General features: G+C 37.8%; 5 protein-coding genes across 9 annotated transcripts in view; 2 read left to right on the forward strand and 3 right to left on the reverse strand.

The window, feature by feature from the left end:
* Window positions 1-2,286: 2,286 nt before the first annotated feature.
* On the reverse strand, window positions 2,287-3,807 carry LOC132606769 (uncharacterized). Its single transcript, XM_060320402.1, has one exon. The coding sequence runs from the start codon at window positions 3,738-3,740 to the stop codon at window positions 3,048-3,050; it is 693 nt and encodes a 230-aa protein (XP_060176385.1). The 5' UTR covers window positions 3,741-3,807; the 3' UTR covers window positions 2,287-3,047.
* A 380-nt stretch (window positions 3,808-4,187) lies between these two features.
* LOC132606770 (uncharacterized) lies at window positions 4,188-5,348 on the forward strand. 2 transcript variants are annotated; one of them, XM_060320404.1, is made up of 3 exons: window positions 4,188-4,534; window positions 4,619-4,736; window positions 4,864-5,348. In XM_060320404.1, the coding sequence occupies exons 1-3, from the start codon at window positions 4,451-4,453 to the stop codon at window positions 5,262-5,264; spliced, it is 603 nt and encodes a 200-aa protein (XP_060176387.1). In that variant the 5' UTR covers window positions 4,188-4,450; the 3' UTR covers window positions 5,265-5,348. The 2 variants fall into 2 exon arrangements, with proteins under 2 accessions (XP_060176387.1, XP_060176386.1); XM_060320403.1 differs by having other exon boundaries at window positions 4,188-4,736.
* Window positions 5,349-9,024: 3,676 nt separating this feature from the next.
* Window positions 9,025-13,392, reverse strand: LOC132606771 (uncharacterized). 4 transcript variants are annotated; one of them, XM_060320407.1, is made up of 5 exons: window positions 13,099-13,392; window positions 11,118-11,253; window positions 10,876-10,999; window positions 10,420-10,794; window positions 9,025-9,298 (listed from the first exon to the last, which is right to left on the reverse strand). In XM_060320407.1, the coding sequence occupies exons 2-4, from the start codon at window positions 11,207-11,209 to the stop codon at window positions 10,540-10,542; spliced, it is 471 nt and encodes a 156-aa protein (XP_060176390.1). In that variant the 5' UTR covers window positions 11,210-11,253; window positions 13,099-13,392; the 3' UTR covers window positions 9,025-9,298; window positions 10,420-10,539. The 4 variants fall into 4 exon arrangements, 3 of the variants coding, with proteins under 3 accessions (XP_060176390.1, XP_060176389.1, XP_060176388.1); XM_060320406.1 differs by lacking the exon at window positions 13,099-13,392 and adding an exon at window positions 12,427-13,092; XR_009570066.1 differs by lacking the exon at window positions 13,099-13,392 and having other exon boundaries at window positions 10,420-10,711; window positions 11,118-13,092.
* A 3,244-nt stretch (window positions 13,393-16,636) lies between these two features.
* On the forward strand, window positions 16,637-23,663 carry LOC132606773 (uncharacterized protein At5g01610-like). The gene is made up of 3 exons (XM_060320408.1): window positions 16,637-16,935; window positions 22,349-22,403; window positions 23,136-23,663. The coding sequence occupies exons 1-3, from the start codon at window positions 16,849-16,851 to the stop codon at window positions 23,504-23,506; spliced, it is 513 nt and encodes a 170-aa protein (XP_060176391.1). The 5' UTR covers window positions 16,637-16,848; the 3' UTR covers window positions 23,507-23,663.
* Window positions 23,664-71,795: 48,132 nt separating this feature from the next.
* LOC132608142 (uncharacterized) overlaps window positions 71,796-72,089 on the reverse strand; it is a 1,543-nt gene continuing 1,249 nt past the window's right edge. Inside the window, exon 2 of the mRNA XM_060322222.1 lies at window positions 71,796-72,089. This exon is cut by the window's right edge and continues 267 nt beyond it. Coding sequence (XP_060178205.1) covers window positions 71,796-72,089 — 294 coding nt within the window.

Below are 72,089 nucleotides of genomic sequence, written 5' to 3' on the forward strand. Positions count from 1 at the left end.
CACTAAAGGTTAGTTTTCTAACGGTGTTATATTTTCATCGTATATGATGAAATTTCTAGTTATACATAATATGCTCACAACCCTTCCTATCACCGTTAGGCTATCAACAATGTATGTATATAGAAGCCAATGATTTGAGCCATAATGGAACGTCTTCCAAGAGATTCCAGAGCCATTCAACTTCTTTACCGATCTTGTCTAAAGCTATGAACTTAGATTCCATTGTGGTGTGGGCAATACATGTATGTTTGGACGATTTTCAAGACAATGCTCCTCCACCAATGGTAAAAACGTATCCACTCGTGGATTTAATTTCATTTGATCTGGTGATTTAATTTGCATCACCATACCCCCCAAGCCATGGGATATTTATTATAATACAAATCACAACTTAGAAAATAGGATATATCAAGATCATAATAGCTGTGGATGGTTGGCATCAGTTGTGGCCACAACCTTTTACCAATATGTATAATTTCTCAACCATTCCACTTCTTGTAAGTCTACTTCTTCAAATATCCAACTAATAGCACATTCACCGATGTGATGATCCACGCTTGGTTCTTATCATTATCATCACTTGGTTCTTCGATTTATAGACCAATGAACTTATACGTTCAATGAACCGTCTCGCCTTTCAACAAGCACATATTATCATGAAAAGTCACAAACCTTGCAAGTGACATCTGTTCATGAAGGAGCATAAAATTATATTTCAAGTGACATCCCTTCACGAAATTAAAGAATACAACCTTTAATGAAAAGAGATTTGATCAACTATCAAACGAGTAGTTCGATCAACTAGTCCTCATCAAGACATAACAAGTTATGTGAAAGTTTCACTAACTACCATATCAATATCGACCAAGGACATATAATAGGGTTGGCATAATACAATAATGTCAATAAATCAACGTTTTCTAATTCTATTACAGTATCAAGTCGATATCCTTTACTATTGCTGGCAAATTCTATAAAAACACAATCAACATTATTCGGTCCTATTTTAACCCTTTTGGATTTAGAAATTTGCACTTTAGCCAAACACCCCCACATTTTGAAGTAAGACAAGTTGGTTCTTCCTTTCCATTTTTCATATGGAATAGATTGTGTTTTTTCTACGGGGTACTCACTTGAGTATTCAGCGAGCCGTAAGGATAGTGTTCCCCCACATTTGTGGAATAAACCAGAACTTATTAACATGGCATTCAACATCCATGTTAAATCGTTCATTCACAGTGCAACATCATCATTAAACACGTATGTACTATTCATCCATTAATGAACGGAAAACTAAACAACCAGCCCGCAACAAAGCTTTACAAGAAATCATTACTATAAGTGTCAATTTCATTATAATTTCCCTATAACATATACAAAAATATATGTATATCATTTATTGTTGCTCCTTGCATCATAACCACTTCATTAACACTTAATTTATCAATAAAAGAATGCTGGCCTGAAACTCTTTGAGACTGTTAGAAAAATAAGGAACGGAACTGATGAAGAAGACTTCGCCATGAAGTTTATCCGTCATTTCAGTTGGAAGACCACACGTGAGGATTTAAAAAAAAAAAAAGGCAATCAAATGTAGGAAAAAAACAATTCTTTTTCCGTATTCATACCAACTGATGTCATGATCCTTAGGACTTAATGAATCATCCAAAACCCACCACGGTCTCATCCCTGAGATGCAAACCAATTCGGTTTTGTTAATATCCTTAACATAAAGACTCGTCCATATAGAGGAAAACTTATTCTATTTCAATTGTGAGCATTCACTGGAGTATTATGCCAAATTATATATGGATCTTCCATATCCAAAAGTTTCACATTTGTGTTTGACAAGGATTATATTAAGCCAAACCTTATGCAACAAACCCACCGACTTCATGTCACTTGTCCCTTTAGCAAACTAATTATATTAGTTAGCAACAAAATAATCGTGCTTCGATCTAATCTAACATATAGTTAGCACTTGATCCACCAAATACACCATTTTATACAAAACAGTGCATTTAGGCTTATGGGTTAGGGCATCTCCAACCCATTGCACCATTTTTTGCAACAAAAAAGAATATTCCTTTTATATTCTTCTCTCTCTCTTTTATATTATATTATTTTCTTTTACTTAAATTTTCTTTTTAATTTCATAAAAAAAATCCTTTTTTTTTCTTTTTTACATATCCATCCCATGTAATTCATATCCTTGTTATATAATCATTTAATATAAAATTATTTTATACCATAAAATTTTAAATAATATAAATTGTAAGCAAATATTAAATGTTATACATATTAATGGATAATTCAAATAAAAGTGAAATCATTGATAAAATATAATTAAATAAATACTATTACATTAAGGTAGAATTTATTTTAATTTCTACATAAATATTCAACTTCCATGATTAGTACGTTGCTCCCATAAATGCTCTACTAATGCATTACGAAGTGCAAAATGAGCATCTTTGTTCTTCATTTTTTTGTGTCGAGCTAAAAATTGTTCAAATCGATAATTTTCATCTACTACCATTTCTACTGTTGGAGTTGGACCTTCCTAAGCATCTTGAATTGGTGCATTAAGATCACGCACATCCTCGATTATCATGTTGTGCAGTATAATACATGATGTTAATATATCATGTAACACTTATTTTCTCTAAAAACGCGATGGCCCTGCAATAATTGCAAAACGAGATTGCAAAACTCCGAATGCACGTTTAACATCTTTTCGACATGATTCTTGTTTCGTCGCGAAATATTTCTTCTTTTGAGATTGTGGCTCATGAATGGTTTGTACAATTGTAGACCATTTTGGATATATACTGTCAGCTAAATAATAACCCACATCATATTCGTTTCCTTGAATAACATAATAGGCGGGAGGAGCAATACTTTTAGCAAGATTGGAAAATAGATGTGACTAAAACATTAATGTTATTATTGGTGCCGGGCATACCAAAATATGCATGCCATATCCAAAGGTCATAATCAGCTACAGTTTCAAGAATTATTGTTGGGGATCCACTACGACCTGCATATTATCCAGCCCATGCTATTGGACAATTTTTCCATCTCCAATGCATGCAATCTAGACTACCTAGCATTCCTGGAAAACCACGTTGCTCACCGATGTGAAGAAGCCTTGCAACATCGTTAGCTGTTGGTGATCTCAGATACTGCTGGCCAAAAACCTCTACGATAGCTCGACAAAATCTCTTCATGCTTTCAATTGCAGTTGACTCTCCAATTTTCACATATTCGTCAGTGGCATCCGTTGGCAAGCCGTATGCCAACATTCTAAAAACAGCTGTGATTTTTTGTACAGTAGATAAACCAAATCTACCCATCGCATCAACACGTTGTTCGAAGTACGTGTCATGAGCTTTAATTGCATCAACAATACGAAGAAACAAATTCTGGGACATCCGATATCGACGACGAAACATACCATCATTATAGCGTGGATTATCTGAAAAATAATCGAGAAATAAATTATTATCAGTTGCTTCACGATCTCGATTGATTACTAAATGATCTGGAACAAAGACAACTCTGAAAACTTCATTATTTTGATATTCATGCAAATATTGCAATGTATAGTTGTTCATGCGAATATTTTGCAAGATTACTTGCTGCTCTTCTGCAATAGTATCATCTAAATCTAAAGATGATGATGACGAAGAGAAATTTTCATCATTATTATTAGAAGAACCTCCAGTATAGAAATTCATTTTCAGAAGACAAATAAGAATGTTTGATTTGATTTTGAAATGAATTGGAAATCCTGAGTTATGTACCTAAATGATGTTCATTTTTATAGATTAGGATGAAATCCTATTATTATTCAGTTGAGATAAGGATGAAATCCATCTGACGATTGAGATTAGGATGAAATCCATTCAACGGTTGAGATCAAGATGAAATCTATCCTATTATTATCCGATTGAGATAAGGATGAAATCCATCTGACGGTTGAGATTAGGATGAAATCCATTCAACGGTTGAGATCAAGATGAAATCTATCCTATTATTATCCGGTTGAGATAAGGATGAAATCCATCCGACGGTTGAGATTAGGATGAAATCCATTCAATGGTTGAAATCAAGATGAAATCTATCCTATTTCGGCTCTACTTTTATCTATATATATTCAAGTCCCAAGATACCCATTCATACGAAATTGGCTTTAGTTTTTCTTTAATCATATAATCCACTTTTCCTCTATTCACTTGCAAAAGATGTCTACCCGATCTACAGGATACTCTACCAATGAAGATATGGTATTATGCCAAGTTTATTTAGATGTATCTCAAGATCCAATAATGGGTATAAATCAATCTAGAGATAATTTTGGGGTCGAGTGGAAGATGGGTACAATAGTGGAAAGGATGAGTGTTGGGAGTATCGTAACAAAAGATCGTTGGAATGTCAAATTAAAGTTATGGAGAAGGCTATAAGAAAATTAAATGGTTGTGTATGTCAAGTTAAAAATTTGCATCCTAGTGGTGCTTCAGATAAAGATATTGTGAGTATTTATTTTGTAATTTTTTATACTTTATTTGTATATATTTACTTACAGTTTCCCTTCAATTTTTTTAATATATTGCAGATTAATCAAGTAAAATGTTTACTTATGCAAGATTCGAACTACAAAAAAGGTTTTAAATTTGATCATGTGTGGGATATGATGAAGGATTTTGAGAAGTTTAAAGATGTCGATGTTGGAGGTAAAAAAGTTAGAAAGCAAGGCTCTTCTTATATATCATCGGAGTCTGACTCCTACTCCTGATTCACCTCTAGTATCATCTCCTAACTTATCATTATTTTCACTAAATTTGAATGAGGATGTTGCAGGTGATTCCACATCATCACAACGACCTATTGGGGTGAAGAAAGCAAAATTGAAAAGAAAAATTGAAGAAGATTTTTCATCTGCTGTGCAAATGGTCCAATCAGAAAATAATCGGCTTGTTGAGTTGTTGGCAAAGTCAGATGCAGACAGACAGCGAGATTTGGAGATGAAAGATAGAGCTTTAAAACTAAAAGAATTTAAAGAAGAAAATAAAATTTTATTGTCGAATTTAGATTCTATTGGTGATCCAAATATTCGTGCATTTATTCGACAAGAACAAAAACGAATAATGGATAAAAGAAGTCAACAATTTCAACAGCCACAACCACAACAATCCTCTGCCCCATACACTCAATATTTTAATGATATTGGTGGATCTGGAAACGACCTACCAGAGTACTAAATTATTGTTATAATTTTCTAAATTATTATGTTGTTTAATGTATTTTCAATTTTAATGTATTGAACATTGTTATGTTATTGATCATTGTATTGTTATTGAACATTGTGTTATATATTTGAAATTATTATGTTATTGAACATTGTGTTATTTATTAACAACATATTATATTTTATATTTGCACTTTTCATTTTTGTGATGGTTATATTTTTTAATACAATTATAACTTATAATAAAATTAACTTACAATTTTATATAAAATAATATATACGAAAATTAATTTATAAAACTTACACTCCAAAATTAAGATGTAAAATTAATATTATAAGATATTACGTAAAATGTAATTAGGTATACTAGGAATATAAAATTATAAATTAAAATTTATAATATGTTAAATTAAAAGTGCATTTAATAAAAAATAATAATAAAATATTAATGAATAGTAATGGTGTAGATGAATAGGTATATTAGGAATCTAAATGTAAAAATCAAAATTTATAATATGTTAAATTAAAAGTGTTATATAATAAAAAAAAAATTATTAATGAATAGTAATGGTGCAAAAAATAGTGTAAGGTTGGAGCTCCAAAACACCATTTTTTGCACCAAAATAGCATTTGGTGCAAAAAATGGTGCAAGGTTGGAGATGGCCTTACCTCGTTCTTTGCAGCAGAAAACTATCGTAATGCCATTTTGAATTTTTATTGTTATATTCCTGTTTACCACATTTAATAAAACTGTGAAGTTTTTATATCTTTAAACCGAATATAAAACAAACAGATTTATTAGGTGAAATTTTTAATCTTCAAACCGAATAAACGAGTAGAAAATCACGAAGACGTTAATCTCAATAACAAAGTAGAAAATTTGAAGATTTTAATCTCCAAAACGAAAGTAGATATCACTAGGATTTAATCTCCCACAAACAGAATACGGAAGGCCTAAAAAGAGAGAGTACACACACTACAATTATTTTCCTAAATAATTACTCATGGATGATATTTAACAGATTTTCAAGAAAACCGAAGAAGGAAATCGAATGGAGTATTAACATATTATATATTGTCTCTTCGTTTAATTCTTCCATTTTGAAATTTCAATTGTGTGATACACCCAAAATAATATATGCATATTATTTTCACGATCACAAGGATAATTTTCAAGTATTAATGTAAGTCTAATTCATGTCTTCCTATCTTGAAAATAATAGCATTCCACACATCTCGCGCATGCTACCACATTATCTACCAACTAATTAATTTTATGCATGCAAATAAAATATACTTTGAGATCATTAAATATGGACGTCTACCTTAACATTTATAAAACTGAAAATCATAAATCATAAAGGGTAAAAAATTAAAGGTCAAGTAAAGAAAATAAAACCCAAATTTATATCGCTCCAATATCCACAACAGTGGCCAGATCACCAATTGGTCGAGTCTGAAAAGTTGCGTCACTTGAAGATAACTCTTCATAGTCACTGTAACGTTTAAAGGCAATATTAACGGAAGCATAAAAAATTTCACTCCCCATTGAAATCATTCACTTAGTAGCCGTTTGGATATGCAATTTGAAATCACATTTTGAAATTATGAGATGAAATCAGCGTTTGGATATGCATTTCATCTCATGATTTCAAACCATGGTTTGAAATCTCAAATCATCCAAAAAGGCATAATTTGGTGTTGCAAACCATGGTTTCAAATTTTTTAAATATAAAACTTGACCCGTAAGTTTATATTTTGTAAAAAAAAACTCATAAGTTGGTAGATATTTTTAACAATTACTCTTACCAACTATTTACTAACCTTTATTTATATATATACCATGTGCGAGGATTATATTAAAGAGTAGTTACATTACTATTCATGTTAAATTTTCTTTTTATTGAATTAAAGTTTAATCAATTGATGTTGTATTTTAAAAAAAAAACCTTCTAGAAGCGTATTAATTTTGTTATGAACTATGACTTGCTCATTTGGTAAGATTGTATAAGAATTTAGAATATTTTGATAGTTTTCATCACTCATGGGGTTTTTATATCTATAAGAAAAAATACAACTTAAAAAAATTTAAATTACATATCTAAATATAATTTCAAATCATAATTTCATCTCATAATTTTAAATCATAATTTCAAATTATGTCCAAACAGCTCCTTAGATGCATGCATGTCCAGAAAGTGGCAGAGAACACTTTTGGCAAGTGTCACATCTAATAAGATCATATTATGAGGAAATACTCCTCATTTGACACAAGCCATCCTGTTCTCTAATTTTTCTTTTCCTTTCCTTCTTGATGTTATAAATTAGTCTACTTGCTGCGCCTGGCGCTATTGTCGGAGATAGTTCTTTTACGAATACAAAAATCATAGATTTAGTCCGCACATTAATCTAAAATATGCTACTGTTTTATTTTATGTGAAGGTACTACTGTTTGGAAGTCAAATAATTAATTTTTTTTCTACTACAATTTTCTTGATTTTTTTAAATATTGTGAATAATTAGTTATGTTGACTTGTATTACTTTTAGTATAGTTTTAATATGTAAATTTTGATTTAACAATTTTGAATAATCTATACCCGAATTGATAATTAAAATTAAATATATTAACCCTGAACTCTGCACATAAGTAATAATTTCTACCAAGAAAATAGAATTTTACAATATAAATGCACAAAATATAGAACTATATAGCATGCTAAAAAGCATAAAAATTGAATATATACTGGAAAGTAAGAGAGAAATATGGAGAGAAGAAAAAGCGTAATAATAACATAACGGATTTATCATCCTCAAACCTTTCCCTTAAGAACATCGGCGGATACAAAACAAAAAATAATCAATATTCCACAGGCCACAAGATTTGCAATGTAAAAATGAAAAATAACTGGTACCAACAGTAGCATCTCCTAAAACATATGGGAGAAATATTGGAAATCTCATCAGAATTAATTAAAAAAACAAAGAAAAGACGTGTTTTTTTTTTTTTTTGGGATTCTCTCAAAGGCCACTCATATAAAAGACACTAGTTATGGCAGGCCCGTGCTAAACCCGGACCCAAACACAAAATATAAAAATCTGTATCAAATTTTTTTATCGCACTTTTTTCAGCAGACAAAACTACAGACATAAAACAATATGAGCTTAACCCGCAAGGATTTTGAGTAAACATTCTAAAAAAGTTACTCTCTTTTTTAGAAGGTAAACAACTATTATGCCTTATTACCGTTACCTAATCCTACAGCAATCCTCAAAAGAGACAATTCCATTGCACAATTTCTCATTTATCCCATTAAAAAGGAAACTACAAAATTCATGATGATAGCTATGGTATCCACTTCGAAAGTATATATATCTACCCTGATTGAGTTACTGTACTTTCACCATTAGTTACATTACTTGAATTGTGTGAAGAACTAAATACAAACCTGTTAAAGGTTTGGGAAACATCCTCCCCAGATCACTTTTATATGGATCCAGTTAACTTACAAAGTCACTACTTGTATACAATTTTTTTTGCTAACAGGTGGGGGAGCAAGAGTATATGCAGACTCATGGCTCCGTATTCTAAATATGAGTCCTCAAATGTTGATAGAAATGCTTCAGTTAACTTCAGCTGCCAACTTGCTTTTGTATACACTGAAAATGTCTTTTCTTTTGATATAGATAATAACAGTATCTCCCCTAGTTTCACCTCACTTACTGTGCCACCGAAGGAAGAATTAAAGTAGTGAAGCCATCTAAAAGGAACTAATTTTAAGAAGCACAATCTGATTCAAACCAAAAAGTAGATTATATTTACATTGCATTTTTCAACAAGCAGTTTAAGATTATAGTTACAGGACTCCCAAGTAGTGCTATTTGACAAAAACATATTTTCACAGTGGGCAAAAGTAAGGCTAAAAGCTATAAGCACGGATAGTCCTGTATATTTTAACTGCTGATCCATGACTGTCTGGACCATCAAAAGTCTGGTATGTACAAGCCACCAAAAGACCTATGTACAAGCTTGCCATAGTCATAGTGAACTGTAAATAGAAATAAGGGACATGTGATTAGTATCAAACGTAAATAGGTAAAATAGAACAAACATGGCAGAGATTTAAAGATTTTGCTATTAGTAATCACCACCACATATGATTCCATACATGTAAAGTACAAAAACAAAAACAGATAATTCAGTAAAAAAGCAAGTAACTTTATAACACAACAAAGTTAGAAAATACCCATCATATCAGTCTAAGCACAAACCAAAAATGCGTCTATCCTCCCTTAAGAGTAGTTATGTTGTTCTATAGTTTCTTGTCTCTTGATTTCTGCGAGTATCTGTTGGTTTATAATGACTTATTTACTTTCATTGTTTTCATTTTCATAGTTATCTATAGCAGTTAATTCTCCTTTTACCATGACTTTCTTGCTTTGTTATTTCTTGCTTTCATATTGTTTTCGATACGCTTGATCATATCTAACCTTTTGTCTTTTCCTCTCTTTGTCTCCTCTCTTGAGCCGAGGGTCTTTCGGAAACAGCCGCCCTACCTTTCAAGGTGGGGGTTAGGTCTGCGTACACTCTGCCCTCCCCAGACCCCACATAGTGGGATTATACTGGGCTTGTTGTTGTTGTTGTTGTTGTAAAATTGAAGAAGACTGTCAGATAATTGACAATAATGCTAGCAACATGCTTGAGAAATTACCAGTTCTATAGAATTTACTTTGCGCATAGTTTATACAAATTAAACCAAGTTTCAGTAAGAACGAAGTTAGATGATTCATTGGAAATGCATGAGGTATGTCTGTTATCAATGATGATTTAGGAGTTTCGATATATGGGACTTTTTAGAATGAAATCCTTCATCAAATGCTTTTAAAGTGCTTTCTAAGCAGAGTAATAGACATCAGTTTCATATATATACGTAGATAAATGAGAAACGGATGACACAGAGGACAGAAAGTTGGAGGCTTAGATGCTGAAGGTTGGTTTAATTTTGAGCATCAAAAGCACATTTTCTTAGAAAGAGATCCCAGCAACTTGATATCTGATCTAATTAGCAGTTTTAGATATTCAGGATATCACATAAGGATAGTCAAATTCTAGAAACTATTTTGTCAAAATGTAGACCAATACTTGAAGCATTCTACATAGTTTACTGACCTTTACTTTTTTCTTAGTTGGAGTGACCGGTTCGATACCCTCCTTTTTGCCAAAAGATGCAGTTTTTTTGGTTGGAGTTGTTCGCTCAGTCTGCTGTCTCTTGCCAGATGAGGTACTTCCTCATCTTCCAATGATTAGTTTTTTTCGTTCTTCTTCTGATGATACCTTATCAAGTTCTCTTTTACTGCTTTCTCCAGTATTTGTAGAAGTTGATACTGCTGGCAATTGGAGAGTATCCTGCTTCTCAGCAAATGACAAAATGAACAGTTTTGCTGGTGTTTCATCAGAATTCCTAGAAAAAGATTTCTTCAGTTGTACTCTAAACACTTTGTCAGTAAGATGATGTTGAATATCTAGAAGGGGCAATGATTCGTTCTGCAATTAAAAAGGAGCTCTCCAAGTTCTAATATATCGGTTGAAGTGAAGAATCTCAATTGAATTCTAACTGATTTGTACCTTTATGTTAATTGTTTCATGGATTTGTTCAGCTTTCATTGAAAGAAGATTCTCTCCAGGTTCACCTAATAATGTTGCAATTGCCGATCCACTTGCATCTGTAATTTGGACTTGAAAGCGGCACCTGTTATATAATATTATTACATGTTATTTTACATTCATAAATTATTTGAGAAAGTAAATTTGGATTATGGAAGATGCAGCTTTCAAAAGCTATCTCTTGAATAAAAATGCTTGGTTACCTCGGTGTTAACATTGCTTGTTGATCACAGTTTACACAGTCAATAGCCTTTATTATTTTGGTCCTAACAAAGTTCTTGCATTTTGAACACATTAACTCATAAAACAGCTGCTCATCATCCAGCAACGATATTTTACCTACAACGTGAAAAGATTGCATCTATTCAAAAAAGAGAAGCGCATAGCAATCCAAGTTAAATGGACCACCTTAGTGGCGCCATCTGTTTTGATAGAGTTGTCCAAAGGCCTTTGTTTATCTCTTCCAGCTCTAACCACAACACTATAACAAGGCTTAAAAGAGGAGCCGCTAACCTTTTTGTCCTTTTGCGTGATTTATATTTGAGAAGTTTAAGATTAAGAATGCAGTTGATATTTTTGTGGGATTAGTCAAATGTGTTCTCTATTGTTCTGCTTAACATGTAAGCAAGAGGCTTCTAGAATCCGTATGCGAACCCAAAACTACACTTTCTCCATAGTATATGTCTAAATTATATAGAAATGTTTACAGTCTCCTTCATACAGAACACACCCAAAAGCTGTAGTATTACTCAAAAACTAACAGCAAATACAATCCACAATTCATGATTAAAGCAAGAGTTCTTGGAACCCGTATGTGAACCCAAGACCACACTTTTCCTTTCAATAACAGCAGATATCCCAATGCACTGAATTTCATTTGGTTCAGAAATACCCATTTCACCTAAAGCTTCCATAACCTCTTCACTCAAATCCAATTCCTCAAAACTCTTGGTTTTCCCTTAAAGTTGTAATTTTTACTAAGTGAGACACCAAACAATGCTGGCTTTTATGCCCCAAAAGATAAAATATTTACCATAGCATAGGTAAAATAGCTTCGGAGTGGTAAAAACATCACTAAAAGAAAGATTATTAATAAGGGCTCCATAAATGAAAGTTTCGCTTTTATAAATTATATTTCTTAATATCCATGCTCAGTTAAGCTTCTTTAAAATCAAAAACAAATAAAGTAAAATAATTTTTAACAATTCAAGGGTAACGAGAGATATATATATATATATATATATATAACAAATAACCAAACTGATTGCTACCGAACAAACCTCATCTTCCAAAATACTCCAAAGAAAATCATATAAATCCGATATACAAAACAGTTTCCATAATAATTATGTAGTTCTTGATTAAACGCTGCGAATACCCATGAGATATCAAGAAACACTCTCTAATTCGCAAGTGAAAGAAACACCAAATCTAACATCAAAACATATTGGAAAACACAAACATATAACAGATGGCCAAGAAATCAAAAAGCAAACAGTAATTAGGGTTTACCCATTTTGACAGGTCTTTTTCAGCCCATTTTAGGGGGAAAAAAGGGAAGCAAATTGCCCTTCTTTTAGTAAAAGTTGAAGTGCTTCCTCCATCCACCCCTAATATCACCTCTGTTTCAAAACCCATTTACCAACACACACACAAACACTCCAACTATTTCTTGATCTCAATATATGGATTTCATTTTTGGACAACTATTCCAGATTCATCAAACCCGATAACGCACTCCCTTCTTGGTCTGAATTCGATGTTGAAGAATTCATTGCTTCTGACCCAATTCACGGACCACTGTAATTTCCCTATCTTTTTTGTTCGAATCTATCTTACATGCATACTTCGGTTAATTTTTTAATTGGTTTATACTGTTAGATTTTGGACACTTTTCATGGAGTATATCACAATTTGGTTTGGGTAATTTTGTGATTTAGCTGGTTTGGGTGTTTATTCAACTTTGAATACGTAATTTGGTTCTTTTGCCAGTCATTCTCTGGGGGATATCAATATCACTACCTGGTTGGTTGGGTGATTTTGTGATTGTAACTATTGTCTGGAAGCATTAACTATTCCCCATGTATGGATCTCAACAGAAAGTACTTAAAATAAAATAGAAACAAAAGCTAAAATCCTATAATTGATCAGAAGACATTAAAAAGGAGCGAGAGAAGATTTTACCTTGGCTTAAAATTGTGAAAGATGCCGATGGAAAAGAAATGGAAACTCATGGAGGCTTTAAGAAATTGAAACCGACGTTATTGGTGACTCATCAACAAAGGACAACACGTGCAATGCATCAATTGAATGAAATAAGAAATAAAATTACAAAACTAATCCTGCGAGTACTACAAAAAATTCCTCATCTCCTCTTATATTAAGTAGTAAAGTAATGTGCCATTCATTTTTACTCTTTAATGAAAAAACTTAATTAAATATCTCGAAATTTACTACCCCACTTATTCCTATTCTTTACTATAAGATAACTAAAAGCCTCAATATGAATAACCTGAATACTCATATGCATCTCTCTTTTGATCCTTCTGTTAAACTTATTGTGAGCCGAGAGGGAGAACGGAGCTATTAGAGTTTCGTGAAGTATCTCCTAAATCCTAATTGCTTCCTCAGGTTATTCATATTATCATTTTACCTTTTTTTTTTTTTTTGGTATGATGTAGTGTTCATTTTGGTTGCAGTTGACAAATTTGGCTGCAATACACCATATTAGGCTATTAGTCTGTCTTGAAGAAGTATTGAGTTAAATACAATTTTATGAGTTTTAGTGTCAAATTTTATGATTGCAGTTAATTTAAAAATCTAATTATATTATGAAAAATAATCCTTACCAAATAAATAACTCTTACTACTAATTATATGTGATGAACATTATGAGTGTTTATTATATTTTATAGGATAAATATAAAATAAGTCTTACAATGATCTTCTTATCAAAGTATTATTGTATTAGCGTTTATATTGAACAGTGTTTTAAAAGGCGAGGGCGTAAGGCGGAGCGTTTTACGTCTGCCTCAGCGTTTATATATATATGATCTCAAATTTGGAGAAAATATTTTGCAAGCCATTTAAAATATGATTATTGCAAAAATACAAATAAAAATTGATTATTGCAAAGTGTTCTCCACCGATACAAAGATCAATATACTACAAACATTATAAAGAGGAACGACTGCTTCACTCGGCAATATTGACAATAACACAAATGTGGGATGTAGTGGACTGAGATTCCAACGTTGTTAGCATTTGTTATGTTTAAAACATATTTGTGAAATTCAATAAGAAAAGAGTGATAAAATCTTACATGTCAAAGAAAGTTGCAAAAGATAACTTCCAAGAATTAGGTCCCGTCCCATTGTAACCCATCTAAGAATATCTATTAGATGATTTCATTTTCAACCTTGAGATGAAGAGACTGCTAAATTCCAAAGGCTGTTAAACCTTTCTAACTTACTCTTTTCCAATAAGGAAGAAAACTAATCATATGCATAATGATCCATGAAAATATGGGTCTGATTTAAAAACCAATCATGAAGAATTGTAATAATGGTTTATTAATATTATAAACGGTTGTAGTAACTATTAGTACAGAGCATAAACGTGCAGACATTTGTGGACTATTAGTAACGTAGTAACCTTCGACGGTGACTTTTAAATTCTGTAACCAACTGTTTCTTTATTAAGAATGGATTATTTTGGTGAAAAGAATGAGTTGAAAAATGCAAAAAAATGAGAAAAAAATAAATAGAATTGATGATTATAGAGAGGTGTCACGTTACTTTATTTAAACCTAATTTTATTATATATATAGAGAGAGAGTGGTCAAACACCATATAAGATTCCCCTACATCCTTAAATTGAGCAAAATTGGACATTGATGGCAGTAAAGACAACAAATTTCTGTCATATCACTACCCAACGCAGTGACGGATCTAAGATTTCATTCAGGGTGTTCGAAAAAAATAACTGAATCACTTGAGCTAGTCTTTTGTATTTGTTCGGGTGTTCAAAAATTAATATATATACATAAACATAGAAAATTTACTCTAAATATACACGGTAATTTTTTAGGCTGCATCCGCCCCTGACCCAACGTCAATGGATAGACAGAGAACCTAATAATATTAAATTATTAATAATGAGCACCCTTATTTTCTTTCATCAAGAAGTGTCAATCATGTTTTTCTTGAACTTCTCTCATCGGTTCTGTTTTTTCAAGATCATGACAATTGCTCTGTGCACTTCGTTCTTCGATAACGTGGCAATAATATTGCAAGTTGTAAGTTTTATACAAAAGCAACCAACAAAGTTTTTTTTTTCCCGCTTAGAACACTGCTTTTTCAAGTTTTTACCACCGTAAGAGGACAATTAATTTTTAGATTTCTTAAGCTTGTTAGCTATAAGTGTTCAAACCAGTAATTCAGTGAAATCAGTAATTTATCAGTAATTTAGTGAAATGAGTAATTTAGTAACACCAGTAATTTATTAAAAATCAATAAGTTTCAGCAATTTACGAAAATCGGTTTCTATTTTTCAAAATCAAAATCTTTAAAGACAAAAATAAGATGAAATAGAAAATTTCTGAGCCCACAAGTTTCTTACGTGTCTTTGAGAAATCTAATCCCCTCACAGTTGCCCAGGTCAATGGATTAATTTCTCCCAAGATAAAACGGAAAACTATATTGCGATAGCGGCAATGCAAATTGCAAAACTTCAGCGAACTCAAATGACGGCAGCAAATCACATTACTCTACTATAATTTTGTTTTGAAAACAAATGTAGAGAACAATTTAGAAGGTAAAAAGAATCCAAATTTTTATGTATTTTATGCTTCAATGAATTAAAAATCTGAAACAGAATTTCAACTTATGTAGCCAAAGAATGAGTGTTGCGAAAAGGTACAGTGACTTTACAGAAAAGTCACATCGTTTGCTCCTCGGAAAAGTCACTCAATTTCCCATTCACACTATACAAACCCAATAGATTGAACATGAGTTGTAGTATAACTACTCTTTAATATAATCCCCAAATGGTACGGACAATCTCTTCACGTCAAGCATGTATTTCCGACCAAATGATCAAGAAGATGAACCAACATTGTTACTTAGAGTAAATCCTTACATTTAAAAAATATAATATTAAACAACTTATGGATCTTTTTTAACAAAATATAAATTTACGAGTCAACTTTTATATTAAAAAAAATAAATTGAAACCATGACCTGAAATTTCAAAATCCTACTTTTTGGAGAATTTGAGATTTAAAATCTTGATATAAATTTTTGAAGTTAAAATTTTGTGCGAATTTCATAAGCAAACAATGATTTGAAATAAAAATATGAAATTATTATCCCAATCGCATGACCAAGTGCTGCTAAAGACTATTTTGACCCTACCCCCAAACGTAAGGTACCAATTTAGAGCCTGTTTGGATGGGCTTATGCCTATAAGCTGCAAACAGCTTATAAGCTAAAAATAAATAAATTGGGGTAGTCTAATTTATTTTTTTGGCTTATAAACTGCTTTAGATAAGCTAAGTCAAATGGGCTCAATTATTTTTTTGAGCTTATTTTAAGCACAAAATGACTTGAAGCTGGCCAGCCAAACACTTAAAAAAGCTGAAAACAACTTATACGGAACTTTTAAGCCAATCCAAACGGGCTCTTAGTCATTTTACCTCAGAAAACAACAGGAAAGGAAGCTTCCCCCCCTCCAAAGAAAAAAAAAAAAAAAAGGAAATCACAGGTAAGAAGAATTGTATAGGTAACGAAAGGGATTGCTCATCTTTGGGTGTGGAAAAATTAGCAAAGAAGAAAACTCAACCCCCCCACCTTTATCTCTCTGAATTGGACTCAGAGAGAAAAGAGAAGACTTTCTTTTTTTGTCATTGTTTTATAGAAATCTTTCCAAATTGAGATGGATCAGATATTGAACAAAGTGGGTTCTTACTGGATAGGTAAAAGAGCCAACAAGGAGCTTAATTCTGTTGGTGATGACATTAATGTATGTCCCTTTTTAACCCCCCTCATCTTTACATTTTATTTACTTTCTTCCAATTGCATTATTGGTTTTTATTTGAATCTTGATTGTTTCTGTTTTTGCTATGATCTAATTTTGGGAATTCTTTATTTATGTTTTGTGGAAACGATAAAGAGTTAGATTTCTTAGATAGTCGTTCAACTAATACTTATTATCTCAGGAAGTCAAAAAATTGGAATCACGAAGAAGGGTAACTTTCTGAGATAATAAATATTAGCTAAGTGACTGTCTGAGAAATCAATCCAAACAATAAAGTACAGGTTCGATTGCGTAATTCACCTGAATGATTAACAAGTTTGTCTTTAATTGTGTGAATTTTGCTAAATTAGGAGGGTTTTAAGTCACTAGGTTCAAAGTACTAATGCAAGTGGGTGCATACTTAATTAGCTCCCGTTTGGCCATTGATTTTGAAGTTAAAACTTGAAAATTTGAAGTTGTGTTTGGACATGCATTTTACATGATTTTTTTTTTTTTTGAAGTTTTGTGAGTGGAAGTGAAATTTCTCCCAAAAACTGGACTTGACAATGTTTTGAAGATAAATTTTTAAAATCTGATCAGGTTATATTTGAAGATAAATTTTCAAAATCTGATCCGAAATCTATGGCCAAACTCTAGCTTAGTATACTATGGTTCAAGCTGAGGATAGTGGTTGTGACCATAAGTTGCATTTCTCCTTCAGTCCTGATTATTTCAGGTTTTCTTATGGTCTAAATTTTGGGAATTCTTAATTATGTTTGTGGAAGCTTTAAACTTTTTACAGCTTTGATTGCATAAGTTACCTTAACGACTAGGATGTTTATCCTTCGTCGTCTAAATTTGCTGAATAAGCTCTTTCTCCCCAAGTGTTTTTGTTCAACAATTAAGGTAGTACAACGCAGGATGTGTGGTAGGTGCACATCCTGATAGGTGAACTGAGTATTGTATTTAAGTGGGGGAAGGATTGAGGGATGGGTCCATTATTCACTGAGTTCCAAAGTTGGAAACAACGAATTTCTTGGTTATTTAAACAAGGGAAAAGGTCCAAATATACCCTTAACATTTGCGATATGTCTTCCACTGTATCGGCCAAAGTAGACCAACTTTTCCATGGTAGAGAACCGTTAGTGAAAGGGACATACTTGAGACGAAAGATAGGCATGTAGGGTATATTTGGACCTTTCTCAAATTTTCGGAGTTCTATTTGGACCTTTTCGATTGTTCAGGGGCATGCTTCAAATTATTGCAGAGCGTAGATATAAATCAATTTGATAGTTTAGGGTAAATTTAGATCTTTTGTTGTGGCTCTAATATGGAAAATGGTAAGCCAAGTTGGACAACCTTTACAAGTAAGCACATTTTTGAGACAAAAGATAATGATGTGGGCTTTCATGGACCGATAGGTTAACGGAGGGTAAATGTACGACAAATCGAATACTTCAGGGTACATTTGAACTTTTTCTCTTAAATAAAGGTGGAACCATTATTTTATGTGAGTCTGAAGTAGTGTTTGAAGTTGGTGAATACGTTGTACAATTACATTAACTTATCGATTAACTAAATATCTGGTTCAATTTGCTCAAATACTCCATCTAAAGGTGTCTCTTATGGTGAGAGCCCGACGCTACCATCCAAGAAACTTGGCAGTTCTAGATTTATGGCCTGTAAGGCAGGGGGTGTGGGGGTTATGGTTTACCGAATCAAAGGAAAGTTTCCGTATCATTCCTTGTTTCAAGTGAGTTAATTTTGTGGAAGTTGTCTAAGTGCGTATTCGCTTCTTTTTAGAGATTGTACGGAAAGTGATGTAAAGAATTCAGAAATTAAAGGAAATGTGATGTGGCAAAATGAGAATCTGGACTTGAAGGACTAACTCTGAAACTATATTCTTTTTAACTTTGTGGTGCCAGTTAGTGAAGTATAAAATAAAGCATTCGAAGATTCCATTTTGCTGATTCCTTTGCAGCTTGGTTATCAATGGTGGAACTATATGATAATTTGGTCCATGTCCTAACTATTCAGAACGACTAAAACTTGGATAAATTTGACTTCTGTAACATCATGGAAGTTAATTTCAACACGGAGAATACTTCCGTTGGCATTTTTGAGATTATTTACGGAGTGATGACTTTTGAAATTGGTTCTCGCCTTCTCGGTATATATTTTGGATGTACTGCTTTTTCAACTTAGATGTATTGGGACATGGCTCGTTGACTGTAAATGGGAATGCAAAACCCTTCTTATGGAAAATGCATTGATAACCAGGAGACACCACTAGATTTAATTTTTGGATAAGACTTCCACATGCAACAAGCTTTAGTGGAGGCGTGGTACTACTAGGTTTTGTCGCTGATATGCTAAAAATTTACAACTTTTTGGATGAGCAGTCTCTTCTCTCTCATGCTGTTGCTCTTCAAGTTTTTATGTATTTCCTATGTGGTTCCTAGACAAATTCTAGATTTGCTATTGCTGGTCTAAGGCTCATGTGGACTTAATTGTGTGGTTGGCCTTTAATTTTGATGAATTGCATCTCTTGTGCCTTTATTAGGGCCTGTTTGGACATGAGGTTTTTTATCCCCCTTTTTTTTTCTTTTTTTTTTTTCAAAAAATATTTTCGAAACATTGTTTGGTTATGGATTAGAATCATTTTTCGGTTAGTTTTTTAAGATGAGTTTTTCAAATCTGAAAAAGAGAATTGAAATGCATGTCCAAACACAACTTCAACTTCCAAATACCATTTTTCAACTTCAAATTCGATACTACTTTTTTTTTTCTTTTTTCTTTCAAATATCACTTAATTCATGTCCAAATGCCTAGTTGATTGTTTTCAAAGAACAATATAATTCTGTATATACAGTGGAGATGAAGGAGCCTTCTGTGCATCTTCTCTACCGTTATTGTTTAACATGAGCATAAGCTTGACAGTTGGGCATGCCGATGAATGCGACATTGTGAAGCTATTAACTGTGAATGCAAGAAATAAAACAAATTGAAAATACTTTTATCCTCCAGATGATGTGTATAATCCAATAGAAACTTTTATGTGTTAGTATGATAGTTCTTCAGGATAAAAAGAAGGAAACCAAAGGCACTAAGTGTCCTGCTGCACTGAAGCTAATGACCGTAATTGATGGGTAGATTTAAAGAATTTCCGGTTCAGCAAAATCTTGATAATACCTGCAAAGGAGGCTCAGTTGGTTGAGCAAGGGGCTTCCATAATGGAGGTCTCAGGTTCGAAACCCCCTGCCTATGACAACAGGGGATTTGCCTTCTGGGTCGAGCTCGTCACATGGGGCTTGCCTAGTGCGGGTTATCTCTTCTGTGTGGTTTGTGGGCTATTGCACAGGAGCGGGGTTTACCCTGTGCGCACCCGAAGGGTAGTGGCTGCGGGTTCCCTGGTCATTAAAAAAAAAATAAAAAAAATCTTGATAATGTCACTTTTCTAGCACATCAGTTGAAACAAGTGTAGAACTATTATATTATTTCTAAGGAACAATAATAGATCTTTGCCAAATAATTCCAAACTTAGCAAACGTCTATTATTATTTTTTGGCTTAATACCTAGATAGCCCCTTAAACTTGGCATATTTTGTAAGATAGATACTCAGACTTAGTTAGTGACTAGATAAACACTTGAATTTGGCAAAAGTGTATATTTTAAATACTCGTGTACATAAGGTCAAGTGTGTGAAATACACTTGCGTATGATGTGTTGAGTGGACCAATTATTGAAAGGCACATGTAATTTTTAAAAAGTTTATAAAAATATAGCTAAATTATATATTAAAAATTTGAAAAGTACTTATGTAGAAGAAATATAATAAGGAAAGGAGTTACGAGACCCACATGGAGTTATTTTTGGAAATGTAAAAAGTCAATTACATATTTAAAGTAATTTGAGTAAAAAAGAGAAAGCATAATTTGATTTATTCAATCGCTCAACTGTGACGTGCAAAACATGCATTTGCCATGTCATCGTGAGATGCCTATGAGATACACTTTTGCCAAGTTTAAGGGTCTATCTGGTCATGTCTATCTTACAAAACGTGCCAAGTTTAAGTGCCTATCTAGGTATTAAGCCTTATTTTTTTCATCTCAAAAACAAAAAAAAAAGAAGATGTTTGCTAAGTTTGGAATTATTTGGCAAAGAGCAATTGGTTCCCACTATTCACTTCTCTGTGTGGTGTTAGGAAAGTGGCTATGGAGATTTGGGGTAGAGGTAAATGCTTTTTAGAAGGGGGTAATTGCGGAGAAGTATGGGGTTATGGAAGGGGGATGGAGCACTAAAAATGCCCCACTCCCATACGGGTGCGGGCTATGGAGAAATATTTTAAAGGAGTGGGAAGAGTTCAACGAGAATACTTCTTTTCGAGTGGGTGAGGGAAGTAGGGTGAGTTTTTGATGTCATAGGTGGTGTGGAAACAATATTTTGAAACTCTCTTTTCCTAACATGTATAGGATTTCTTGCCAAAAAAGGATGTCGGTTGTACAGTTATGGAGTTTACAAGGGGGAGAAGTATTTTGGGATTTGAGGTTTAGAAGAAACTTTCCAGACTGGGAAGTTGAAGAATTTCAAAACTTGGTTAGTTTGGTCAACCAACAAAAAATTACTATTGGTTGTCAGGATGTTTGGAAATGGGAAATGGGGAAACGGCGCCTTTTCCGTCAAATCTTATTATGTGAAGCTTTTGGTGAGAGAGGAGATTGTTTTCCCACATACCTCGATATGGATCCCTAGAGTATTGTTTTCCCACATACCTCGATATGGATCCCTAGAGTACCAAGAAAGGTGTGCTTCTTCACTTGGTTAGCTACGAGGGGGATGATCTTGACAGCGGAGAACTTAAGGAAGAGGAAGATTACTTGTGTTAGTTGGTGTTTCATGTGCAAAGAATCAGGGGAAGACGTAAGACGCAGATCACCTACTTTTACATTGCCGTGTAGCATCTTCGCTATGGGGGGAGTTGATGAGCTGGTTTGGTTTCTAGTGGGTAATGCCGAGAACTGAAAGAAACCATGTTTAGCTGGACTCGTAGAAGACGGAGGAGGAGGTGCAGGGCATGTGAAGTTTCCCCTTTAGCATTGATGTGGACCATATGGAGTGAGAGGAACAAGAGAGCTTTTGATGGAATAGAGAAAGATATCGTACACTTGAGAAATAGCCTCTTTTCCCTTATTTCTTTTTGGTGCACCCATGAGGTTACTTTTTGTATAGATGATTGGGCGACTTTCGTAGAAAATCATGTATTCTTGTAGGTATTTTCTATTTTTTGGTATACTTCTTGTATACGGGCTAGTTAATGCCCTTATTGTTAATAATATTCTTACTTCATCAAAAATAAAAAATAAAATATCTGTTTCAGCCGTTTTGGTTCATACTGATCTTTTCCTTTCCAATAATCAGTCATTGCAAAGCAGTATTGAAGGAGGAACAAAATGGCTGGTGAACAAGCTTAAAGGTTTGCGTTCTCTCTGCATAACTTGCCATGCTCTTCCATACCCTCCTCCCCCTTGTATGTTCAAAATTTGTTGTCTGCTCCACTAGCACACATGTCTTTCCCCGAGGCAGTTGGAGGGCAATGACAGGAAAATAAAATCTCTATGTTGCTGCCAAGTATATGTCAGAATAGTGTTTATTAATACTATGAATGGTGAGTAAACTAGTTGAATAAGAAATCAGGAGTGCCAGGGAGAAACATTTTCTTGTAAGTATCTCAGTGTGCTTATTGTTTGTGCTTATCTGACCTTTTCTCGTTGTGTCTTCTCTTGAGTCGAGGGTCTTTCGGAAACAGCCTCCCTATCTTCCGAGATAGGGGTAAGGCCTGCGTACACTTTACCCTCCCCAGACCCCACACTGTGGGATTTCACTGGGTATGTTGTTGTTGTTGTCGTCTCAGTGTGCTTATTCATTTCTCTCCTTTTTTTTTTTTTTTTTGGTGGCGAGGGATGGTAAGGCACAGTGAGGAAGCTTTTCGTTTGTAAAGAGGGAACATTGGTTGAATATGGTGTACATAATCTTTCTCTAGTTATGCTTTTGTTGAGGGTTAGCTGTGGTTTATAAGACTATTCTCTGACTGGGAAGTCCCTTGTTCATTTTATTGAGGATTTTCTAGTTTTATCAACAATATCTAAAGTATGTTGTTTTGTACAAGTCAAAACCTTTATCATCCCTGCCTAATCTTGGTTTGTAGGAAAAATGCAAAAGCCATTGCCAGATCTTCTGAAGGAGTATGATATTCCAGTAGGTATTTTCCCTCGGGATGCTACGAATTACGAGTTTAATGAAGAGACGAGGAAACTCACTGTCTATATACCCTCTATATGTGAAGTTGGTTACAAGGATTCATCTGTACTACGCTTCTCTACAGCTGTTACTGGATATCTGGAAAAAGGAAAGCTAGCTGACATTGAAGGAATGAAAACAAAAGTGATGATGTGGGTAAAAGTTACTGCCATCTCATCTGAAAAATCCAAGGTTCATGTCACAGCTGGGTTGAAGAAATCCCGGAGTAGGGAGGCTTATGAGGTTCTGAGAGATGGAGTAGCTATTGAAAAGTTCTAATGATATAACCGGCTTTGAACGTTTAATGTACTATGAGGCCATTCCGAGGGCTCAGAATTACAACTTTTGTATGTCCAACTCTTTATTTCTTCTTTTTTATGTGCTGCTGCGATCGCTGTGTTGATTTTCTAAGTTTGATTTCAAAGTTTGTTCCTTACCTTTGGCATGTTAGAGTAAGTAACAAACTCACCAAAGCCAGATCAGGCATTTGGCTCACAAATTTTTGCAGGGAAAATTTGAAACATTTTTATTGAGGCATTCCTTCCTACTAGTTCACACTCCCGACTAGTTCTTTTCAACGTTCGAGCTATTTGAACCTATTTCAACTTAAAACAACTTGCAATATTCTGTAATGACATATTAACAATACTGTGTGAATTTAATCAGCCGTAAAGATCGGGGGAAGGCTAAGGGGAGGTTAACAAAGCTTAAAAAGTTACTGAAGTTTGTCGAGGAAAGAAGATACAAAATCTTTATGAAAGAAAAAGGAGATTGTCTGTTCATTTATCATTTGGTCAAGTAAAGCAGTTCAGCTAATATCATGTAAAGGCAAAAAATATACATTTTAGTACGTGACATGGAGAGACACGTCCTCGACGAAACATATATTTGAGAAAATCGCTTCAATAAAGATTAGCTCTCAGCGTACCTCAACCTTAGCAGCCCTTCAATAACCTTCATCAACCTCAATTGGAAAAATTTGAGCCTAAAGTATAAGAGGAACACTTTATTACGTGTTCAGGTGTTTAATCGAAACAGATAGTAGTTTGATTTATCTAAACAAAATTTGAACATCTAAATTTTAACTTTAAAATATTGAGTTAATCTAATTCAATTTAGCTCTGAAGATTAGTCAAATTGACGAGTGACGAGTAAAAGCAAACAAAGGGAGTAGTTCTGAAAATGCAAAACTCTTGTGCAACAAAGGGTGTTTACGGTAAAGAAGCCGACCCAATTACCAAGTCCGACGAGGTGTGGAATTGCAGTGGGAAGGAAAGGATTGTCTATATATGGTGCCTACTTGCAGACAGAAAGGTTAATATCTTTGGGACGTGTGATACTATTGAGCCTAAGCAGATTGTAGGGAAGAGGCTTAGAGCGCTACAGAAGGTAGATAGGATGGAAGTAACAGATAATTATCAGTTAGGGAATGATCATTCCCTCATGATAAACTCTTATTAGTTCCAACATTCAGGAATAAAGTCCACGCTGTATCTGTAACTGGAGAAGGCACAACATTTGCACCATTGTTCCTGCAGCTGCAGTACATCACAAGCAACAGTGTCACAAGCAGAGAGCCTTTGCAAAAGAGCGATGAGAAGCTATTAGAGAATAAAATTGTTGACAGTGGTATTGAAGAAGCAGTGCTTGATCGATGTATCTCTAGCAGTAAGGACTTGCACATGATTATTTTTTGATGTTTATTTCCATTTCTTAGCATTTTCTGATTTGCCAAAAACTTAAGATACGGGATTTAACATGTTCATGTATACATATCTGTTTAGAGAGTTTGTGGATTGTTATTCAATACTGGGAATTCTTGGACTATTAATTACTCGGGTGGGATCTGGGTTAAGTCATGACATGAGTTTTACTTGGGATGTGATGGTCCTGTTAGCCTCAAGGTACTCAGAAGTCTATTCCACTTTCTTCTTATTTAATTGGCTTCCTATATTATTAGGGGGAGAAATTATTCTTAGTCCTTTATTTTTATTTTTTTAAGTTTTATGACATTTGTTTTTTCAAGTTTTATGACATTTTTACAAGAGATGTTCATTTTTTACAAGAGATGTTCATTTTTTACACATAAAAGATCTGCATAAGGTGTACAAAGTTTTCAGCCATCTTGTGTTTCCAGCTCAAAAGATTACATGGCCGTCTGCATAATCCAGCTGCTACTGCTGTCGTGAAAACTGTTAGGATTGGAAAAGTCTTCTATTCATAACCGGAACAGAATTACAATAGGAGGAGCAACTCTCACACTCAACTATTACAAAAAACCAATCCTAAACTGAATACCTGTATCTCATTCAAGTGTTTTCCTTACTGTTTTTCTCTCTTGCTCTTGGTGATGCTCCAAATGATAGAAGGCTTCCCTATTTATAGGGATGAAATGAACCTATTGATGTCATTTGTGACTCAAGCAAGCACTTGACAATTTGCCAAATACAAGGAAGATGTTTTCTTCCTCAAAACAAGGGAAATGTTTTCTTCCTTGTTTTCTTCCTTAAAATGAGGGAGATGTTTCCTTCCTTAAATTATGGGATGGACCCAACAAATCTCCCCCTCCAGTCCCATACACCTGAAGGAGGGTACACTGGCTTTTAGTTTGAGTGTATGCCGACAAGTTCTTTACACAATTCGAACTTGTCTCTCGGTACCACCTTGGTCAGCATGTCTGCAGGATTGTCGTTTGTGTTGATCTTGGAGAGCTTCAGTTCATGTTGCTCGACTGCTTCTCTGAGCCAGTGATATCGAACGTCAATATGTTTTGTGCGTGAGTGGTACCTCGAGTTTTTGCTGAGATCCATAGCGCTTTGACTATCACAATGAACTGTGTATTCTTCTTGTCGGAAACCCAGTTCTTGAAGGAAACGTTTCAGCCACATAAGCTCCTTCCCAGCTTCAACTGCGGCAATGTATTCGGCTTCTGTGGTTGATAGTGCTACAAACTTTTGTAACTTGGATTGCCATGACACAGCTCCCCCTGCAAATGTGAATATATAACTCGAAGTTGATTTCCTGCTATCATAATCCCTTGCCATGTCAGCATCAGTGTAACCTTCCAAAATCGGCTTAGCTCCCCCATAGCACAAACATAGTCTGGATGTACCCTTCAGGTACCATAGTATCCACTTGACAGCTTCCCAATGTTTTATTCCTGGATTTGATAAGTATCTGCTCACAATACCGACATCATGAGCAATGTCTGGCCTTGTGCACACCATTGCATACATCAAACTTCCAACTGCTGAAGAGTAGGGCACTGCTTTCATCTTCTTCTTTTCTTCTTCGGAAGAAGGACAACTTTCCTTTCTCAACTTGAAGTGATTTGCTAGTGGAGTACCAACAGGCTTGGTATTTTTCATGTTGAACCTTTTGATCACGCGTTCAACGTATTCCTCTTGTGACAAGAACAACTTCTTTGCCTTTCGATCACGAATGATTTTCATGCCCAAGATATGTTGTGCAGGGCCTAAGTCTTTCATATCAAAGAACTCAGACAAATCTTTCTTCAAGTTGTTGATCATAGTTGCATCCTGGCCTACTATCAGCATATCATCCACATAGAGCAGAAGGATGATAAATTTTCCATCGGGGAACTTCTTCAAGTACGCACAATGATCTACAATTGTTATTTTGTATTGATGTTTCAGCATGAATGAGTCGAACTTTTTGTACCATTGCCTTGGGGCTTGTTTGAGACCGTAGAGACTCTTCCTTAACTTGCAAACGAGATGCTCTTTCTTTGGGATTCAGAAACCATCGGGCTGCTCCATGTATATTTCTTCCTCCAAATCACCATGTAGAAAAGTTGTTTTCACGTCCATCTGCTCAAGTTCAAGATCCATACTTGCCACCAATCCGAGAACCACTCGGATAGACATCATCTTCACAACCGGCGAAAAAATCTCATCAAAGTCGATTCCTTCCTTCTGTTGGAAACCTTTGACTATGAGCCTTGCCTTGTACTTCAAGCCTTGCCTTGTACTTCACGATATTTCCGCTAGCATCTTTCTTGAGCTTAAAGACCCATTTGTTCTTCAAGGCCTTCTTTCCCGGAGGAAGTTTCACCAACTCATATGTTTGATTCTTTTGTAAAGAATTCATTTCTTCCTCCATGGCCTGTCGCCAATTGGATTTTTCACGATGAGATTGAGCTTCTTGAAAGCTCTCTGGCTCCCCCTCGCTGGTAAGAAGGATCCATTCTGTTGGCGAGTATGACCTTTGAGGGATTAACCCTCGTGTAGAGCGTCGAACTTGATTATTTCCAGTTGCGTCTTGGGGTGAAGGCTCCCCCTGCTCAAGAATTTCTTCGTTTTGATCATCATCAACATCTGTCGGATCAATGTTTTCTTGTTCATCATGGACATTATCATGAAGTTCCTCGTTGTTGAGAGGAATGTGTGGTGATTCAGGGACATCATCTGGAGCATGATAACTTCGTTGCTTATTGACTGTTGGAGCACACTCATGAAACTGGTTTTCATGGAACACAACGTCTCTACTTCGAATCACTTTCTTCATTTCGGGATCCCACAGCCTGTATCCGAACTCTTGATCTCCATAGACGATAAAGATACACGGAGTTGATCTGAGATCAAGCTTCTGCCTCAACTCCTTGGATACATGCACAAATGCCTTGCACCCGAACACTTTCAAGTGAGAATATGAAATATCTTTCCCAGACCATATATTTTCTGGAACTTCAAAGTTCAATGGGACTGAAGGTGACCTGTTTATAAGATAACAAGCTGTCAGAACAGCTTCGCCCCAGAATGGCTTTGGCAGTTTAGCCATACTGAGCATGCATCGGACTTTCTCAACAATAGTGCGGTTCATTCTTTCAGCTACACCGTTATGTTGTGGTGTTCGTGGCACCGTTTTCTCATGTCTGATCCCATGTTCAGCACAATATGCCAAAAACTCTCGGGAAGTGTACTCGCCTCCATTGTCGGATCGGAGACATTTCAGCTTCTTTCTAGTATCCTTTCCTACCATAGCATGGAATGTCTTGAAACGATCAAATACTTGATCCTTCGATTTGAGACAATAAGCCCAAACCTTCCGTGATGCGTCGTCGATGAATGTCACGAAGTATTTGCTACCACCAAGAGATTCTTCTTCAATGGGTCCACACACGTCAGAGTGGACAAGGCTCAGCAACTCGGAACGATTCTTTCTGGTGGAACTGAAAGAAACTCTATGTTGTTTCCCGAATAAACAGTGATCACAGGGATCCAAAGTTACCTCTTTATCTATTGAGATGGCTTCTTTCTTTGCAAGAGTCGTCAATCCCTTCAGACTCATGTAGCCCAATCGTCTATGCCACAAGTTTGGCGATGTCTCTTCTTCAACTGCATTGAGACTCGGTCGATACAACTTTACATTGGTTTTGTAAAGAGTACCACAAATATGTCCTCTAGCAATAACCATAGAGCCTTTGGACAGCTTCCACGTACCATCCTTGAACAGATTTCCATACCCCTGTCGATCCAGAGCTACTCATGAGATCAGATTCAATCTCAGATCCGGAACATGACGAACCTCTTTCAACACAAGTGAGCTTCCATTGCTGTTTTTTATGTGCACATCACCAATGCCAACAATGCTCGAGAAACTGGTGTTGCCCATATTCATAACGTCGTGGTCTCCAGATTTATAAGTACTGAACAAATCCCGGTGTGGAGTGGCATGGAATGATGCAGCGGTATCAATCACCCACTCAATATCATTTGTGCCCACGTGTAGGCATGCTTCCTCTCCGCATGTAACAAGTGCAATGTCTGGTGACACGGTGACCATGTGTCACGACCCAACCCCGTAGGCCACGACTAGTGTCCGTGCTGGACACCCAAACGTACCCCATAACCCAAACCGGCATATTAGCAGAATATATAGATATAAAAGTCAAATGGCGTCACTAACTATCCAGATGAACAGAATATAGCACGTAGAAGCCGACAAGGCTATCACAGATCATATCAACCCAAAGCATACACAGAACCCACATGTATGTCTACAGACCTCTACAGAACACATCAGAATCATAAGACGGGACAGGGCCCCATCGTACCCCTGAATAGCACACATATGTACAATGGCAAAAGACTGTACCAAAACGTAGGCTCCGAACAATAGAGCACTCTAAGATAGCAGAATATAGTCCTAAGCAGGCGGATCAGCAAATCTGTCGTCTGTACCTGCGCGGCATGAAAACGCAGCCCCCGAAGAAAGGGGGTCAGTACGGAATATGTACTGAATATGTAAAGCCTGAAGTACAGAAACGAAATCATAGTCAAAACAAAACTTGCAGAAAATGAGTGTAATATCCAGATTATCAAATGCATATTTCCAAAACATAATGAACGTATGCAGAAACATATGCCATATCATATCCGGCCCCCGTCAAGGGACACGGTGAACAGAACGTGGTTGCCACCCCGACACTGGCGCCACGACACATCATGCTCTAGAATAGGGAATAACCCCGTATCATAACATATCATATTAGATGGTCATATCAAATCATATCATGTCATATCAGAATGTGTGTACATGGCACAACATACTCCACAACCCATGTACAAGTAAACCTGCCCCCTCACATCGAGGCACGACGAACAATGCAGTGGAATACGCTTGACAACATATCCTGGCCCGGGCTTAGTGAGGGAAACATTGAGGCATCCACGAGTGGAGTAGTGAAAAACTAAATGCAATATAAAATACCATATATTTCCAGAGACTCAATAAGACATGTCGAATGACAAATCGAAATAATGAAATCGGACAGAATCATAGTAAGTGTATTTCGGATGTCATAATAAGTTACGAGAAATAATCTTTCTGAGGTCGCTTCCATATTCCAAAATAGTTTACAAGACTCACGGGATCTATTAAAACAGTTGTCCTTTAGTAGCTAGAAGGATAGTTAAAACGTTTCATTTTACATGGCTTGGAAATAAGACATTAGTACAATAAGAGACAAGTCGGGAATAGTGGGCCCACCTCGGGTCAAATGAAGCGATGGGCGCAAATTACGTATATTAGGTCTATAGAGTCATCCATGGAGGTCCTAGGGACATTCCCTAACTTTCTAGGCAATTTGTAAAAGCTTACACAATTCTTTCAACAAAACATACAATTAGGATTCAATTCTATTGAATGGAAAGAGGACATTTTCAATCTCGAGTTTCTATGAATAGAATACTTTCCGAGGCTCAATTCCAACCCTAGTACACCTAGGACATGCCAAGAGAAGGAAAGGGACAACTTTACATACCTTTTTCGCCCTTTACGCTAGTCCAAATTCAAATCCTGTTTCGTCCAAACTCTACAATTCGTCACATTTACCAAATATTAACTATAAGGCTTCAAGAATTCAATCTTAATTCATAGTTTTCTACAGAAATTTGGGCAACATCTCCCCTATACAAATAGCATCCCCGAGAATTTAACTCGGCCAAAATAATTCAACAACAACACCAACACCAACAATCATTACAAAACACAATATAGCATAACTAGTCTTCTTTCCAACATAGTGCAATAGCTTTCATTCCAACTTCACATTTTCAATTCAATACCAACATTCTCATATTCATTTACTAATCAAGATCACTCCAATAAAATTCGGAAACATTTCATATCATTTTACAAAATATTCACAAAATATACAAAATATACAAATTTTCCACCAAAACAATAATTCATCCGAAACTTCTAATCTTCAACATACATATTCATAACATATTTCCATCTTCCAATTTCATCAACAATAATTATAATTTGCACCTTAACAACTTCATTTCCATAATATCATAAAATCATTCTAAAATGACATGACCTTCTACATTCCATTCCAATACCAACTTAAACCATTTAACCTTCATTTACATTATAAGGATCACAACAACACAACTAACACACTAAACAAATTTAATTCATTCCCATTTCTTCACTATGCACCACACGGCCAACACCCCATTTTCACTTCAACCAAATTCATTCAACTTTCATTTTCCAATATAAAGTCCACTACAACTACAACTAGAATACAACATAAAATTCAACTATAACCTTCATTTACATTATAAGGATCACAACAACACTACTAACACACTAAACAAATTTAATTCATTCCCATTTCTTCACTATGCACCACACGGCCAACACCCCATTTTCACTTCAACCAAATTCATTCAACTTTCATTTTCCAATATAAAGTCCACTACAACTACAACTAGAATACAACATAAAATTCAACTCATCATATGTATACAACATAGCATACACACGGCCACATACTTACATACACACCCACTTTGCAAACTTCCATATTTCCATAATTTCTACTCATTTCTACATACTACAACACAAACAAACCTTCATAACATAATAAAAAAGAATTGATTCTTACCTTTTTCTCCAATCTTCTTCACTTGACCAAGTTGTCAACTTGATGAAACAAGTGCCCTTTCTTTCAAAATAGTTACACCAAGTTGTAAAGGACCCTTAATTTAGTAGGAAAACCACAAGACAATAATTTTAGAAGCAAGATTTTCAAGGGGTGAAATCTTCAAGCTAGGGCCGAATGGCCTTCAAGCTTTTGCTCTTCTTTTTGTTGTTTTTCTCTTTCCTTGTTTCTTGAAACTTCTTATAGATAATTGATGAATATATGGTCCCCTTTATTAATTTTAGCACATGGATTTTTTTTTTAAGTTGTGGGCTTGGGCCTATGTATGGCCGGCCACCCCTCTTTATTGGGCTTGGATTTTTCATCATTTTTTTTTAGCCCAATGACTTATGGCTCGCATTTTGTAATTCCTGAAACTAATTTCCAAAAGTCCAATTTTTGCCCCTAGCCTTCCTCAACACTTCCATATTAATATTCTTCCATAAACAACTCACGTGTTAAATAAAATCAATAATTACCTTATTCCTTACAAGCCAAAATTATTTCCAATTTTCCCGAATACGCGAAGATACGGGATATAACACCATGGTCTCACCATCTTCCTTGCTCGAACTCTGGTTATTTTGAGGTTGCTCCCGTTTAAGCTTTCGACACTCCACCTTCTTGTGGCCATAGTTGCCACAATAGTTACAATAGCCCTCGAACCAAGTGTTGGTATCGACGGACTTTCTCCGCTCTCGTGATCTCCCTCGAACTTGAGATCTTCTTCTACTTTGACCTCGACCTCTACCTTTGCCTCGGCCTCTTCCTCTACCTCCGCTTCTACCTCCATTGCGTCCATTATTTTCAGAAACAAGGGCATATGATTGATCTACCCCGGCTTCTTTTCTTCGCGATTCCTCATTTATTAAGGCGTCTGTGACCATCTGCTTGGTCACCTTACCATTGGGGGTGGAATCACTGAGAGTGACGACAAGAGTCTCCCAGCTATCAGGTAGAGAACTTAGGAGCAAGATTGCTTGCTCCTCATCTTTGAGAACCCATTCGGCTGCACTTAGCTGGTTCACGAGATCTTAGAACTGACTTGTGTGTTCTGTGACAGAGGTACCGCTACGTAGCTTGTGATTTACCAATCGCCTCATCAACAATGTTTTATTTCGAGCCGTTTTTGCTTGGTACATGCTCCCAAGCTTTCCCCAAAGTTTGTAAGCACTCGTTTCCTGCGCGACATGATGGAATACACTATGGTCAATCCACTGTCGAATTTGTGCGACCCTTTTCTTATTCATTCTTGCCCATTCTTCGTCTGTCTTCTTGTCGGGTTTGGCACCTTTATTTTCGAGCGGCTCGGCTAAATCCTTCATATTTAACAAGTTCTCCATACGAGGTTTCCACATGTTATAATTTGAGGATGTTAGCGGAATCAGGGTATCCGATGATGATTTCTCCATGATAAAGTGCACCTAATCTGCTTGTACTGGACTGTGGAAGCAGAATCAGGCAAAACGGGACTCACGGTTGAATCCGGAATGGTCGAAAACCTAGGGAATTGGTCTAACCAATCTGAAAAACGGACAAAAATAGAGTGAACCGGGCTGCACTAATTCAAACCGAACCGGGCCGGTTTAACCACTGGCTGGTTGAAAGAGTCAACAAAAGGATGATGTGGCAATTGGACTTTGACCAGATCTGGTTCTGGTCAAACGGGTTGGTCTGGACAAAACGGGTCGGGTCGGACGGGTTACTGGGTCGGATCGGGTTTCTCCGGTCGTCTTCTCCGGCGGGCTGGTGGCTGGAAGGTGGCGGAGCGGCGGCGGCGATGGTGGACAGAGAAACTTTGACTGGACTTTTGGAGGCCTTCCGGTGGTCTAAAAATTCCGAAAAATATATATTCGGAATCCTCGAAACGAGATCTTTCTAATGGTATGCTCAGAGCACAATTTTGGGATAAAAAAGTTTTGACTGAAAATTTTACGAAACTTTAAAAGATTGTCCTGGAAGATTAACCAAGCTCTGATACCACTTGTTAGGATTGGAAAAGTCTTCTATTCATAACCGGAACAGAATTACAATAGGAGGAGCAACTCTCACACTCAACTATTACAAAAAACCAATCCTAAACTGAATACCTATATCTCACTCAAGTGTTTTCCTTACTGTTTTTCTCTCTTGCTCTTGGTGATGCTCCAAATGATAGAAGACTTCCCTATTTATAGGGATGAAATGAACCTATTGATGTCATTTGTGACTCAAGCAAGCACTTGACAATTTGCCAAATACAAGGAAGATGTTTTCTTCCTCAAAACAAGCGAAATGTTTTCTTCCTTATTTTCTTCCTTAAAATGAGGGAGATGTTTCCTTCCTCAAATTATGGGATGGACCCAACAAAAACTAAGCTAGCGTGGAAAGACAAAAGCGCTGTTGTTTGGATGTGGGTGCAATTAAGCCTCAGCTGATTGTAGGGAAGAGGCTTAGAGCACTACAGAGGGTAGATAGGATGTAAGTAACAGAGAATTATCAGTTAGGGAATTGCATCCTATCTGATTTAATTGGCTTCCTATATTATTTGGAGGCATTAGTATTGGAAACCTGTATAAAGTGTACAAAGTTTTCAGTCATCCTGTGCTTCCAGCTCAAAACTTTACATGGCCGTTTGGAGTTCCTATTGTGAATAATGTACTGTGCAACTTCTGTGCACGAGTTAACAGATAGTAGAAATTCTGATGTTATGATCTCTCAACCTTGGCCAGACCACCCTGTAAGTCTTCTAGCAATAAAGAAGCTAGATTGTTTTTTTTTCAGTAATTAAGAAGCTAGATGAATTAGGCGTTCCTTGCAGCAAGTTGATGCATAATTCCGAAAATTTTGCGATCACTTTTTCTGAAGGCCTACTATGTAAGTTCCAGTCACTGCTTTAATTATGTCAAGGTTGATAAATTCGGTATTTTATTGTGGCTCATAATAGCCAAAGAAGCTGCGCTATGGATCAAGTTGTAATGAAATATCTGTCCTTACTTTCTCATCAACAATTTCCTTGTCGTCTGGCCATGTCTTTTGTTAAAAATGTGCCATTGGCAAGATTCTTGCCGCCAACACTCTTGTTTCAGGCATGCCAGATAAAGGAAAGAGAAACTATGATAAAGAAAGCTTTTATGAAAGATATGGAAGAGACGGATTTGAATTTGGATATGGGAAGTATGCCAAGGCTGTTCAGTGCAAAGAATTGAGAATGGGATCATATTTAACTGTTGCTGCAGCTTATGCCAATAATTCTAACTTCATCACTTCATATTATAAGCCTACTGGTGGAACATTCACAAAGAAGTTTGCCTTGGTTGGAAAGGAATTGACTTGTGACAGTGATGGCTTCATTATAAGGACCTGGTTGTTTGATTGAGCTAATGAAGTTTGACATGGGAGGATTAAGTTGATTTCCATTTGATTCATGGTCATGGACCTTACTTTCTTGTTTTGATATATTTGGGGCTTCAGGAAATAGCAAGTCAGTCCAAGTGTTTGTGGCTTTAGGTATTGGATAATCACGTTAAACTAGTTCTCGAACACGTGTGTTGCATGTGTATTCCACACGAATTAGTACAAACTTCGTATAATAATAGAAATACTATTAGAATAAGCATGTGATGAGTTGTATGAAACTTAAAAAGTGCATGCAAGTTTAATATGATGAATTATGAGCCTATATGATCGATGTTTATTGTCTTGCAAAGAACAATTTTATTGAAAATTGCTATCAAATGAAGTTGAGAAGATATCCTTCATTTTGAAGAGTGAAAAAAACATTTGTTTAGCATTATTATTTAAAATTACTCCGATCACTATTATAATCTATTATTCTACACGATCAACAAATAATATAATCGTCTTCTTTTGCAACTCTTCTAATATATATAAAATGTTTAGCTTAAGAGTTATCTTGTTCATGATAGTTAAACAACACATATTTTATATATGAATATGAACAATATCGACTATGGTTACAAATGTTGGACATCTTAAAGTTTGTGCCATGTCTTTAACAAAGAGTAGCCTCCGCTTTTTTACAGCTGCATATATATCAAGAAGTTGTTGTTGGATGAAAATAGTATTTTGTAAAAGTTATACATAAATTCGATCAACATATGTCTTCAATAGAATGACTATTAGATCTTTGTTGATTTCATGGTGTACATCGGCAAGGAAGTAATAGTTATTTACTATAGAAATACTTAAATATGAATCATAAGCAAGATTAAATTCACGAATTTAAATTGTAACAGATAGAGATACATACTTTAACCCAACGAAACATAATTTACACTTGTGATCACAGAAACACAAAACACACATAACAAAAACGAAGAATGGCAATCTAATTTTTATAAGTACAATAAGATATGCCACTACTAGAACATTCTACATTTTGTATAAAGATGGGACGGAGAAAACTATAAAATATAATACGAGCAGAAAGTGGAAGAATTTCCGTCCGCCGTGTTGCGTAAGTTGCGAAGATTTAAGGGAGAGAGTATCACTGAGCTTCATTGCTTCATTATCTCTATGCATCAATATAGAACGACAAATATATCAAAAAAAGTGTACATATAGAAAGTTGTGTGGGAAAAAAAAGTTGGTCCGGAAGCATTCGATCATTTTTCTGTTATTCTTATTACTTATTTGCCGTGTTTACGTTTTCCGTTGCTCCGAACCGGGCTCATAGATAAAATTCTTGGGATCGGATACGTCCCACTTGTCTTCAAATCCTTAGAAAACAAATCTCTAATTGATTTTTTGGTTAAACCCGATTTTACCGGAAAGCAGTTTGACGCCGATTGTGGGGATAAACAGCTGTGCTGTCGTCCTGATTCATAGCAAAAACTCTTAACAGCCATTGACGTTTGGAGCTGTCCTGGTGAAGCATGTTTAACCATGCATAAATCGGCCAAGTAGCGCGTCCGGAAGCAGCATTCCCGAAGAAACAAGAAACCCATGGGGCTCGCGGTCAGAGGACCGACAAAACCCTGGTTAAGAAAGGACTGGTCACGTCGCCCTTTGAAGTAGCCCAAAAATATTAGGATTGCCGAGATAAGCGGGGTATAAGGAGTCACAGCCAGATCTGGAAATGGAACCGTAGATCTGGCGGAGCACATAGCAATCTTCAAAGCGACCATCACTAGACACAGCCTCAAGCGGCACGAGGTCGAGTCAGTCATGCCGAAAATATTCCAGCTCGTGAAGGGAAAGCTTTCTTGATACGTTCATGAAAGCTTATACTGGATATCGAAGAATCGAGATGCACGAAGAAGACGTCTTTTTTATAAAGTCTTTTTTATAAAGAGGAGGAACGAGGAGATGCCTCGCAACTGCGTGGAAAGGTTTCAATGAGAAAAAAATGTCGTTGCCCACCTTACCGAAAGAATAGGTTGCCGTGGCATTCGCGGGTGCATTGAACATCAATGGTTCAGAAACACGAAGAAAATCAAAAGAAAGCAGGCATGAATTCTTAAGTAATCGGTCCAAACACGGGCAGAGGAAAAAGACTGGGACTCCGCACAAACGACGAACGAACCCAAAGCACGGCCAACATGATTTTCAAAGGAAAGGCCGTTGGAACGATGACCCGAGACCTTCATGACAAGAAACCCTTTCTCTCCAGAAAAAAACCACTTCAAGGACCACGTTACGTTCAAAGTTGCAAAGAGAAAAGCATTGGTGTTCCACATACCAACACGCCAGTAATAACTCCTTAAATATCTAATTACTAATATTAAAGTGTGTGCTTGTCGATTCAGGTAGTGTTGTGAATGCGGCGCAATTCCAAACGTGTAAAGAAATATAGAGCAAGTGGTTCCGGTGGTTAAAATTCTAACCAGATGTGGCCTATGAGGCCGCCCAAGGGCAGATCGAGCTGGCTACCCAGGGGAATTGAGATCAACCCTGAGAATATCCGAGCCATCGAAGAAATGCCGGATGTTCTCGACAAAACCAGGGACGTACAATGGTTGACCAAAAAAATGACTCCTCCAGATAGGTCCATATCGGGGTCATTCGAACGTTTCCAAAAAGTCTTTCTTGCACATTAAAAAGGAAAAACAACCTTGGATGAACCCCAGAATCTCTACAGGCCTAAAAAAACTGAAGAAGCATCCCGCAAATCCGCCGTCATTCGTCAGGTCGAAGAACCCCAATTAACCTATCTGGTCATTTTAGAGGTTTCGGTGAGTGTTGAGTTGGTGCAAATTTTTTACCACTTGTAACGACCTATTTCGTCGCTGTTGTGACTTCCGGGAAATTCGCAGCCTTGACCCCCTTAAAACACATTAGGTTCGTTATGCTCTTAAAAATCGCTAACTTGATCGGACAAGTCGTACAAACGGGGTGAAAAATATCAGATTGGGACACCGGGCCCAGTCATACCATCATAGCGACAGTCCTGCCGCCCCAACGCTAGCACTACAGCGGTAGGAAGCTCCGCTAAAGCGGAGGTGTAGAGTCATTAAAGGACCGCCTCAGCGGTGGAGCTACCACTGAAGCGGTGCCGCCGCAGCGACCGCTAGACCGCCACAACGGTTAAGGGCATTTATATCCCTATTTAAAGCTCATTTATTGACTTGACCTAATATTCATTTCCCCCAAATCTGCAGCCACCACTAAGAGCAAATTCCAGCCCTAGAGACTTAAATGTTGGGAAGGTAAACTCTTTAAACCCCTCATTTTATCTTCCTTTAATTCCTTCTTTCTTCTTGCACCATTTATGATTATAGTTGTCACGACCCAACCCCGTAGGCCGCAACTAGTGTCCGTGCTGGACACCCACACGTATCCAATAACCCAAACCAGCATATAAGCAGAATATATAGATATAAAAGACGAATGGCATCGCTAACTGTCACAGATGAACAGATATAGCACGTGGAAGACGATAAGGCTATCACAGATCATATCAACCCAAAGCATACACAGAACCCACATGTATGTCTACAGACCTCTACAGAACACATCAAAATCATAAGACGGGACGGGGCCCCGTCGTACCCCTGAATAGCATAAATATGTACAATGGCAAAAGACTGTACCAAAACGTAGGCTCCGAACAATAGAGCACTCCAAGATAGCAGAATATAGTCCTAAGCAGGCAGATCAACAAATCTGTCGTCTGTACCTGCGCGGCATGAAAACGCAGCCCCCGAAGAAAGGGGGTCAGTACGGAATATGTACTGAATATGTAAATCCTGAAGTACAGAAACAAAATCATAGTTGAAAGAACTTGCAGAAAAATGAGTGTAATATCCAGATTATCAAATGCATATTTCCAAAACATAAAGAACGTATGCAGAAACATATGCCATATCATATCCGGCCCCCGTCAAGGGACACGGTGAACAGAACATGGTCGCCACCCCGACACTGGCGCCACAACACATCATACTCCAGAATAGGGAATAACCCCGTAGCATAACATATCATATCAGATGGCCACAGCAAATCATATCATGTCATATCAGAATGTGTGTACATGGCACAGCATACTCCACAACCCATGTACAAGTAAACCTGCCCCCTCACATCGAGGCACGGCGAACAATGCAGTGGAATACGCTTGACAACACATCCTGGCCCGGGCTCAGTGAAGGAAACATTGAGGCATCCACAAGTGGAGTAGTGAGAAATTAAATGCAATATAAAATACCATATATTTCCAGAGACTCAATAAGACATAACGAATGACAAATCGAAATAATGAAATCGGACAGAATCATAATAAGTGTATTTCGGATGTCATAATAAGTACGGAGAAATAATCTTTCTGAGGTCGCTTCCATATTCCAAAATAGTTTACAAGACTCACGGGAACTATTAAAACAATTGTCCTTTAGTAGCTAGAAGGATAGATAAAATGTTTCATTTTACATGGCTTGGAAATAAGACATTAGTACAATAAGAGACAAGTCGGGAATAGTGGGCCACCTCGGGTCAAAGGAAGCGATGGGCGCAAATTACGTATATTAGGTCTATAGAGTCATCCATGGAGGTCCTAGGGACATTCCCTAACTTTCTAGGAAATTTGTAAAAGGTTACACAATTCTTTAAACAAAACATACAATTTGGATTCAATTCTATTGAATGGAAAGAGGACATTTTCAATCTCGAGTTTCTATGAATAGAATGCTTTCCGAGGCTCAATTCCAACCCTAGTACACCTAGGACATGCCAAGAGAAGGAAAGGGACGGATTTACATACCTTTTTCACGTCTTACGCCTCTCCAAACTCAATCTCAATTTTCTCCAAAATCTGCATTTGGTCACAATTATCAACTATCAATTTCAAGCCTTTAGGACTTGAATCTTAAATTACACTTTTCTACAGAAATTTGGGCAGCATGTCCCCTATAAATACCACATCCCCGAGATTTAACTCGGCTCCAAACATCAACAATCAACCCAGCAACAATACCAACAACATCAATAATCTACTAGAAATGCATTCTAACTTAAATAGTCTTCTTTTCCAATAATGCAACAATATCCAATCTAACTTGCATTTTCAAATCAATATCAACGTTTCCATATACATTAACAATCAAGATCACTCCAATTCCATTCGGGAGCATTTCCTCTCTTTTAACATAATGTTTACAATTACCCCAAAATTTCCATAAAACCATAATTCTTTCGAAACTTCGAACTTTCAACATAAACATTCCTAACATATTTTTGTCACCTCGTTTCATTAACAATAGTCATGATTTACACCTTAACACTTCATTTTCATAATATCATAAAATCATTCTAAAATGACATAATCTTCTACATTCCATTTCAATACCAACTTAAACCATTTGACCTTCATTTACATGATAAGGATCACAACAACATAACTAACATATTAAACAAAATTAATTCAATTCCATTCTCACTTCCATACCACACGGCCAACCCAACATTTCCAACCCCAACCAACTTCATTCAACTTTCATTTTTAATATCAAGTCCAAAATAACCACAACTAGAATACTACAAAAATTTCAACTCATCTTGCCTATATAACCACATATACACACGGCCTCATACACCCATATACACCCACTTTGCAATCTTCCATATTTTCATAATTTCTACTTATTTCTACATGCTACAACACACACACACACACACACACACACACACACACACACACACACACACACACACACACACACACACATATATATATATATATATATATATATATATATATATATATATATATATATATATATATATATATATATATATATATATATATATATTCCAAAGTAAAAGGAGCAAGATCTTACCTTTTTCTTCCAAGCTTCTTCACTAAACCCACTTGTTAATTTGAAGAAACAAGCTCCCTATCTTCCAAATTAGCTACACCAAGTTGTAAAGGGTCCTTGAATTAGTGGAAATATCACAAGACAATAATTTTTTTGGATCAAGATTTTTGAGGGGCAAAATCTAGAGCAATGGCCGAATGGCCTTCTTTGTTGCTCTTCTTGTTTCTTTTTCTTTCCTCTTTCTTGAAAGTTCTAAAAGATGTGGTCAATGTATGACTCTTAAGTCATATTAAGCACATGGAAAAAAAAAAGATTTAGTCCATATGGACCTTGGGTCATGGCCTTGGCCGGCCACCCCTTGCAATTGGGCTTGGATTTTCATCATTTTTTTTAGCCCAATGACTTATGGATCACATTTTGTAATTCCCGAAACTAATTTCCGAAATTCCAATTTTTCCCCTAGCCTTCCTCAACACTTCCATATTAATATTCTTTCATAAACAACTCATGCGTTAAATAAAATCAATTATGACCATATTTCTTACAAGTCAAAATTATTTCAAATTTTTTCCGAATGCGCGAAAATACGGGATATAACAATAGTAGAGCATTAAATGAGGATCCTTTCTTTTAATCTTATGAGACTAAGGGGTAAATGTGGTAATTATTGACCTAGAATAATTAGTAACTCTAGGATGGCTTCCTCATTGCAAGAATTAGTTTATAACTAGTTCTAAGCCTAAATCCTTGCTATTTCTCAATGGGTTAACTTGTTAGTTGCTAATAATGTCTTATGTGAATTAGTAAGGTAAGTTTGACTTAGGTAAACCCTGTTTTCCATAAAAGAGGTGAAATAGCAATAATCAAGAATCTAGAATAATTATTTTAGAAATGACGATTCTACCCTTATGACCCCAACTTCCTCAATTGTTACTTACTTGAATGCATCCATCGTTCTTAGACCTTCCGGACTTACATGTTTGCTACAAAGATAGAAGATGGAACCCAAGCAGATGGTCGCGCACCTCTTCGGCCCTCCTGGGTTACGACTTCCTTCTATTGGTAGACTCCGGTTAGATTTTCATATACGAGTGTTAGATGAAATGGGGAATGCATGTATACGATCTCGGAGATTGGGATGGATGCTTAGATTGATAAAGTATAAGAGGTAGTGGTTATTATGTGGCACTAATGTCGTTGTGGGTTTATGGTTACCCTATGGTGAGACTTCGATTAGCGAAGCATATATTTAAACGATATTGTCAGAGAATGCATGTAAACCTTTGGGTATGAAATTGGGTTGTATATTGGCTTAGGTTGGGACTTGTTGTGTGTTTTGGGGCTAGCCATCCTGTTGTGTTGTGACATATCTTGTTCTATTTGCTGTTGGCTCATTGCCACGTGGAGATAGTAGATATTGGTGACTAGTGATATATGTTGATGATGATATTGTAGCACCTTACTGCTGCTGTTTGAGACGATTCTTGTGATACTATTGTGGCTTATTGTGTAGCCTTTTATTGATATTGCTGGTGTGCCCATGTGTGTACTGTTGATATTGACTTGATTATTGACATTTAACTCATACATTGTATGCATTCTCATCTTTTATGATATACTGTTGTTACATTGATGATATACAAGGAAACACTGTTATGAGCTGGGCTCAATTAGATGAGAGTGACGTAAGGACCAATGTCCGATGTTTATCCCGGAATTGAGGTATGAGTGCTAGTAGCGATTGCTGAGATCTTTGCCGAAATCATGAGGATTGGTACATGGACTTCGCGGGTCCCCTATGGGTTATGCTTCGGAGATGTGATGTTCCATCATTGGAGTACATGTGTATCAGTGCATATGCATTGCATCCATATTTCATACATTATTGCATTGCATTTTACCTTGGCTTATTGTGATATTCTTATGATATTATGGTGATATAGTTGAGGTATACAGATTCAGATTGGATGTACTGAGACTTGGCACAGTTGGGTTTAGATGCTATGACATAAGTGATGACTTGTGGTGATATAATTATGATGTACTGAATCAAATTAAGCACTAGTTGGGATTAGTTGCTATAATAATAGGCTGTGATCATGGATTGGGAAAGCATGGTGCTAGGTGACCTTAATATGAAGGTGTATGATTTTCCAGGTTGGGTAAGCAATGAACACTAGAATGACGAGAGAACTTTCCTTAAAACACGAGAAAATTATGTAATGATAGTTGACAAGTGATTCTTGAGCATTGTTGCATATTGTGTGTTATATGAGCTATAAAGTGAGTGTTAATGTAATAAGTAAATGAATCCCTAAGGATGAGTTAATGAAAATAAGAACCTTCTATTTGTTGAGGCGACTGGTAGGTGATGTGTGCAGTTGACTTAGTTTTGCCTACCATGCTTATTTGTAGATTCTGTTACCGTTATGCATTTCTAACCATTGTTGGCCTATGATGCTTACCAGTACTAGTGTTGTGCTGATACTACTCTTGCTACATCCTTTTCTGGGTTGTAGAGTTTTTTAGGATATTGATTGATTAGAGTTTTCCGCAAGATGCACGGTGGCTATCTTGAAGGTCTCCATCATTCTCATTCTGAGATGAAGGTTGAGTCTTAGATTTATCGTTGTATTCAGTGTTCAAATCTTATTGTTGTATTCAGTGTTCAAATCTTAGTCACTCTTGTACTAGTCTAGACCAGGTCATGGGAAAAGGAGTCAGTGTATTTATTAAATTGTTGTAAACACTTTCGCTATTTTGTTTACATATATTAGTTTGACTTCTACTTTTGATTATAATATATCTTGAACGATAATGAATTTCGTTCTTTACTTGTTTAGGAATTTGTTTGAGGTTAAGGGTTCGCCTACCGAGGTGTGAATGGTAGGTGAAAGAGATTAATTCCGTGATTATTCTCATTGATTGAGTTGGTAAATATACCATAGTTACAATGTCCTATTAGGATACAAACTATACTAACCTAAAATAGAAGATTTACAAAATATTCTTTTACTACATATTTACACTATTTATCACACCCCCGCAGTCGAAATGGGAGGTTTACGAACGCTGAGCCTGTCCCGAAAATCTTCAAATAAGACCTGTGGCAGTCCTTTAGTGAAAATATCGGCGAGCTGATATCGGGACGGAACATGAAGGACACGGACGTGGCCGCGCGCCACCTTTTCACGAACAAAATGTATATCCATCTCAATGTGCTTGGTGCGCTGATGTTGGACTGGATTTCCTGACAGGTAAATGGCACTGACATTATCACAATAAACTAAAGTAGCCTTAGGGATCGGACAATGTAGTTCCAAGAGGAGGTTACATATCCAACATGATTCAGAGACAACATTAGCAACCCCCATATATTCTACTTCCGCACTAGAGCGGGAAAGAGTAGGTTGGCGGTTAGATGACCAGGATATCAAATTATCTCCCAAAAACACGCAATAACCCGACGTCGAGCGTCTGGTGTTTGGACATCCCCCCCAATCAGCATCAGTGTATGAAACCAAATCAGTAACTGAAGATGAGTAGAGATGCAAACCATGATCAAGAGTACCCTGAATATACCGAATAATCCGCTTAAGAGCAAGCATATACGTATCTCGTGGAGCATGCATATGAAGACAAATCTGTTGTACGGCATAAGAAATATCCGGTCTGGTGAAGGTAAGATACTGAAGAGCACCTGCAAGGCTCCGGAAATGAGTGGGATCGTCACACAGATCGCCAGAAGAGGCACTGACCTTCGGTTTAGTGTCAACCGGAGTGGAAGAGGGCTTACACGAGGACATTCCTGCACGTTCAATAATGTCCGTAGCATAACTTCGTTGTGATAGAAACATACCACCCTTGTGACGGGTCACCGCAATGCCAAGAAAATAGTTCAAAGGACCTAAGTCCTTCATAGCAAATTCTGAGCCAAGAAGGCCCATAATAGAACAACGGAGAGCATCTGAAGAAGCAGTAAGAATAATATCATCCACATATAGTAAAATGTAAGCCAAGTGGTGCCCTTTGCGATAGATGAACAAGGAGTGGTCAGACCTGCTATTAGCAAAACCAATGGAAGAAACAAAGTCAGCAAATCTTTTATACCAAGCTCTCGGTGCCTGTTTAAGCCCATATAAGGACTTGCGCAACAAACACACATAATCGGGACGAGATGGGTCTCTAAAACCCATAGGCTGATGCATATAAACCGTCTCCTTGAGCTCGCCATGAAGAAATGCATTTTTGACATCCAACTGATGAATGGGCCAATGTTTAGATAGAGCTATACTTAAGACAGTGCGGATCGTTGCTGGCTTCACGACCGGATTGAAAGTATCACCACAATCAATGCCAACCTGCTGTGTTTTGCCATCACCTACAAGACGGGCTTTATGCCTCTCAAAATCACCATTAGACTTTTCTTTATGAGTAAAAATCCACATAGACCGAATAACATTCACATTAGGTGGACAGGGTACCACATCCCACGTCTTATTTTTAATAAGAGCATCATATTCATCATCCATGGCCAATTTCCAATTCGGGTCACGTAGCGCATCCAACGGTTTACGAGGTATGGGGGACTTGGTAACCGCCGCATGTAGATGAAATGGGTGCTTGGGTTTGAAAATCCCGCGCTGACTACGAGTGACCATGCGTGTGTGGGTATTGGGCTGGACAGGTGGAGAAATGATCGAGTTTTGCGAGGTGGTGGGAAGCTGGTGGGGGAGAGGGGCGGACTGGTCCTGCGTAGAGGACGATGGAGGCTGCTGCCCAGGTGGGGATGGGTCGGCGTGGTCCTGAGTCACGGGCAGCGACGGAGGGGGACAGGGCAGCGGTGGAGGGCTGGCGGCTATATGATAGATCAAGTAAGGAGAGAGGTAATCATCAAGGAAGTCATAAGAGGTGGGAGCCAGAGTATGGATTTTGGAAAACGGAAATTGAGTCTCATCAAATAAAATGTGACGACAAATAATGATTTTATTTGAGGATAAATCAAAACATTTGTAGCCACGATGGTTTGGTGGATATCCCAAAAAGACACATGGAGTTGACCGAGGGTGCAACTTGTGAATAGTAGTAGACGGAAAAAGGGGATAACATAAACACCCAAAGACTCGGAGATGAGAATAAGATGGTTTCCGTTGGTAAAGGACCTCTAAAGGTGATTTGTGACCCAATAGCTTACTTGGTAAAATATTAATGAGATACGTCGCCATTTGCAATGCATGATGCCAAAAAGACGGAGGAATGGAGGCCTGAGCAAGAAGAGTCCGGATGACATTATTTAGTGAACGAATTTTTCTTTCTGCTTTCCCATTTTGAGAGGATGTATGAGGACACGAAAGACGGAAAGATATCCCATTGGATGCACAAAATTTTCCGAATTGACTATTAGTATATTCCCTCCCATTATCACATTGGACATTCTTGATAGGACATTCAAATTGAGTAAGAATATGGGTCTTAAAATCCATGAATGTTGAGTAAACATCAGATTTTCTAGCCAAAGGGAAAGTCCACAAATAGTTGGTAAAATCATCCAAAAACAAAACATAATAACGATGGCCCATAGAACTCAAAATTGGAGAAGTCCACAAATCACTATGAATAATGTCAAATGGAAACAAAGTTTCGGAAATAGAACTAGCAAATTCCAACTTAACATGTTTACCAAGAACGCAAGAATGACAAATACTAGATGAACTAGAACTATTACATTCAATGCTTTTATTACGCCTAAGAAAATCCAAAATAGAAGCTCTCGGGTGGCCCAAACGATCATGCCAACGGGTAGAAGACAAGGCAGCAAAAGTCGACGGTGAATTGGTGGAAAATTTGAAGGTGGACAATGGATAGAGAGCACCCCTACTATTACATCTCATGAGAGCCATCCCCGTCCGGAAATCCTTCACAGAAAACCCATAAGGATCAAATTCAACACTCACATAGTTATCAGTAGTAAATATACGAACCGATATGAAATTATTTATGAGTTTTGGCGCATGAAGGACATTGTTTAACAATAAAGGAGGGTTCGGGGGAGGCAATTTAGCATGACCACAACCTCGAATTGGAATTGAATTACCATTACCAACAACAATGCCAGTATTACGATTGCTCAAATTAAAATAAGACGAGAGAGTACCTTTTGTGGATGTCATATGGGATGTGGCGCCGGTATCCATATACCAATTCGAATCAGGTTGGTTCAACGTCATCGTGTGCATGGCCGATTCAATATCCGTCGGAGTCCATTCTGTCGGGGGGCCCACGGCTGCATATGCCTGCTGCTGTGGTCGCGAGCCCAAAATGCCAGGCTGGGCCAGCGACCTCGGGCCAGACGAAGAAGATGGCGGCTGCCACTGCTGCTGTGGCCGAGCCCACTGCGTGGTAGGATACGGGCAAGGGGGAGCCCACTGAGGCATCCAACCCCATTGCCATGGTGAGGAGGGCTGTTGCCACTGCTGCTGGTCACCTGAGAGGCGTCCTCCACGGCGTCGGCTGCCACTGCCGCCGCCCGAACCACGGCCACCGCCGTTATTATTCCCGCCGCTAGAGCCGCGGTTTTTGTTGTTATTTTTGCCCCGATGATGGTGAGAACGACCAGAATTTTCCAGATGAGAAGAGGCATCAAAATCACGTTTGGAATTAGCCACCATAGCCGCGGGCGAGTCATCGTGCATTTCAGCCAACGCCTTTTCCTCAAGGCACAAACTTGACCGAGCTTCGGAGAATGGTGGAAGAGGCTTACTTTGGCGGATGTAGGTACCCAAATTCTTGTATGCCTCTGGGAGTCCAGCCACCAGTTGGAGAACGAGGCGGTTGTCGGTCACCGGAGCCCCCACACTCTTAAGTTGATCGGCCAAGGTCTTGAGACGTTGGCAATACGCCGAAGCGTTTGGAAAATCCCGCATCTTGACATGAGAGAAATCATGTTCCAAAGCAACGACACGGGAGTTTTTGTTGTCTTGAAAAAGATTACGGAGGCGATCCCAGGCCTCCTTTGCCGATAGGTCTTCTTCGATGATTGTATGCAATAAGTCCGTGGAGATGGTTGCATATACCCATTGAAGTACCGTGGCATCCAAAGTGGACCACAACTCCTTTTCGTCGTCGGTGGTAGGAGCCTTCTCCTTTCCGGTTGGCAGAATGTGGGAAAGGACACGGTGAGACCGGGCATGAAGTTTGAATAATTCGGCCCAAGCCGAATAATGATCCGTTTCCATCTCAAGAATGATTGGGATGTGATTCTTGATGTTGGAGACAGCCAAAGCAGGATGGAACTTGGTGTCTGCCATTGATGGAAGGCAAGAAAAATGGACGGAAATCGAAGAAGAAGAAGAAGAAGACGTCGGAAAAGTGGGTATAGGACGTCGGAGAATTAGGGCAGCGGAAGAGAAGGAAAAGAAACCCTAGTATCTGATACCATGAAAGAGATTAATTCCGTGATTATTCTCATTGATTGAGTTGGTAAATATACCATAGTTACAATGTCCTATTAGGATACAAACTATACTAACCTAAAATAGAAGATTTACAAAATATTCTTTTACTACATATTTACACTATTTATCAGTAGGTGCCTGCGCGATCCTAAAATGGGTCATGACACTACTACTTATACATAGAGACGGATCTAATGTTGTGGCACCAAATTTATCTGAAAACAATATTTATGAAATTTAGCATAAATTCATGTATCAGAATTCACTAAAATTTCGACAAAATACTAAATTCGAACCCATATTATTTTAAGAATACAATGGATTCAATGCCAAGAACCTTGAAAATTGAACCTATAAAACTTAAATATTGGATCGGCCTTTGAATGTACTATATGTTGAATTTCTTTGTCTTCTTCATATGTTTGTTTTTTAATATTTTGACTCTTCTTAATGAAAATTCTGACTCAGTCACTATTGAGCACAAAGTTTAAAAGAAAGACGGCTAAACTTGTGCGGCTAAAAATTATTTTATTAAAGATCATAAGAGAAGTTTAAAGTTAAATTGTTTCTAGATATAGAAATATGCTATTTTTTAGCAGGTTAATAAAGAAAGCAGACACGAATAATCCACGATTTAAATTATAAGGTTTCAGTATTTAAGATTCTTAGCTTCTATTATTTTTTAATGGGTTCATATCTTTTATTTATTATAATTAATAATTTTTTATATTTAAATTTATGCTTGTGTTGAAAGTACTAAACTGAAATGAAATAAATATCATAATATTGAACTCGCGTCAAAAGAAAAGTGTATCTTCGTAGAAAGTGCTAGGGTTTTTGAACGGTGGCACGTTCTTTCTAATTTTCGCTTTTTGTGGTCTCTCTCTATCATGCATTCAACTTTTTTCTTTAGAGCTAATGTGAAACTTTGATTGGAAATTTTTAACCTATCTTTTTTCTATATGAAAGTGATGGAGAGATGATGTCTTGTCTTGTCTATAAGAGATAATATATCGAAGTTTCACGAGTATGCTTTACTTTAATTTAATTTGTTAAAGAACACGTGGAATTTGGTCATATTTTCCCATTAATATATAGTCCCTCTCCTTTTCTCACCTCATATCCACTCACATAACTATCGGTAAATATTAACTTATTATACTTGTGTTTAATTTCGAAGATGATGGTATCACATATTATGAGAGTTTATGCGTAATTATCTTTTTAGGTTACTTATAACTTTTTTCACATCAGTTAAATAGAGAAATTAAGCATTTCTACGAAAAGTATTTTTACTTATTGAAGAAATTGTGAAATCAGAATGTTATTTAGGGTGCAAATTCATTTGCAATTTTCTCAATAATATTTTTTTTGAAAAATATCATTGGATTGAGTTCATCCATAAGGAATTGCTAATTAGCCTGTTAGCCCATTAATTGGTCCTACACCTAAAATCGTAATACGAGGTCTTCATCGGTGTTATATGGAGCGTATATGCTCACTATCAGGTACGAAGGATACATTTATATAAGTTTCCCTGATTACATGTAGGTCTGCTAGCATATACAAATTCTATTATGAGTATTGAAAAGAATACTTTTTTCATAATAATAGAACTACTAAGGTTTTGAACTATGAAGACTCAAATCTCTACAATATTTAGGGGAGTTTTAGATTGTGGACAAAGAAAACCAGATTCGTCGACGACCGGTAACTATAAATCCGCTTACACAAAAAGAAATCTAAAGTCCCCTAACTACTATTTCAGTTAATTAAATACTACCATTTTTAACTATGGTAACTCTTATTTCAATTTCAATTTCAATATAAGAAATAGGCCTCACTTTAAGATATTAAAAAGGAATCACACTTCATCATCCAAAAATAATAAAGAATCCTACTAATGATGACCTACATGTTTGGATCAAAATAATTGGCCCAGAAGCATTCTTAAGATCATTTTTCTATTATTCTTATTACTTGTTTGTCGTGTTTATATTTTCCATTGCTCCGAACCAGGCTCATAGATAATTCTCAGAATTGGATACGTCCCTCTTGTCTTCAAACCCTTAGAAAACAAAACTCTAACTGATTTTTTGGTTAAACCCGATTTTACTGGTCTATGGGGATAGACAGTTGTGGTGTCGTCCTGATTCATAGCAGAAACTCTCAAAAGACATTGACGTTTGGAGTTGTCCTATTGAAGCATGTTTAAACATGCCTAAATTGACTAAGTAGCACGTCAGAAAGCATCATTCCTGGAGAAACAAGAAACCCATGGGGCTCGCAGTTGGAGGAACGACAAAAACTTGGTTAAGAAAGGACTGATCATGTTGCCCGTTGAAGTAGCCCAAAAATACTGGGACTATCGGGATAAGGCGCGCGGGATAGAAGGAGTCAGAGCCAGATAGGCAGAGCTGGAAATGGAACTGCACATCCAAAGGAGCACATAGCAATCTTCGAAGCGGCCATCACTGGACACGACCTCAAGCAGTATGAGGTCGAGTCAGTCATGCCAAAAAGATTCCATCACATAGTCGTGAAGAGAAAGATTTCTTGATATATTCGTGAAAGCTCATACTAGAGGTCGAATAGTCGAGATGCATGAAGCATACGTCTTTTCTATAAAGTGGAGGAACGAGGAGATGCCTCATAATTGCTTGGAAAGGATCTAATAAGAAAAAAATGTTGTTGCCCGCCTTACCGGAAGATTAGGTTGCCGTGGCATTCGCGGATGGATTGAACATCAATGGGTCAGAAGCACCGAGAAAATCAAAAGAAACAGGCTGGAGTTCTTAAGCAATCGGTCCGAACATGCGCGGGGGAAAGAGATCGGGACTCCACACAAATACGGATGAACCCGAAGCACGACCAACATGATTTTCAAAGGAAAGGCAGTCGAAATGATAATCCAAGGCCTTCATTACAAGAAACCCTTTCTCTCTAGAAATAACCACTTCAAGGACCACGTTACATTCAAGGTTGCGAAGAGAAAAGCATCGGTGTTCCACATACCGACGCGCCGGTGATAACTCCTTAAATATCTAGTCACTAACATTAAAGCGTGTGCTTAACATTCAGGTAGTGCTGTGAATGTGGTACAATTTCGAACTTTCAAAGAAAACTAAAGCAAGTGGTTCCGGTGGTTAAAATCCTAACCAGGTGTGGCCTATGAGACCGCCAAGGGCAGATCGAGCTGGCTACCTAGGGGAATTGAGACCAACCCTGAGAATATCCGGGCCATCGAAGAAATACCGGATGTTGGTTAAAATCCTAACCAGGTGTGGCCTATAAGACCGCCCAAGGGCAGATCGAGCTGGCTACCTAGGGGAATTGAGACCAACCTTGAAAATATCTGGGCCATCGAAGAAATGCCGAATGTTCTCGACAAAACCAGAGAGGTACAACAGTTGACCGAAAAAGTGACTCCTCCGGATAGGTCCATATCAGGGTCATTTAAGTGTTGCCAGCAAGTATTTCTCGCACATTAAAAAGGAAAAACGAGCCCGGATGAACTCCAGAATCTCTACAGGCCTCAAAAAACTGAAGAAGCACCCCGCGAATCCGCCATCATTCGTTAGGCCGAAAACCCCAGTTAACCTATCTGGTCATCTCGGAGGTCTCGATGAGTATTGAGTCGGTACACCAAGAAAAAGAAGCATATAATTATCTGTCTGATTAAGTAAAAGGCCTCACCCAAGGCTAAGATGCGCTACCGACAAATACAAGAAGGTGGCCTCGGCTCAAATGGCTCGAAGACTAAAGACCATATTCCCGCTGACGACTGTTTCATACGGTGGCGGTGTTCCCTTCATAGGTCATCCGGCACGAACCAGGGACCCTTGTGGGGGCAAGCCCTGAACTAGCTGGGAAGGTCCACACCAGGTCATATGAACTGTTAAAGAGTGATCTCGTCGGTTCATGAACGAATTTGGAAGGGAATTGAAGAACGATTGGAGCGCCACTCGCTTGAAGAAATTCTACCTTTAAAAGCGTGTTCCTACCCGAGGTATGCCTCTGAGCTTCAATACTCTTCAACTTTGGTTAACTTACTTTCTCTCATGTACAGGGACTGGCCCCAAGGTCGAGATCGCATTGTCACTCGGAGGGCTGGATGAATATGTACGTTGCGACCTTTCCTGACAAAATGCTTTATAAGGCTACAATTCAAGAACTCACCGGCTTGTACCCCAACACAGACATCCTCGAGATTCTACACCCTAATACTAGGAGGGGGAGGATGATCCCAGAAGTTCAAAAAATGAGGTATCCCCGAGGACAAATCCAAGTAGACTAGGACTGCCGGCGATCGCTGCACCTGCTTGATCCCCATTATTACTGTTGTTTCTGTGAAGACCCCAAGAGGGAATTATGTACCAAAAGGACGAGTCATCCCTCATAATCCCAAAACAAATAAGAATCTCCACTTATTTTCGATTACTGTTAACAAGTCCTTCCTTGCTTAATTTTATGAAAATGTTCGGGGCAAAACGGGACTCGAAAGCCACATAGCTCCGCAAATCACTTCTAACACATGACACAGCCATAGAGCCTCCGAGCATGCATGTTCCACGAATCTTTGTGCCATTAAATGGGGTCGAGACGTCCTCCCCATCAGCACCTAAAATTGAGGGCCCTCCTTCATTGCGAATTGGATGATAAGATCTCCAATATCGTGAATGTGTTTCCGGAAGTGACATCCCCGGATTGGGTTAAGGATGATGATCTCAAACACAAAACACAAAAAATATAGGCACACACTGGTCAATATGCCTCAACTTAAACAACAAACGCTCAAATATTAGCATTGTTTCGGTAGACGAGAATAACGGTCACGCCTCGATGGTTAAGTTCAAAATAAAACGCCAACTGGTCGTTTTACGATCACAATTATTGCAAACAAAGCGCATGTCAAAACGTGGAAGTTAAGAGTGAATGGAACAAATTTATGATCATCATTAAACAGGAAGCAAAAAGAGTTTGTAGGCTCATACAAAAATGTTTAAAGGCCTGCATGCCCTGAAGTATTCACTAAGAAAAAACTTGAGGTATTTACTAAGAAACAACCTGAAAATCCGCAACACCAAAAGCTAGTTATCTTCCCAAGGAATGCTAGGGAAAACCTCTGAACCAGCGTCTAGAGGCTCAAGACTTACAAGGCTAAGCTGGCGGGAGAGCATCTTCACCATTAGAGAAACCGACGGAGGCATCGGAGGAAAGAGGCACTTCATCAAGAAAATCGTTCATATCTACCTCAGCTGCGCCCGCATCCACCTCTGTATCTATCAGAGAAAAAACATTGATCCATCCCTCCTCGATGCCTTGCAAGGGATTGTCTGCCGGGTTTGGAGGACGGCATGATCCGAAGCAAGGAGGCCCTCCGCCGTTCAGCCCCTCTGCGAAGTACTATACGCTGGTTTCGGGGTCTTAGTCGGGCACGCGAAGTTTCAAGGGCTTGTATTTTCCTCTATGACGAGGCCAAAGTGCATAGGAAATTTCGCTCGTACTCTGTCAAATTCTAATATAGTTTAAGATATCGTCCCACAGAGATTGGTATATCTATGCTATAGACTTGTAGTATCTTTGCTGCTATTTGAGAGAATCAGATTGATGAAAGGAGAGTAGTGACTTAAATTTGTAAATTACTTTAACAAAAGAAACAACTTTCAAAAGATTATCTTAAAAGAAAGAGTTGGGAGTCGTTGAATCCACTTAGTGCATATATGACAATAAAACCCTTTTTTAGTAAATTCTAAAAAATAGTAGAAATAGTTCCTCGGCTTGATTTGTGTTATTAGGAATAAAGACCTCTTGCGATTAGTCCTTAAATCAATAAACTTATTTGAAACAATCCGTCCGCGAGAATTATAATTGAAAGAAATAAGATAGAGATCCCTCAAGTCAATAAACTTATTTGAGACAGTCCCTCCGTGAGACGTAGGACGGAAAGAAATAAGATACAGATTTATACCTAAGAACTAACTTGAAATAACCCCTCCGTGAGAATTAGGATTAAAAGAAGCAAGTTCAAAGATTTGGAATAATAGATGACTAAAAATTATTATTACATATATATTTTATGTGATTATTATAGTATATTAATTTCCCTCCTTGTTAGAAGTACAAATTAATATAACTATAATCATAACACAAAATATACTAAGTAACGATAATGATTAGTAGAACATATCATTCCAACACAAAGTATGACACTTAAATAATATCAAGACGAGGAATAACTAAAATAAGATAATATAACATTACACCAAGTTTCTTCAATTATCCCAACAAAAAGAGATTACTCCATTATGGAGTTAGAAAAGAGAAAATATGAATTTAAGAAACTAGAAATATTGAAAGACTTGGAGAAATATTTTTACTACAAGGGAAAGAAAAGAGAATAGAACAAGATTAACACTTTGTCTTCTAAATTATTGGATGATTTGTAAGCAAAGTGATGCTTCTATTTATAGGAAAATGTAGTGTCTCCCACCTAGCGATGCATTCCTTGAAGTGGTGCTCACATCCGTGACCTTGCTTGACGGGTGAGAGTATAACAATGGTAGTCGCACCCGTAAATTTTGAAACTTCTTTTCTTGATGCCCACAGTTGACGGGTGTGAGTATGAAGCGGCGACACCCGTGAATTTCAACACTTGATGACTGTGAGTATGAAGCCAATTTCTCCCTTGTTGTCTTTTGTAATTCCCACATGTAAAACTCCACGGTTATGAGTTATGAATTCGTGGTTGCACCTATTGAATTCTTTGCTTACTTCTTTGATGATTCGTTTCTTCTCTATTCTTCTGCAGTACTCTTCTTCCTGTAAAATTTGTCAGAAAATATGCGGGAATAGGATATACTTATTCATGTTTTATTTAAAAACTTATTTTTATATACAAAATATCATGAATAATTTATATCCATCAAACTCCCCCATACTTGAATTTTTGCTCGTCCTCGAGGAAAAAGATAATTTTCAAATATTTAAAAATCAATTATCTTTATAGGATAGAAAAATTATTCAGAAATAAATTTCTTTCATAATGCTCAATATAATCTAACCTTTCTAAGTTCGCCAAATATTTTTCCTGATTTCTGAATTCCGCTTTGATCAGAAAGAACGTGCACTCTTTTTATTTATTTATTTCTGAATCTTTTAGAATTGATAAATTTATGATCACTTATTCATTGAGTATCACAATCTTGTCCATAGGCTTGCTCTTTATGTTTATCTCCACTAATATAGATTCGACACTGTTTTCTGTAATCATCTTAGGACTTTTATTGGTGTATAATGTCAGGCTTCAGGCTGGTAAGGTAAGGACATTTTAATAGTGACTTTTCTTCTCCCAGTGTTATATCCCGTGTTTTCACACGTTTGGAGAAACTTGAATTATATGGGATTCTTGAGATATAAGATCAATTTGATATCTTGTTGAACATAGGAGTTATGCATGAAAGAATAGAGTCATGAAAGTGTGGGACAAGGCTAAGGGTAATTTTGGAATTTTGGAAATTTGTTTCGGGAATTACAAAATACGATTCACAAGTTGTTGGGCTTGTAAAATAAGAAGCAATTGAGGCCCAAAATATTAGGGGGTGGCCGGCCATGATGGCCTTGGCCCAAGCCCAAAATTTGTATTAAATTTCCATAAGATTAATTAACATAATGGCCTTGATCCAAGCCCATTTTTACTTGGTCATGTGCTTGGTCATGTGACCAAGTCTTGATATTATATGTATAAGAAGATTCAAGACATTAGAAGGCAAGACCAAACAAAGCAAAAATAAGAAAGAAAAGGGAGAGGGTTTCGGGTTTGAGGGGCAAAATTGACCCTTCAAAATCTTGCTTCAAAAATTCATTTCTTGTTAAATTCCTACTAATTCAAGGTTCCTTTGCATCTTGGTATAGTTGGATTGGAGTGGGGAGCACTAGAATCTCCAAGGTGATCATATATTCAAGTGAAGGAGACTTGAGGAAAAGGTAAGAATTTCTACCTTTTTATTGTGTTGTTGAGTTTTGTTTGTGTTGTAGTATGTAGAAATGTGTTGATTGGATGGAAAATGGAAGTTTGCAATGTGGGTTTGGAATTGGAGGTGTAGCCGTGTGTATATATATGTTGTATAGCCAAAAATGTGTTGAAACTATGTTGTATTCTAGTTGTGAATGTGATGGAATTCATGTTGAGAATGAAAGTGGAATAAATTTGATTGAATTGCTAAAATAGCACTTGGCCGTGTGGTGTATTTGGCTTGAGAATAAAATGGATTAAGTTTGTTTAGTGTATTGGAGTGTTATTGTAATGCTTGATATGTGAATGAAGTTAGAATGATATAAGTTTGTATTGAATTGGAATATAGCAACTTATGTCGTTTTAGTATGATTTTCCGACATTAAGGAAATGAAGTTGTTTGGTTGCTAATAGTGATGATCATTGATGAATTTGGAAGTTGGAAACTTGTTATGAAGTTATATGCCAAAGATTTGATGTTTTGCATAAATTAAGACTTTGGCGGAAAATTGTATATTATGTATATCTTAAGGAAAATGATATGAAATGCCTCTAAATCTATGTTGTGATGATCTTGAGTAATTATGGATGTGAAAGTAATGATGTTAGTTTGAAAGTTTGGATTAGAAGGGAAGTTATGGCAAGTTGTGGAAACAATGACTAGTTGAAGGATAATTGTGTTGTTAATGCTTTTTGTTGATGTTAATGTTGTTGTTTGGGTTGTTGTTGATGAATTATAGCCGAGTTGAATTCTCGGGGTGCTATATGTATAGGGGAAGTGCTGCCGAAATTTCGGTAGCCAAATATGCATCAAATTGGAACTTTGGTATTATTAGCTTACAATTGGTAAACTTGACCAATTGCAGTTTTTCGACGAAACGGGAAGTGAGATTGGAAAGGCTTAAGGAGCGTGAAAGGTATGTAAAGCAAACCCAATTCTTCCCTTGGCATGCCCCTAGTATGTTAGGGTCGGATCCGGGCCTCGAAGGACCTCTTGGCCCTCGGAATCCGCAAGACAAAATTTCAGTTTTTCCTTCAATAGAATTGAACTACTTTGATACGCTTTTTCTGAAATTATGCGATTTTGCTCCAAATTACTCAGAAAGTCATAGAATGTCTGTAGAACCTTTTTAGGTGACTCTATATGCTTAGAGGGCACAATTTGAGCCCGCCGCCTTACTTGTCCCGAGGCGGGCCCGCTATTTACGGTTTTGCCCCTAATGTGTTAAAGCTTCCTTTTTAAGTGATTTTTGAAAGAAATGTTTTAATTACCCTACTAATCGCTTAACGAATATTATTTTAAATATTCTGTTAAATATTATAAATTATTTTGACACTCGGAATGACTTCGGGAAAGTTATACTTCTGTAATTTATTATGATATCCGAAATACATTTATTATGATTCCGTCCGACCCCATTGGATTTGTTTGTCTTTGATACGCTTCATCGAGTCTTTGAAAACATTTATTATATTTTTAAATTGCATTAGTCTCTCACTACTCCATTCGTGGATGTCCCAATGTTTCCCACACTGAGCCCGGGCCAGGATATGTTGTCAAGCGTAATTCTCTGCATTGTTCGCCGCGTCCCGATGTGAGGGGGCAGGTATACGCGTACATGGGTCTGTGGAGTATGATGTGCCATGTCCGCCTATTCTGATATGATCTGTATGGCCATTTTGATATGACATTATATGATACGGGGCCACGCCCCTTTTTCTGATTCCTCTGTATAGTGGCACCAGCGTCGGGAGGGTGGCCACATTCTGTCTGCCGAGTCCCGTGTCAGGGACCGGATATGATATGATATGACATATGTTTCTGTACGCATTCTGTCTATTTTGGAAATATGCATTTGACACTCTGGATTCTGTACTCATTTTCTGTAACCATTATGATTTGACTTCTGTGATTCCGCTTTACATATTCAGTACATATTTCGTACTGACCCCCTTTCTTCGGGGGCTGCGTTTTCATGCCGCGCAGGTACTGACGACAGGTTCGCTGATCCACACGTTTAGGATCCTATTTCTGCTATTTGGGGCGCTCTCTTCTACAGAGCCCATCTTCTGGTACAGTCTGTCGCTGCTATCTGGATATATACTTTGTTCAGGGTATGACGGGGCCTTGTCCCGTCTTATGATTATGATATGTTCTGTAGAGGTCTGTGGATACATCTGTGTGGGTTCTGTACATATGTTTGGGATATTCTGTTCTGTGATGGCCTTATCGGCCTATGTGTGCCAAGTCTGCTTTTCTGCTAAATTCTGTAGCGACCACTAATATTATTATTATATTATTATTCTGTTAATATGCTAATTTGGGGTATCGGGTACGTATAGGTGCCCAGCTCGGGCACTGGTCGCGGCCCACGGGGTTGGGTCGTGACAAAAGTGGTATCAGAGCGGTTCGTCCTCGGAATGTCCACAGACCGTGTCTAGTAGAGTCTTGTTTATCGGTGTGTTGTGCACCACACCTATAAACAGGAGGCTACAGGGCATTTAGGATACTACCCTTCTTTCTGTCTTAGATCGTGCGATAGAGCTGTGTTATCAGGATGACCCCTTCCTAACGAGTGGCTATATTTGCAGATATGCCTCCAAAAAAGGCGACAGCGGCCCAAAAGGCCAAGTCAGTTGTCGTAGGAGAGACTAGCCGGGTCCAGAGGACTACCAGGGCCCAGGTATATATTGCTCCGGAGACTTTGCCCCAGACAGAGGGTTCTTCTACACCGCCACTCGTGGAGGAGATTGGGGCAGCCGTAGCTGCAGATCGGGGGACGGCTCCACTGCCAGCTCCCGCAGTTCCAGTACCTGATCCTCCAGCTCCACGGCCAGGCACTGAGGATCAGTCTATGAGGGAGGCAGTCCAGTTGCTGACGAGACTTGTGGCAGGGCAGGTTCTGGGGCATGGACTGGGAGGTGACCGGGCAGTCAGGCGTGATAGTTCGAGAGCCCGTGAGTTTTTGACTTGTAACCCTCCAGAGTTCTTCGGGACAAAGCCCGAGGAGGATCCTGAGGAGTTTATCAGGAAGATGCGACGCACTCTAGATTTGATTAATGCTTCCGAGACAGAGTCAGTCGCGTTAGCTTCGTACCGGTTATATGATGTGGCGGCAAACTGGTACGAGTCATGGGGGCTATCCAGGGGGGACAGCGCTCCTCCAGCAGTTTGGGGCGATTTTTCTCAGGCATTTCTTGGACACTTTCTGCCCCCAGAGTTGCGACGAGCCAGATCTGATAGATTCTTATTATTGAGGCAGAAGGGCCGCAGTATTCGGGACTATAGTTTGGAGTTTGATTCCTTGGCCCGATATGCACCTACTGTGGTGGCTACTATGGCGGACCGGATGCATAGATATATTATGGGGCTGGATCGGTATTTTGTTGATAGCTGCTTAGTATTGGCTGCTCAGCCCGGTATGGACATTGCCCGTATCCAGGCCCATGCCCAGGGCATGGAGGATCGGGGCAGAGGAGGACACCAGCCTGACAGGGGCCAGGATCGGAGACAGCCCAAGAGGGCCAGGTCATCTGGAGATTTTCGGGGCAGACAACCCCAACAGCCGCAGCAGCCTAGCAGATTTTCATCTCAGCCGGCGCAGAGCGCGCCTCCCCAGCCTGCAGGTCGCAGATTCGATAGCCCAGGGTATTCAGGAGCAGGCCAGAGCTCCAGGGCTTCAGGTTCGCGGACAGATAGGGGTTCTGGTCAGATGAGGCCACCCAGGGTTCAGTGTTCTTTTTGCGGCAGATACCATACGGGAGAGTGCTACAGAGCCACCGGTGCATGCTTTTCTTGTGGCCGTCAGGGCCATTCTGTGAGAGATTGCCCGTATAAGGGTAGTTCGGGTGGTGCAGCGCAGCCTACCGGATCAGCCGCTGGGTCTTCATCTTCGTCAGTGGCTATGCGCCCTACGGGGCAGGGTATTTCGGTACCAGCGGGTCGTGGCAGAGGCCGTGGTGGAGCTTCTGGTGTTAGCGGTCCTTCGAACCGCATTTATGCTTTGGCCAGTCGCCAGGATCAGGAGGCATCTCCTAATGTCGTTACAGGTACTTTATTGGTCTTCTCTCGGTCTGTGTATGCATTAATTGATCCAGGTTCGACTTTATCATATATTTCACCCCTTGTTGCCGGTAAAATTGGTATTATGTCTGAACCTATAGAGCCATTTGAGGTAGCCACGCCGATAGGGGATTTTGTTGTAGCGAAACAGGTTTATAAAGACTGTTCTGTGATCGTTTGTGACCGTGACACTAAGGCAGATCTGGTAGAGTTAGATATGACTGAATTTGATGTTATTATGGGTATGGATTGGCTAGCTTCCTGTTACGCTAATGTTGACTGCCAGAATAAGGTAGTTCGCTTCCAGTTTCCCGGGGAGCCAATTATAAATTGGGCTGGTAATACAGCATCGCCGAAAGGTAAGTTTATTTCATACCTTAAGGCAAAGAAAATGATCAGAAAGGGTTATATCTATCATCTGGTTCGGGTGCAAGACTTGGACGCCCAGACGCCGACACTTCAGTCAGTCCCCGTGGTTAGTGAGTTTCCAGATGTTTTCCCCGACGAGCTTCCAGGTCTTCCTCCAGAGCGGGAGATAGACTTCTCTATTGACTTACTCCCAGACACTCAGCCTATCTCTATTCCTCCGTATAGAATGGCGCCTGCAGAGTTAAAGGAGTTGAAGGAGCAGCTGAAAGATTTGTTGGATAAGGGCTTCATCAAACCCAGTACTTCGCCTTGGGGAGCCCCGGTATTATTTGTGCGTAAGAAAGACGGGTCGCTGCGTATGTGTATTGATTATCGGCAGCTGAATAAGGTAACTATAAAGAATAAATACCCCCTCCCTAGGATTGATGATTTGTTTGATCAGCTGCAGGGCGCTAAGTGTTTTTCGAAGATAGATCTTCGATCCGGTTACCACCAGGTGCGAGTACGAGAGGCTGATATCCCTAAGACAGCTTTCCGGACCCGATATGGGCATTACGAGTTCAGGGTTATGTCTTTTGGGCTAACAAATGCTCCCGCAGTATTCATGGATTTGATGAACCGGGTATTCAGGCCATTCTTGGATATGTTTGTAATTGTATTCATTGATGATATCCTGGTTTATTCTCGGTCTGAGGCGGAGCACGCAGATCATCTGAGATCGGTATTAGGGGTACTCCGGCATCAGAAATTATATGCGAAATTTTCTAAGTGTGAATTCTGGCTGTCTTCAGTGGCTTTCTTGGGGCATGTTATTGCAGCTGATGGTGTCCGGGTGGACACACAGAAGATTGAGGCCGTGAAGAATTGGCCCAGACCTACGACGCCCACAGAGGTACGCAGTTTCCTGGGGTTAGCAGGTTATTACAGGAGGTTTGTGGAGAAGTTTGCTTCGATTTCAGCGCCTTTGACAAGGCTGACTCAGAAGGGAGCTAAGTTCCAGTGGTCTGACGCTTGTGAACGGAGCTTCCAGTTGCTGAAGGAGAAGCTGACTACAGCCCCAGTTCTGACTCTTCCAGAGGGACCGGACGGGTATGTTATTTATTGTGACGCTTCTGGCATGGGGTTATGCTGTGTATTGATGCAGCACGGCAGAGTTATAGCGTATGCTTCCCGGCAGCTCAAAAAGCATGAGAAGAATTATCCTACCCACGATCTGGAGCTCGCAGCGGTGATTCATGCTCTGAAGATATGGAGACACTATTTATATGGCGTTCATGTGGATATCTATACTGATCATAAGAGTCTCCAGTATATTTTCAGACAGAGAGAGCTTAATTTGCGGCAGCGGAGGTGGCTGGAGCTTCTGAAAGATTATGATGTAGATATTCTGTATCATCCGGGCAAGGCTAATGTTGTTGCAGACGCGCTCAGTCGGAAGTCTATGGGCAGTTTAGCCGATTTACAGCCAGACAGGAGAGAGATAGCCCGTGATGTTCAGCGGTTGGCTAGTCTCGGGGTTCGTCTGGCCGATTCTGGAGATACCCAGATTTCTGTTCGAGGGGTTTCTGAGTCATCTATCAGGGACGATATTAAGCGGCATCAGTTTGAGGATCCTGTCTTAGCTCGGTACAGGGACACAGCCTATGATAAGGAGAGGACTCCGTTCGAGTTTTCACCGGACGGCACTATGTTATACAAAGGCAGGTTGTGTGTACCGGATATTGCAGGCCTTCGGCAGCAGGTTATGAGCGAGGCACATTATGCTCGCTACTCGGTCCATCCTGGGTCTACGAAGATGTACCATGATCTCCGATGCTTATACTGGTGGGACGGTATGAAACGGGATGTTGCAGAGTTCGTCGCCCAGTGCCCTAATTGTCAGCAGGTCAAGATTGAGCATCAGAAGCCGGGTGGACTGTTGCAGGAGATGGAAATCCCGACTTGGAAGTGGGAGGTTATTAATATGGACTTCATTACAGGATTTCCTCGCACTCCACGGAAGTAAGATTCCATCTGGGTCGTCGTTGATAGGCTGACGAAATCAGCCCATTTTCTTCCCGTCAGGACTACCTATTCCGCCGAGGATTATGCCAGGCTCTATATTAAGGAGATTGTGAAGCTTCACGGAGTTCCTATATCTATTATTTCTGACAGAGGCGCCCAGTTTACGGCGCATTTCTGGAGATCTTTTCAGGAGGGACTAGGGACTCAGGTGAGTCTGAGCACCGCATTTCATCCTCAGAGCGACGGGCAGGCCGAGCGCACTATACAGACGCTGGGGGATATGTTGCGGGCCTGCATTATCGATTTCAGAGGCAGCTGGGATGATCACTTGCCGTTGATTGAGTTTGCATATAATAACAGTTACCATTCCAGCATCCAGATGGCTCCGTACGAGGCTTTATATGGCAGGAAATGCAGATCGCCGATCGGCTGGTTCGATATTGGCGAGACAGAGTTGATTGGCCCAGATATGGTCTAGCAGGCAGTGGACAAGGTGAAGCTTATTCGAGAGCGACTGTTAATAGCCCAGAGTCGACAGAAGTCATACGCGGATAAACGGCGTCGACCGTTGGAGTTTCAAGTAGGCGATTGGGTATTCCTGAAGGTATCGCCTATGAAAGGCGTAATGCGGTTCGGCAGAAAGGGTAAGCTTAGTCCGCGTTATATTGGGCCTTATCAGATTGTTCGGAAAGTTGGAAATGTCGCCTATGAGTTAGATCTGCCATCTGATTTGGAAGCGGTACATCCGGTGTTTCACGTCTCTATGCTTCGTAAGTGCATCGGTGACCCTTCCAGAATATTCCCTGCAGATGATATTCAGGTGACGGAGCAGTTATCATACGAGGAGCAGCCCGTGTCTATTTTGGATCGTCAGGTAAGGAGGCTCCGGAATAAAGATGTAGCCTCCGTTAAGGTACTGTGGTGGAACGATAATAGGGAGGAAATGACGTGGGAGGCCGAAGAGGAAATGAAGAAGAAATATCCTCATCTGTTCCCTATGCCCACAGGTAACCTTAAATTCCTGCTTAAATTTATTTCAATGTCAATCGTATATCCTATGTGTTGTCTGTAATCAGAACCTCCCCCAAGGTATTTTCCAACCTTATGAGGTTAATTTACATTCGAGGACGAATGTTCTAAAGGGGGGGAGGATGTTATATCCCGTGTTTTCACACGTTTGGAGAAACTTGAATTATATGGGATTCTTGAGATATAAGATCAATTTGATATCTTGTTGAACATAGGAGTTATGCATGAAAGAATAGAGTCATGAAAGTGTGGGACAAGGCTAAGGGTAATTTTGGAATTTTGGAAATTTGTTTCGGGAATTACAAAATACGATTCACAAGTTGTTGGGCTTGTAAAATAAGAAGCAATTGAGGCCCAAAATATTAGGGGGTGGCCGGCCATGATGGCCTTGGCCCAAGCCCAAAATTTGTATTAAATTTCCATAAGATTAATTAACATAATGGCCTTGATCCAAGCCCATTTTTACTTGGTCATGTGCTTGGTCATGTGACCAAGTCTTGATATTATATGTATAAGAAGATTCAAGACATTAGAAGGCAAGACCAAACAAAGCAAAAATAAGAAAGAAAAGGGAGAGGGTTTCGGGTTTGAGGGGCAAAATTGACCCTCCAAAATCTTGCTTCAAAAATTCATTTCTTGTTAAATTCCTACTAATTCAAGGTTCCTTTGCATCTTGGTATAGTTGGATTGGAGTGGGGAGCACTAGAATCTCCAAGGTGATCATATATTCAAGTGAAGGAGACTTGAGGAAAAGGTAAGAATTTCTACCTTTTTATTGTGTTGTTGAGTTTTGTTTGTGTTGTAGTATGTAGAAATGTGTTGATTGGATGGAAAAATGGAAGTTTGCAATGTGGGTTTGGAATTGGAGGTGTAGCCGTGTGTATATATATGTTGTATAGCCAAAAATGTGTTGAAACTATGTTGTATTCTAGTTGTGAATGTGATGGAATTCATGTTGAGAATGAAAGTGGAATAAATTTGATTGAATTGCTAAAATAGCACTTGGCCGTGTGGTGTATTTGGCTTGAGAATAAAATGGATTAAGTTTGTTTAGTGTATTGGAGTGTTATTGTAATGCTTGATATGTGAATGAAGTTAGAATGATATAAGTTTGTATTGAATTGGAATATAACAACTTATGTCGTTTTAGTATGATTTTCCGACATTAAGGAAATGAAGTTGTTTGGTTGCTAATAGTGATGATCATTGATGAATTTGGAAGTTGGAAACTTGTTATGAAGTTATATGCCAAAGATTTGATGTTTTGCATAAATTAAGACTTTGGCGGAAAATTGTATATTATGTATATCTTAAGGAAAATGATATGAAATGCCTCTAAATCTATGTTGTGATGATCTTGAGTAATTATGGATGTGAAAGTAATGATGTTAGTTTGAAAGTTTGGATTAGAAGGGAAGTTATGGCAAGTTGTGGAAACAATGACTAGTTGAAGGATAATTGTGTTGTTAATGCTTTTTGTTGATGTTAATGTTGTTGTTTGGGTTGTTGTTGATGAATTATAGCCGAGTTGAATTCTCGGGGTGCTATATGTATAGGGGAAGTGCTGCCGAAATTTCGGTAGCCAAATATGCATCAAATTGGAACTTTGGTATTATTAGCTTACAATTGGTAAACTTGACCAATTGCAGTTTTTCGACGAAACGGGAAGTGAGATTGGAAAGGCTTAAGGAGCGTGAAAGGTATGTAAAGCAAACCCAATTCTTCCCTTGGCATGCCCCTAGTATGTTAGGGTCGGATCCGGGCCTCGAAGGACCTCTTGGCCCTCGGAATCCGCAAGACAAAATTTCAGTTTTTCCTTCAATAGAATTGAACTACTTTGATACGCTTTTTCTGAAATTATGCGATTTTGCTCCAAATTACTCAGAAAGTCATAGAATGTCTGTAGAACCTTTTTAGGTGACTCTATATGCTTAGAGGGCACAATTTGAGCCCGCCGCCTTACTTGTCCCGAGGCGGGCCCGCTATTTACGGTTTTGCCCCTAATGTGTTAAAGCTTCCTTTTTAAGTGATTTTTGAAAGAAATGTTTTAATTACCCTACTAATCGCTTAACGAATATTATTTTAAATATTCTGTTAAATATTATAAATTATTTTGACACTCGGAATGACTTCGGGAAAGTTATACTTCTGTAATTTATTATGATATCCGAAATACATTTATTATGATTCCGTCCGACCCCATTGGATTTGTTTGTCTTTGATACGCTTCATCGAGTCTTTGAAAACATTTATTATATTTTTAAATTGCATTAGTCTCTCACTACTCCATTCGTGGATGTCCCAATGTTTCCCACACTGAGCCCGGGCCAGGATATGTTGTCAAGCGTAATTCTCTGCATTGTTCGCCGCGTCCCGATGTGAGGGGGCAGGTATACGCGTACATGGTTCTGTGGAGTATGATGTGCCATGTCCGCCTATTCTGATATGATCTGTATGGCCATTTTGATATGACATTATATGATACGGGGCCACGCCCCTTTTTCTGATTCCTCTGTATAGTGGCACCAGCGTCGGGAGGGTGGCCACATTCTGTCTGCCGAGTCCCGTGTCAGGGACCGGATATGATATGATATGACATATGTTTCTGTACGCATTCTGTCTGTTTTGGAAATATGCATTTGACACTCTGGATTCTGTACTCATTTTCTGTAACCATTATGATTTGACTTCTGTGATTCCGCTTTACATATTCAGTACATATTTCGTACTGACCCCCTTTCTTCGGGGGCTGCGTTTTCATGCCGCGCAGGTACTGATGACAGGTTCGCTGATCCACACGTTTAGGATCCTATTTCTGCTATTTGAGGCGCTCTCTTCTACAGAGCCCATCTTCTGGTACAGTCTGTCGCTGCTATCTGGATATATACTTTGTTCAGGGTATGACGGGGCCCTGTCCCGTCTTATGATTATGATATGTTCTGTAGAGGTCTGTGGATACATCTGTGTGGGTTCTGTACATATGTTTGGGATATTCTGTTCTGTGATGGCCTTATCGGCCTATGTGTGTCAAGTCTGCTTTTCTGCTAAATTCTGTAGCGACCACTAATATTATTATTATTATATTATTATTCTGTTAATATGCTAATTTGGGGTATCGGGTGCGTATAGGTGCCCAGCTCGGGCACTGGTCGCGGCCCACGGGGTTGGGTCGTGACACCCAGCATGGAGTAGATATATAAAGCTCTTTTTTTTATTTTCCATTTTTTAATTTTATTTTTGATTTTTGATCTCTCCATTTGATAAACTTTTCTTGATTTTCATTTCTCCTCTTTTGCAATGTCTCAATGACTTGTATATTCACAATTTTCTTTTTCTCAACCCCCATTTTTTTTTCTTTCATTTTCTTCCCTTTTTTGGTTTCTGCTCATTTATTTATAGGTGGAAGAACTAGGAGATCTCTCTGTGTGTATGAGTATATATATATTTATATATACACACATATATGTAGAATATTATGGTGTCCAGAAAAGAGAAAAAAAAGGTTATGGCTCAAAGAAGGGTTCTAAAAGGGAAAATGTGTGTGCTTGGGTAAAACTGAAAAGGTTAAAATAGGATATGAAAAAAGGCCTAATATCATTTTTCAAAAATAAGTGTCATCTATTATTTCGCCTTGAAAAACATTAAGAGCAAGTTCTAGCGAATCGAGTGATTCTTCCTGTTTGGTGATCATAACTTTTCTCAATTCCAATGATTTCTTGAGTTGAAGACGATTGCTCTTTCTTTCACAAAATCAAAATCATAGACATGAAAATCATTTGGTGAAGGTAAAAAGAAAATAATCTTGAACATAAAAGATCAAGTTTAAAGAAATACATATATAATATTTATAAATAAAGTAAAAATATTTTTGGCTTTCAAATTTACAACTGCAGAAGAAAGCTTGAAAGAAACTACAGTCTCATACCTTATGTATGCCATAACATAGTTTTATATAAAGAAAAAACTTTTTTTTTTAGTTCTTGGTCCCATCAAAAAGTTACCTTATTACTAGTTCCTAATCATTGTTAGAGAGGAATACAATATTACCCACTTTGAGGTATTAAAGTATTTCCCTGGTTCCATCTTCTTTTTCACCTACTGCAATATATATATATATATATAGCCTAAACAGAAGTAGCATATGCATATATACACAAAAACAGGTGGATTAGATCCAAAAAGTCTCCCCACACTTGAGCTTTTCATTATTCCAGATGAAAATCTGCTTAAACGAGTCCTCCAACTCCACCTCCATTTTTTTTAAAGATAAAATACAAATTATGTTATAACTAATATGTGTGTGTATATATATATATACACACACACACACACATGCACACAAAAACATACTTTAAAAAGAAATACATCTATATTATAGGCTTAAAATAACTGTGAACTCACATGTCTATATTAGAATGACTAATTCACGACGTTATTAGTTATTTGATCTTGGTTTATTATAAACAAAAAAATTACCTGAGCCAGTAATTAACTTGTACAGTAAATTGGTTAACCAACCAGTTACTTAGGCATACCGATCACCATGGAATTACTCCTTTTTAGGTGACTTTGTTTTTGTAGAGGCCTTCATAAGATGTTCCAGTTGTACACTAACCTGGATATTAACCAGATTAATTGGTTAAGCAATTTATTGATGCAAATTTATATTGGACTTATGAGGTTTCATTGCTTCACCCTCAATGGCTACGGGTTGGAAATATGAGTTCTGAGTTTAATGTCGCCAGCTCGACTTATTGACTTCTTGATTCATCATTTAATCAGAGTCACCGATGGTTGTTCCTCAAATTGTCCTCCAAATAATTTCAGCCTGTGACCATTTACCTTAAACTTGTTTCCGCCGCTGATCTATTGAATTTCAATAGCTCCATATGAAGTGACATTTGTAACATTGTAGGGACCTGTCCACCTGGATTTTAGTTTTCCTGGAAATAACCTAAGCCTGCTATTATAAAGAAGTACCAAGTCTCCAATTTTAAAACTCTTTGGTCGGATCAAATTGTCATGCCATTTTTTTTTATTTTTTCTTTAAATTTTTTCGTATTTTCATAGGCTCCCAACCTCATTTATTCTAATTCATTAATTTGGAGAAATCTATTTTTTCCAGCAGAGGTTAATTTATAATTTAGTGCTCTTAACGCCCAAAAAGCTTTGTCTTCTAATTCAACAGGTAAATGACAAGCTTTTCCAAAGACTAATCTATACGGAGATGTTCCGATTGGTGTTTTGAAAGCCGTTCGGTATGCCCATAGAGCATCATCTAATTTTAAAGCCCAGCCTTTTCTTGAGATTCCAACCGTCTTTTCAAGTATTCTTTTTAATTCGCGGTTGGATACCTCAACTTGCCCTTGAGTTTGAGCATGATATGGTGTTCCTGTTTTATGAGTCACACCATATTTTAACACCAATGAAGAAAATTGTGTATTGATGAAATGAATCCCTTGATCGCTAATGATGACTCGTGGTATGCCGAATCTGGTAAAAATATTTTTTCTAAGAAAATCACACACGGTATGAGCATCATTTGTTTTGTAGGAATTGCTTCAACCCACCTTGATACATAATCCACAACTACAAGGATATACGTATAAGAGTGAGAAGAAGGAAAAGGACCCATAAAATCTATTCCCCAAACATCAAATATTTCACATACCTGCATTGATTGTAATGGCATTTCATCTCTCTTAGTAATATTACCTGTTCTCTGACATTTATCACATTGTGCAACATATACCCGAGCATCTTTAAATATTGTCGGCCAGAAGAATCCAGCTTCCAAAACTTTAAAGGCAGTTCGGTTGGCTGCATAATGTCCACCAATTGCTCCCCCATGATAGTGGTAAAGTATGTTCTTCATATCCTCCCCGGGTACGCAATGTTCTATGATATTATCTGCATAATTTTTAAACAAGTAAGGTTCATCCCACAGGTAATATTTAGCATCAGACATAAGCTTTTTTCTTTGCTGATAAGTGAGATCTTGAGGTGTCCACTTTCCAACCAAGTAATTTGCGACATATGCAAATCACGGTGGTTGAGTTACAACAGAAAAAATATGCTCATCGGGAAATTCTTCTTTTATCTCAGTAAACTCAAGAGGAGGGTTCTCTAATCTAGACAAATTGTCAGCTACTTGATTTTCAGTTCCTTTCTTGTCTTTTATTTCAAGGTCAAATTCTTGCAGAATTAAAATCTATCTTAACAATCTAGGTCGAGCATCTTTCTTTACTAAGAGGTATTTAAAGCTGCATGGTCAGTAAAAACAATAACCTTAGTCCCTATTAAATAGGAACGAAACTTGTCAAATGCAAATACTATTGCCAGTAATTTTTTTTCTGTAGTTGCATAATTCAACTGAGCCTCATTCAATGTTCTACTAGCATAGTAAATGGGACAAAAAATCTTATCTTTTCTCTGGCCTAAAACAGCTCCTACGGCTGTATCACTAGCATCACACATGATCTCAAAAGGCTGGCTCCAGTCAGGGAACACAACTATAGGGGTTGTTGAAAATCTTTCCTTAAGGGTTTCAAATGCCTTCAAACAATCACCTGAAAATTCAAACTTAACATCTTTCATCAAAAGGTTAGTCAGCGATTTTGAAATCTTTGAAAAGTCTTTTATGAACCGTCTGTAAAAACCTGCATACCTAAAAAACTTCTAATGATTTTAACTGTTGTGGAGGGGGTAATCATGCTATAACATCAATTTTAGCCTTATCAACTTATATTCCTTTAGCAGTGATTTTATGTCCTAGAACAATTCCTTCTGTAACCGTAAAATGACATTTCTCCCAATTAAGAATCAAGTTTGTCTCTTCACATCTCTTAAGAACTAAGGTCAAATGGTAAAGACAATCTTCAAATGATTTTCCAAAAAGAGTGAAATCATCCATAAAAATCTCTAGAAAATTTTCGGTCTTTTCTGAGAAAATTGGTGACATACAACGTTGAAATGTGGCAGGTGCATTACATAAACCAAATGGCATTCTCCTATAGGCATATGTTCCATGGGGACATGTGAAAGTTGTCTTATCCTGGTCTTCTGTTGCTATTGGTATCTGGTTATAACCTGAATATCCATCAAGAAAACAATAAAAACCATATCCTGCTACCCTTTCCAACATTTGATCGATAAATGGTAAAGGAAAATGATCTTTTCTGGTAGCATCATTGAGGCGTCTATAATCAATACAAACTCTCCATCTAGTAATTGTTCTAGTAGGTATGAGTTCATTATTTTTATTTTTTATGACCGTCATACCTCCTTTTTTCGGTATTACTTGAACAGGACTTACCCAAGGGCTATCTGAAATGGGGTAGATGATACCTGCCGTAAGAAGTTTAATTATTTCATTTTTCACCACTTCTTGCATTGTAGGATTCAATCTCCTTTGGGGCTGGACTATTGGTTTGTAGCTATCTTCCATGAGGATTCTGTGCATACAAATAGCTGGACTAATCCCTTTGATATCTGCCACTGTCCACCCTAAGGCTCCTTTGTGTGGTCGTAGCATTTTAATTAAACTGTCTTCTTGTTCAGCAGATAGAGAAGATGAAATAATTACTGGAAATAATTTATGCTCAAGATAAACATATTTCAAATGAGAAGGAAGAATTTTGAGTTCAATTTTTGGTTGAACTTCTTTCATTTATATCTCCTCATCCTTATAATGTTTTTCCAATATTCCAGCTTCGCTCCTGATGGTGGGATCATCATCTTGTGAGGTGGCAGATTTGGACAAGCATCTTTCCATAGAATCTAGAATCAATTTATCATCTTTGAATTCATCTACAAGATCACTAATCATGTCAATTGAAAAACATAGGGATGATGTCTCATCTCCTGAAAATCTTAGCATTTTTTGCATATCAAAAATGACTCTTTCTTCATATACTCTTAAAATTATTGTCCTTGATGGACATCTATGATTTCTCTTCCTGTAGCAAGAAATGGTCTACCCAAAATTATCGGTTCATCAGGACATTCCTGCATTTCAAGTACTATAAAATCCACAGGGAAAACAAATTTATCAACTCTTACAAGAATATTTTCAATTATTCCCTTAGGTTTTTTAGTACTTTGATCTGCAAACTGAAGAGAAACACTTGTGGTTTTTATTTTACCAAGATCCAATTTTCTAAAAATAGAAAACGACATTAGATTTATTGAAGGCCCAGAGTCACAAAGTGATTTTTC

The sequence above is a fragment of the Lycium barbarum genome, chromosome 8, assembly GCF_019175385.1.
Source record: "Lycium barbarum isolate Lr01 chromosome 8, ASM1917538v2, whole genome shotgun sequence".
NCBI classification, from domain to species: Eukaryota; Viridiplantae; Streptophyta; class Magnoliopsida; order Solanales; family Solanaceae; genus Lycium; species Lycium barbarum.

Excerpts from the sequence above, each read along its gene's own strand:
- LOC132606769 (XM_060320402.1), bottom strand. The coding sequence starts at position 3,740 with ATGAATTTCTATACTGGAGGTTCTTCTAATAATAATGATGAAAATTTC.
- LOC132606770 (XM_060320403.1), top strand. The coding sequence starts at position 4,451 with ATGGAGAAGGCTATAAGAAAATTAAATGGTTGTGTATGTCAAGTTAAA. Across the intron at positions 4,737-4,863 it reads TAAAGATGTCGATGTTGGAG|GTGATTCCACATCATCACAA; the intron begins GTAAAAAAGTTA and ends AGGATGTTGCAG.
- LOC132606771 (XM_060320405.1), bottom strand. The coding sequence starts at position 11,275 with ATGCAATCTTTTCACGTTGTAGGTAAAATATCGTTGCTGGATGATGAG. Across the intron at positions 11,000-11,117 it reads CAAGCAATGTTAACACCGAG|GTGCCGCTTTCAAGTCCAAA; the intron begins GTAACCAAGCAT and ends ATTATATAACAG. Across the intron at positions 10,795-10,875 it reads ATGAAACAATTAACATAAAG|AACGAATCATTGCCCCTTCT; the intron begins GTACAAATCAGT and ends TTTTAATTGCAG.
- LOC132606773 (XM_060320408.1), top strand. The coding sequence starts at position 16,849 with ATGGATCAGATATTGAACAAAGTGGGTTCTTACTGGATAGGTAAAAGA. Across the intron at positions 16,936-22,348 it reads CTGTTGGTGATGACATTAAT|TCATTGCAAAGCAGTATTGA; the intron begins GTATGTCCCTTT and ends TCCAATAATCAG. Across the intron at positions 22,404-23,135 it reads GCTGGTGAACAAGCTTAAAG|GAAAAATGCAAAAGCCATTG; the intron begins GTTTGCGTTCTC and ends CTTGGTTTGTAG.